At 35.4% G+C, this 72,089-nt stretch overlaps 1 protein-coding gene and 1 pseudogene across 1 annotated transcript; one reads left to right on the top strand and one right to left on the bottom strand.

Annotated features, from left to right (window-relative positions):
- Positions 1–17,522: 17,522 nt before the first annotated feature.
- On the bottom strand, positions 17,523–21,474 carry LOC149253763 (protein LURP-one-related 16-like). The gene is made up of 3 exons (XM_089456919.1): positions 21,133–21,474; positions 19,780–20,028; positions 17,523–17,841 (listed from the first exon to the last, which is right to left on the bottom strand). The coding sequence occupies exons 1-3, from the start codon at positions 21,367–21,369 to the stop codon at positions 17,701–17,703; spliced, it is 627 nt and encodes a 208-aa protein (XP_089313045.1). The 5' UTR covers positions 21,370–21,474; the 3' UTR covers positions 17,523–17,700.
- Positions 21,475–59,366: 37,892 nt separating this feature from the next.
- The window catches only part of LOC149253764 (calcium-transporting ATPase, endoplasmic reticulum-type pseudogene), an 18,326-nt pseudogene continuing 5,603 nt past the window's right edge, over positions 59,367–72,089 (top strand).

A 72,089-nucleotide genomic window follows, 5' to 3' on the forward strand; every position in this document is an offset into this window, starting at 1 on the left:
GATGATGTTTTGATGCTTATGCATGATCAGATCTAACAGATGGCACTGGTTGAGGGGGAGCATATGCCTTTAATAATTCATTGTTGGCATTATGGTTAATAGTCCTTGGTGATGATTCTTATATGGCTAAATGATATATCTTGCTATGATGTGGTTGTGAGTTGTCTATGATGAAATCACATATGATTCTTGGGGTTACATAGTTGATGATCAGATCAGATTTATGGTTGATTCCTTGATGATGCATATATGGTGCTTACATGGTGATCTTCATAAGGACAAGGAGAAGTACAAAGCTTGAATATACATCTTCACTTGATGATGATACTGCTGTTGTCATATGCATAAAAATCATACAGTTATGATGCAGGCACTCTTGTGGATAAGGATTGTTGCTGTTGATGATATCAAGAAGTTTTGTCAAATGAGCTTGAACTCAAGATACATAATGCTGATACATGGATGACTACTCAAAGTTGCTTTATTGGAGACATGTTGATGAGTTCTTATCTATATGATGATAGGTTTATACTTACATATGTTAATTGATGCAGATGTTCCCAAGTAATGATACTTGGATCATGTAGAGCTTGATGAAATGGCTATGGTGGTTTCACACATGATACAATGTGAATGACTCTGAAGTCTGTTCAAAGGGATGAATTGATGCAGACATACCTTGTTATAGGTTGATGACCTATTCTCTACAGGACATTTACAGGTTGCTGATATGGAAATTTGTGTACGCGTGTTGTTTAAAGGATATCCGCGTGCATACGTCGTTTTACGAGGGGATAGTCGCGTATATGGTGTACGCGTGTTGCGTAAGGGATATCTGCGTATATACGCCGGTTTATGTGTATACAGACGCGTATATGGAGATTTGAAGAAAATCAGCAGGGACGGATGTTGGTTGCAGAAAGTCTGATATAGGTCTGACAGAGATCATCTGGCACAGGTTCAGGGGGAGCAGATAATCTTCCAATGATGCATTGTTGGCATTATCTTAAAGCTTTTGGTTCTAGTTCACATTTGGTGTTGATTTCAGGAGGAACAAAGGCGAAAGGAGAACAAAAGGATCTCTTGGTTGCTGATCTGAATGGTGATTATCAGATGCTGCTGGTGACTTTCATAAGTCTTGGTCTAGTTATTTCGTCTCTATGTCATATATCTCTTTTTGTGGTATCTCTTTCATGGTGTCAAGGTCATGTAACGGCCTATTTTGGTTTCCCCACTATGCCTGGGATGATTGATGCAATGTGATTGGTTGTCATATGTAAAATTTTGATGTATTCCCACTTGGTTGGGTGGATGAGTCAATTTTTGTATATCCTCACTTAGTTGAGAGATGGATGTATGTATGAGTCCTAAGTGATAGGAAGGTCCTTTATGATGTATAGAGTCATGTTCTTCTTGAAGAACATCTTTTGTAGACCTTGCTTACAGTCAGGGAGAGCATGATCAGCACACTTCAGCAAGAACAGAGATTCAGCATGTACTCAAGGGGAGCATGGACAGATTGGTACACCTTGGCATATACAAAGGAGGAGACTATTAAGAGATTTCAGCAGGTACTCAGGGGGAGTATGGACAGTGGAATGATTCAGCAAAGGAAGAGAATATCTTGGTCCACCCTTTGCCCTTGATGTCAAAGGGGGAGAGTGATTTGGCATTGTTGCCATCAAGTCCAAAGGGGGAGATTGTTGGCATTATGATGCATGTGTTGTACTTGATGGCAACCCTCTCATAGAAGAATATCTCACTTATGTATAACTGGGTGAATCTTCAGAAGAGATATCAGATGTGACTGATGGAGGACAGCTCAAAGGAATCAGATGATGAATCTTCAGAAGAAATATCAGATGTGACTGATGAAGGACAGCTCAAAGGAATCAGATGATAGTTCTAAGTCAAAGGAATCAGATGATGAATCTTCAGAAGAAATATCAGATGTGACTGATGGAGGACAGCTCAAAGGAATCAGATGATAGTTCTAAGTGTGACAAGTTAACTTTGCCATCAATTCCAAAGGGGGAGATTGTTGGCATTATGAGATAAGTGTTGTCCTTGATGGCAAACCTCACTGATGACAAATCATAGTACAGAAGGTCAGCAGCAAGGAATTGATGATCAAACTATAAGAAGAAGAGAAAGCTCATACACGCAGGTTCGTTAAGCCCAAGTCGCGTGTACACGCAGGTTGGCTTCAGCAAAAGCGCGTGTATGTTGAAAAGTACCTTTGGTCCATGGCGGTTAGTCCTTGGAAGTTGTGCCTATGGTTTCGGACCATTATGTCTCGACGGGCGTGTCGATCCCTAGTTTTGAAGTTGATGGTATTGTGTTACTATGGTTTTGGCTCTTGGTATTGAACAAGGCCTAAGGCTATATAAGGAGAAGGAAATCATTAGGCAAGTGCATCTGAAATGTCTTGAATATCTGATGAAGCATTAGATCTAGTATGCAGGGTTATGGGTTGATGATGCATTGCTTGATCTGAGCTAAGGAGAGATCTCATAGGTTGATGGAGAGCAAGATCTAAGGAGAGATCGGGATCAAATGGTTTGAAATGAACTATCTTTATGATGCTTATTCTAGATCTACAAACTGACGCATGTATTGTTCTATAAGTATTATGAGTATGATTGATGTCTGGTACAGCTGCAAGTTATGAGAAATTATTTTTAGATCTGTACGCGGGTTGTCTTTGGTAAAAGCGCGTATACACGCGGGTTTGATTCATCGAAGTAGCGTATACATTGTAAAGCTTGATATTTGAAGTTGCAGATGGATCTGATGGTTATTATAGAGTTCTGTGTCTGCTCTGTGTTCTGGTGACTGTTGTTAACAGGGTTTCAGTGATTCAGAGTTTGATGATTGTTTTGAGCTTCAATGATAGTTATGGGTCCAGTATGAAAATTGGATGAAAAGTGGCCTTTCAGATTATGTGTTGTGCTTCAGTGTATCCAGTCTGAAAATTGATGAAACGTGATACCTGGAGGTGAGAAGATTGTAGGCAAGCACCTACGTACTAGTATCTAAGCTAGTACAAAAGCTAAAGGAGATCTTTGGAGCATTGTAGCAGGTAGCAGCCTGCGTACTAGTAAATGGATCGGCTAGTACAAGAGCAAAGGGGGTTGTAGCTCCCGTACTGGTATAAGACTGCACCAGTACAAATATTGTAAAAGGATTTTCTTATTAAGAAGAAGATTGAGATGACTTGCAGCAGGTGGTTTTCACCCACATTGGGTTTCCACCTTATATCTTTGTGTTCATGTGTGTGGCTCTTGTGTGATGTTCTGTTCTGTTATTCTGCACCTGTTTACTGTTAATATGCTTAATAATGATCTGATGCATTTACTGAAGATTAAGCTAACTGAATTATAAGATCTCTGGATATACGCGAGTTTCATTAGACATAGTAGCGTGTACACGCGGGTTCACTTAATTGAAGTAGCGTATATGTTTCTGAGTATGAAATTGAAAAGTTTGATTGATCTGATAATACTGATTCACCCCCCCTCTCAGTATTATTTCCAACAGAAGGTTTGATGAATTCCACTTTCAAACCATTCCTTAGAAAAATTTTGTTTGTATTTTTTGATGATATACTAATCTACACCAGTCTTGGAAAGATCATGTTCAACATTTTGACAAGTTGGCTCAAACTATTAGAGGAGAAACAATTGTATGAAAAACCCTTCAAATGTATCTTTGGGGTAAAAGAGGTGGAATATTTAGGTCTTATTGTGTCTCATGAGGGTTTTAAGGTAGACCCTAACAAAATTAAAGCCATGAAGGAATTCAAAATACCCAAAACCTTAAAGCATATTCAAGGATTTCTCAAGTTTACAGGGTATTATCGCCAGTTTGTTAATAATTTTGGGAAAATAGCAGCACCTCTAACAAAATTACTATAGAAACATGCATTTTTTTGGACTTCAGAAGTAACTAATGCCTTTGAACATTCTAAAGAGGAAATGTATCGAACTTCGATATTAGCTACACCGGATTTCAAAAAATCCTTTACTGTGGAATGTGATACCTCAGGAAATGGCATTGGTGTTGTTTTAATGAAAGAAAGATTACTCATTTGTTTTGAAAGTCATCCAATCAAGGGAATGTATTTCACAAACCTATTTATGAGAAGGAAATGTTGGAAATACTACGCACCCTAATGCAATGGTGCCTACCTAATGGGAAGACACTTCAAGGTAAAAACAAATCATGATAGTCTTAAATACTTCTTGGAACAAATATTATCTTCAAAAGAACAATAAAAATGGGTCACAAAAATTTTGGGTTATGACTTTGAAATAATCTATAAGAAAGGGAAGAAAAATGTTGTTGCAAATGCACTCTTAATAAGGTATGAGAATGTGGAAGAATTGTTTTGTTCCATTTATATTATACAACCTGATTCGACAACCGAAGTGAGGGATGAATGGAAGAATGATGAAGAAGTGTGGACACTCATTCAAACGTTGCAGAAAGATCCCAATACATTTGATACATTTGTTTGGAAAAATTATTCATTATGGTACAAATATCACTTATATCTATGTAAGAACTCCCAAATCAAAGAAAATATTCTTTTGGAATTGCACACCTCTCCTATAGGATGGCACTTACGACTTTTAGAAACTTACCACAGGGTCATGAAGGAATTCTTTTGGGATGGCCTTAAATTTGATATTTAGAAGTTTATGGAAATTTTTTTTGTTTGCTAACAAAATAAAGTTGAGACAATTAAGACCGCATGTCTTTTATGACCATTAGCCATTCCAAGTCACCATTGGGAGGAGGTATCAATGGATTTTATCATTGGTTTACCTAAGTCATATGGAAAGAGTGTCATCATGGCGGTAGTTGCTAGAATTACCAAGTATGTTCAATTTTGTTCACTATCTCATCCTTTCAAAGAAACTATAGTTGCTATCACATTTGTGGAAACAATTCAAAAGATAGATGGAAACTTAAAGATTATTGCAGGTGACACAAATCCCATTTTCATTGGAAATCAATGGATATAATTATTTTCTTGTATTGGTACCCAATTAGATCATAGTTCATCCTATCATCCTAAATTTTTTGGGCAAATGGATCTAGTGAACAAGTGTTTGGAAGGTGTATTTGTTGCTTTGTATCTGATAAAAAAAACATAATGGTTCGAGTGGTTACCTCTCAATAGAATGTTGGTATATCACTTCCTTCCATACCGTAACAAAAATGATGCCATTTATGGTACTTTCTGTATATCATCCATAGTCCATCACATCATCTTTAAGAGACAATTCTAAGGTTCAAGCAGTGGAAGATCACAACAATCATCAACAACAAGTTCTCCAAATCTTAAAGGATAACCTAACTCTAGTGCATAATAGAATGAAACAACAAGTAGATCAGCATCACAATGAAAGAAGCTTTGATGTGGGTGTTTGGGTATTTTTATGGATACAACCATACAAAAAATGTCCCTCAAGTAAGCTAAGAAGGATGATAGATTATCACCCAAGTACTATGGTCCTTCCAAGGTGTTGCAAAAGATTGTATTATGGCATATAAATTAGAGCTACCTGTATCTTGGCAAGTGTACCTAGTTTTCCATGTCTCATGCTTGAGGAAGGTTATAGGTGACAAGATCCCAGTTCAAACTAAATTTCCAAAACTTGATGAGGAAGGAAAAATCATATTGGAGCCTGAAACAATAAAAAAAACAAGAATCCAACAACTATAAAATCGACCAATTTCAGATGATATCATTAAGTGGAACAACTTACCTACTAAAAATTACAAATGGGAAGATGTGTATTTCATACAAAAGCATCCAGAACTACGCAAACATTGAGTGTAACAATTTTTTGAAGGAGAGGGGCATTTTAAGTTCCTATAATGCTAGTGTAGCCCCACATTATTATTGTTTTTCCTCATAAAAGCCCACTATTGTTATTTTTATACCCTTACATTATTATTTTTATATGGGCCCTAATTATATTTTGACCCTTTTGGCTCCTATATATACTAAGGAGTTATTTTCATTTGAATCATCCAAGAATTGTTCATTTATGTGATGTAAAGGGAGGTTTTCCCCTTGAAGTAGCTTATTATGTAGTCATTGATGTATGTTTTCTTATGTTTATACATTATTTTGATCTGGATACATAACAAATTTTTAGTCACATGTTCAATGTAAAATGTCATAAAAAGGAGACAGGTTTACCAGTGGTATCACACAAACCAAGTCAATAGGAGGAAGTTTCTACTTTCTAACCTTTATTGATGATTTTAACAAAATGACATAGGTCTTCTTCATTAAAAGATCTGATATATTGAAAAAATCAAGTGGTTTAAATCCATTGCAAAGAAGTAAAGTGGAAAGAAAAATAAAGTATCAATATCAAATGACAGAGGTGAATATGATTCTATAGGATTTACAACATATTTCAAGGATTAAGGTATCATAAGACAAATTACAAAAAGGTACACTCCACAACAAAATGGAGTATCATAATGGAAAAATTAGACCATCATGAATATCGCAAGAAGCATGTTGAAGGTAAAGAATTTTCCAAATGAGTATTGGGTAGAATCAATAGCATAATCAATATTTATTTTGAACAAATATCCAACCAAAAGTGTTAAATAAATATTTCCCTTAGAATCTTGGAGTGGTATGAAGGCAATTGTATCACACTTGACTACCTTTGGTCGTGTATCCTATCCACATGTTCCAAAAGAAATGATATGAAAATTTGATGACATAAGTGAAAAATACATATTTTTTGGCTGCAGTGAAGAATCTAAGGCTTATAAATTGTACAATCCTATCACCAAGAATGCAATTACTTCAAGGGATTTTAAATTATTTAAAGATCAATCATGGAATGAATGAGATAATAGAACAAATAGGAATCAAGTGTTTTGAAATGCATTTGAATTAAGTGAAGCAACACAAGTAGAACAAACAAGACAAGGACTTCCATGGATACAAGTTCCAGTTGAAGGGGGAAATCAACGAGGACAAAATGCACATAGTCCATCCTCAAGTAACAAATTTGATCCCACCATTCCACAAAAATTAAGACATTTCAAAGACATTTATGAACAACTAGATAATGGATAAGTACATTTTGCCTTGTTGTCTTGTCGACTAACATATTTTTAAGAAGTAGTAAAAAAGAAAGAATGAATTGAAGCTATGAATGAGGAAATTGCAGCAATATATTAGAATGACACATGGAATATTATATATATACCAACAGGAAAAATAATTGTTGGAGTCAAATGAGTCTATAATACCAAGTTTAATGAAAAAGGGAAAATTAAAAACATAAAGCTAGATTTTAACAAAAGGCTTTACATAGCAGCCTGGAGTAGATTGTGAAGAAACCTTCACCTTAGTAGCAAGGTTGGACACTATGAAAACAATATTGGCAATAATAGCAAAACGCATTGGCTATTTTACCAAATGGATTTCAAATCAACAACTTTAATGGTATCTTGAAGGAATAAGTTTATGTAGATCAACCTGTAGGATATGAAGTCAAGAGTCAAGTGCTGAAAGTTATAAAATACTTTGTATGGTTTAAAACAAGTCCCTCGAGCATGGTACCGTATAATTGATTCTTATCTTCTCATAAAATTATTCAAACACATCATTAATGAGCACACTCTTTATACAAAATTACATCTACAAGGTGATATTTTGATTGTTTGCATTTATGTCGTTGATACACTTTACATATGAAATGTGTGACTTGAAGATTTTCAAACAATGATGGAGAAGGAATTTGACATTACCAATCTTGACCACAAGAGATACTTTCCTGGAATACAAGCTGAGGAGTTTAAAAAGTGAATTCTCATTTTCCACGCAAAGTGTGTAAGAGCCATTTTGACAAGGTTCAAGAGAAGTGAGTGCAAGACAACAAACACATCAAGTGTCCTAATAAAAAATGATAATAATCTAGTAGTCAATTCCACTTTGTACAAGTAGCTAATAGGTAGCCCAATGTATCTCATTGTGACAAGTCCTGACATAATGTATTTAGTTAGCCTTATATCCAAGTTTATGGAGTCACCAAAAGAAACCCATCGGAAAGCAAGAAAATGGATTTTAAGGTATATTGGAAGAAAAATACAGTGTGGAATTCTATACATTGATTTCAAATATAACCATCACGTTGGTTACATAGATAGTGATTTTCAAGGAAGTAATGATGACAGAAAGAGTACCTCAAGATATGCATTTCACCTAGGTACAAGATTGATTTCATGGGAATCCAAGAAGAAACACATTGTCTATATTTCATCAACAAAAGAAGAGTATGTAGTAGCGACAAGAATAACATGCCAACCAATTTGGTTAAGAAGATTGATAGGGGATCTTGAGCCTGAAGATAAGAAGGAGCCAACTCCTATTTTTTATGATAATAATTAATCTATTACACTTTCTAGAAATCACGTCTTTCACTACAAAAGTAAACACATTGACATTCATTTTCACTTCATATAAGAGTTATTCAACAATGATGAAGTCAATCTTTAATTTTTTAATTCCAAAAATCAGTTCAAAGACATCTTTATAAAACCATTAGAAAAACCAAGTTTTGAATTTCAAATACAATGCTTAGGAATTGTTTGTGCTGAAAATTATAATGAAGATGAATTCAAAATTAAGGGGAGTGTTGATTGCAATTGTTTACTACATATTCGAGTTATCAGGTGGTTTACTTATTCAATAGTTTTGGTAGGTTATTGTATTCAATGCACAAGTAGTAACTTGCAATAATGAGTTAGATCATATGAAACCAAAAATTTTGATATATATAAGAATTTAGTTATCAATAATTATTTAGTGAATGGTAAAGAATTAACCTCCACATAATATTTATGGAACATGTTTAGTAGTAATCACAATAAAGGATTGAGATTGATATTAAAGATAGTTATACATTGTTTACTTTACAATTTAATTTTAAAAAATATATTATTTTTGCATGTATCATTTTATTTTTATTGCTTATATATATATATATATATATATATATATATATATATATAGTTATACATTGTTTACTTTACAATTTAATTTTAAAAAATATATTATTTTTGCATGTATCATTTGATTTTTATTGCTTATATATATATATATATATATATATATATATATATATATAGAGTTATACATTGTTTACTTTACAATTTAATTTTTAAAAATATATTATTTTTGCATGTATCATTTGATTTTTATTGCTTATATATATATATATATAGATATATATATATATATATATATATATATATATATATATATATATATATATATGAATTTATTTTATAATTGATGAGGAATAATAATAATTTTAAATAAATATTAAGAAATATATAAATTAAGTATTTTAATTTCTATTATAATTTGTTATTTATTAACGTTTAACTAGTATTGTTTCTTGAAAATGCAACAAGAAAATCTAGTTTTGACTTTGCCTTGGTCAAACTAGATTAAAATTTGAAATTCAATTTTAGTAAAATACTTGGAGGTAGTTAAGTGAGGTGATATGAAACTTATCACTCAGTTAACTCAGTTAATTCAAGTAGGAGCCACTTGAGTTCTTTATAGTATGATTGATTTCTAATTTCTAGCAATCAGTTTGAGTTAATTTGAGTTATTATGATTTTAACTAGTTCTAACTATTAGAGAACTAGTGGAGGACCCAGTAGTGGGGTATGTACCTCACTGATCAACCAAGTAAGTCATCAATCAACCTAGAATAATTGATGCATGCAGGAAACTCTATTTACCCAGTTGAGATTGGAGTTCAAGGAAAGTGTACTATTAATTATAGGCAATTCCAGAATGTATATGTGGTGCATGTGGTCAGAGAAGGGATTACACGGATTGCACAGTTCTTGATGGGTAGTTTCCCTAATTAATAGGAGCTAATTCCTTATTGAACAAAACAAGGAAATAGGGATTTGGGCAGGCAATAATTTGTTTTAAGTATTGAACAGACACATCTTGTGAGGCAGAGAGATAAATTATACTATTGCAGAGGTTGCTTAGGCTTGAACAAGCATTGCATTTCTTCTATATTTTATGATTAATGCAATACAAATAGGAAGGGGTTTTGAGCATTTTCTTTCCCCTAGATAATTATTCCTGTTTGTGAATTGATTCATGTCACATGTTTATGATTTCCTTTCTCGATTGTGAATTTCTTTCGGCAAATGAGTAGAGTAGATTCAAGTTTTATGTTTTAGTAAATTACATGAGAAGATTTAAATATACAGAGGAATTTCTACATCGTATGAGAGAAAGATTCATATTAGAGAAGACAATTTGAAATTGTCTTTGTAGGAGAATCACATTTGCAGGATCAATTTCAAGAGCTAGCAGGATGTCCTTCTATGGACTAAGGCTCGAGTATGCCCTCGACAGCAGCTCGAATTTTGTTGCTTGGAAGGACAAGATGGAGGCAGTGATGGAGGATAATGGGTTGAAGGAATTCATAGATATTGATATCCCAAAACCACTAGCTATTGATGTTCAAGATCTAGCAGAATGGAAGAAGTTTACAGGTAAGGCAAGGAGGATCATATTGGAAGGTGTGAAGGATCACATAGTCTCCAATCTCCATGAGAAAGAAACCATGTATGTAATGTGGCAAGCACTAACATAGCTCTTCCAGAACAATAGTGAGCACAGGAAGTTGGTGTTGAAGGACTACCTTTGGAATATCAAGATGCAAAAGATTGAATCAATTCAAGAGTACCTGAGCTAATTCACACAATGTCGTGATGAACTTGGAGGATTTGGGGTAACTGTTGTGGAGGATGATCTCATAAGCAGCCCTTCTAGGCCTTCCCAAGAGCTAGCACAGCTACTAGGATTCGGTAAATGGGAAGGAGAAGCTACCAAACATGGAAAATTTTAGGGGCTAATATTCGCAAGTGGGCTAATTTTCCATGATTTTTCCAAAAAAAAGTTTCGCCAATTTCCAATTTTTACAAAAATGATTTGCCCAAATTTTATAATATAAAATTATTTTACCTTAAAAATCACAAACATTATATAGAGAGTATATATAAAATCATTATGAATTTTAATAATTTTACAAATACATCAATAAATTTTTTATAGTTTGCATATTAGGGACTAGTGAGATTCGCCAATGTTTTTAAACTTCAAGATAATTTTTCATCCTTAAATTTTTCACTGCTACCAAATGGAATGCCTTTGATCGGATTTGGTACAAGAGGAGATAAGGTAGAATACTACAAATGGGACCTCATCCAAGGTTGTGGATGAGGAGAAATGTGCCTTGGCTAGAAAAAAAAACAAAGGGAAAGGGAATAAATCCCAATCCAAAGGAGAATCTGGTCAAGGGGGAAAGAAGAGAGACTTGTCCAAAATCAAGTGCTTTCATTGTCATGAACTGGGACATTATGCCATAAAGTGTCCACACAAGAAGGCTGGAAAGAAACCCTCAGGAGGAGCGACGGGTGAAGTTTTGGCTTCATAGTTCAAGCTTTATTTCACCCGCATTGCATGTATGGTGAGCATGGTGATGGGTAATGTGTGGTATTTGGATAGTGGAGACTCATTCCATATGGTGGGAAACCGAGAATTCTTCAGTGACTTGGAGGAGAAGGACCTCTAGATGCACATCGAGATGGGAGATGATGGAAGGTATAACGCAACTGATATTGGTACAATTACTTTTTGGAAGGCGTCTAGCTCCCCTCTCAAACTCAAGGATGTCATCTATGTTCCTGGTCTGAAGAAGAATCTTATTTTAGTTGTTATGTTGGAATACTATGGTTAATATGTGATATTTAGCAAATGAAATTATTTCCTCAAACACATCGCCATGGGAAAAGTGAAGAGGATCGAGGTTTGTGTGAAGAACCTATACAAATTAGATGTGGAAGATTGTGCATCATTAAGTACAAAATCAGCGAAGGTGCAGAGCCGAAATATCAGTGAATTATGACATAGAAGACTTGGCCATTTGCATCATGTTGCTTTGAAGATCATGCAACAAATTTCTACAGGACTTCCCAAAGGAGCACTAGATCAGTGAGATACATGCAAAGGGTGTACTTTGGGGAAGTACACAAAAGCCACCTTCCATGATCCTAGCAGTAAAGCGCAAGAAATACTCAAAATATTTCACTCTGATGTGTGTGGACCTTTCTCGATAGCCTCCACTGCCAAGCACAAGTATTATGTAATATTTGTAGATGATTTCTCACGAAAGTGTTGGATCTTCTTCATGCAAAAGAAAGACCATACATTCTCCAAGTTTGTTGAATTTAAAGCACTTGTTGAGAAAGAGATGGGTAAGAAAGTGAAGGCTCTTAGGAGTGATAACAAAGGTGAGTATGTGTCAAATGAGTTTAAAAATTTATGTGCAAAGGAAGGCATTCAACGGGAGTTGACAACACCCCACAACCCATAGAAGAATGGGGTGGCTGAGAGGAAGAACAAAAGTATTGTGGGAGCAGCAAGGGCGATGTTGCATGACCAAGTCATACCACTGCACTTTTGGGCTAAAGCATCCAACACAATGGTCTATTTGTAGAATAGTAGTCCTCATAGGATTCTTGGAATGAGTACACCAGAGGAAGCCTTTTCAGGGAAGAAGCTAGATGTGTCACACTTTAGGATCTTTGGATCATCATTTTACTAACATGTTTCCAAGGACTCAAGGAAAGAGCTAGAGCTAATAACAAAGTTGGGCATATTTTTGGGGTACACAGAAACACCTCATAACTATCGTGTGTACTTGTCATCTCTTAGGATGACAGTTGTTTGTAGAGATGTGAAGTTTGATGAGGAGAAGGAAATGAGGTGTTCTCTTGAGAGAGAGCTTCAGTTGCATTCAATTGAGGAGCTTTTAGCTCCAAAAGAATAACTTCAAGAAGTTGTGAAGTAGCCAAAAGTAGAGAAGTAGAGAGTGGAGACATCCACTCAAGAAAAGGCATCGAGAGATGGAAGGAAATGAACTAGGGAATCTGAAAAATTATTGCTTGATGCTAGAGAGAATGTGGGAGCACCCACATCACAGTATAGGTAAAGGAGGTCACCAGATCAGTACACTAGATACGTGGCTCTAATGAGTGAGCTTGTAGAGACAGAGCCATCCTCATTCAAGGAAGTTGTAGAGAAACTAGTATGGGTTGATGCTATGGTAGAGGAATATGATTCCATTATCAGAAACAATGTTTGGGAAGTGGTCCCAAGAGGACAAATCAGTGGTGGGTTCGAGATGGATCTTTAAGTTGAAGCAAGTAGCATACATTAGCATCGAGAAATAGAAGGCTAGAACTATGGCCAAGGGGTCCTCTCAAGTGGAGGGAATTGACTATGAGGAGATCTTTTCTCCAATATAAAAGTACTCTTCGATAAGATCAATTCTAGCAATTGCAGCGCAGATGGGATGGAAGATCCACTTGATGGATGTGAAGACAACATTCCTCAATGGAAATATGGAGGAAGAGGTGTACACTGAGCAACCAGAAGGTTTTGAGATCTTTGACAGAGAGTCACATGTGTGCAGACTCAAGTGAGTGTTCTATGGATTGAAGAAAGCACCCCGTGCTTGGTACACCGTGATCGACAACTATGTTACCGGGTTGGGCTTCACCAAAAGTGAAGAAGATGCAAACCTTTACCATATTATTGTTGAAGGTAAATTATTGATTATAGTAATATATGTCGATGATTTAATTTTAACCGACGATGTGAAGTTGCTCAAATCTTGCAAAGAGGATCTTGCAAGAGAATTCGAAATGAAGGATATGGGGCTCATGCATTATCTCCTCAGTTTGGAAGTATGGAAAGGACATGGGGAATTGCTTGTCTCTCAAAGTAAGTATGCCAATGAGATACTGAAGATGTTCCACATGGAGAGCACCAACCCATGGACACTCCTCTAGTAGGCAGTTGGAGGAAAGGCGATGCCATTTCAGGTGAGGAAGTTGAGGCTACCATTTATATGAAGATTGTGAGTTCACTTATGTATTTAGTGAACACACGACTAAACATGTGTTATGCAGTTAACCAACTTAGTCAAGCAATGGTTAAGCCAACCAAACTGTATTGGAAGGAAACAAAGCATGTGTTGAGATACCTCAGAGGCACCACTTAGTTTGGTCTTTGGTATAGATGAATAAAGGGAGTGAAGTTGTAAGGCTTCACAAATGCAGATTGGGTGGGGAGTCCATTAGACAGGAAGAGCACATCAAGAGGAATTTTCAGTGGTGGGTCATCATCAGTTTCTTGGTGTAGCGAGAAGTAGAGATCTATTGCACTCAACTTAGAAGAAGCAAAGTACACGGTTGCAAGTTAAGCAACATGTGAGGTGATCTATATGAGAAAGATTATTGTTGGGTTATTTGGTCAGATGATGGATCCTACTATGATTTAATGTGATAATAAAAGTTGTACCAAACTCTCTCAGAATCATGAATTTCATTATCGATCCAAGCATATTTACATCTGGTATCACCATCTATGAGATTGCGTGTGGAGGCAGTTCATGTTTTTGCAAGAGTGCATTCCTAAAGAGGAACAAGATGCATATATTTTGACAAAGGAATTGTCAAAAGGAAAATTTGAGTTTCATAAAGCTAGGATAGGGGTATCAGATAAGCCATTTCTTCTTGAGAGAGAGTGTTGAAAATGCAACAAGAAAATCTAGTTTTGACTTTACCTTGGTCAAACTAGATTAAATTTCAAATTTCAATTTCAGTAAAATACTTGGAAGTAGTTAATTGAGGTGATATGCCACTTATCACTCAATTAACTAGTTAATTCGAGTAAGAGATACTTGAGTTCAGTTTAGTATGATTGATTTCTAATTTCTAGCAATCTATTTCAATTAATTTGAGTTATTATGTTTTTAACTAGTTCTAACTGTTAGAGAACTAGTGGAGGGTCCAGTAGTGCGGTGTGTACCTTAGTGATGAACTAGTTAACTCATCGATAAGCCCAGAATAATTGATGCATGCAGGTTGAGATTGGAGTTCAAGGGCAGTGTACTATCAGTTGCAAACAATTCCGAATTGTATAGGTGGTGCATGCAGTCAGAGAAGGGCCTACAGGGATTGCACAGTTATGGATGGATAATTTCCCTAATTAATAGGGGATAATTACTTATTGAACAACGCAAGGAAATAGGGAATTGGGCGAGCAGGAATTTGGTTAATTATTAACCAGACTCTACTTGTGAAGCAGTGAGATAGACTATACTAGTGTAGAGGTTGCTTAGGCTTGAGCAAGCATTTTATTTATTCTCTATTTTTTTATTAATGCAATACAGATAGGAAGGGGTTTTGAGCAGTTTCTTTCCCCTAGATAATTCTCCGTGTTTGTGTATTGATTCATGTCGCATGTTTATGATTTCCTTTCTCAATTGTGAATTCCTTTCCGCAAATGAGTGGAGTAGATTCAAGTTTTATGTTTTAGTAAATTACATGAGCAGTATTGAATCTGCATAGGAATTTCTACATTGTTTATATGGCTAAATTAATTTATATAATTTTAATGATAAATAAATTTTAATTATAGAATTTCATTTAATAAAACTTTTGAAAAATTAATTAACCTACATTATTGGAAACGACCACAAATAAATCCCCTTCTTAGTAATGGAGTCCAGATTCTATTTCGCCTCACCTCGTCCAATCTGCAAAGCCAAATGTGACTAACTAATTAAGATTTTGGTGGCCTATTTTAAGCTTTAGAATCGTTACATCTTTTTATTCCATGAGGTTCTTTTTTTTGTAAGCTTCGTCAAAAGATTTCGATTCATGCTAAAAGATGTTACATTGATAGCTGATCATACTTCCAAAAAAACACATTCTGAGGTTATTACTTCAACTAGGAATAACCAAAAGACACCATGAAATTTAGGATACAAAATTTTGATTGTCGCATAGACAAGGCTATCCTTACATACTTGATGTACTTGTGCAGTGATATCTTGAGACTTTTACAAAATTTAGGAAGACTATATAGAGACGAGGGAGCGATAAAACACAGTTTCTAATACCAACCAGGCAATTACATTTGAAACACATCCAGAAAACAAAAAATGAATTGTGTTCCAAACTGCCATGTCAAACTGCATCCTAAAACAAAAAACGAAAAGAGAATTGTGTTCCAAAGTTCCATGCCATAAACCCGCTATGAAGACTAGTGCAAACCCATGGATTATCCCACCCTTGAGACAAGTGCATTAGGCAACAGAGACCATTAGTCAGAAATGATGACCAGAAAGAAGAGAGAAGAGTTTTCTTGAGGAGAGTTTCAAGCAGAAGAATTAATAACTATTGGTGCTTCATGTGACTCATGAGGCTCAATACCCGAATCAGATACCACAAACCGCTCCACCCTTGTAGGTTGTAGAAAATGTCCCATAGAATTATCTTGAGATCCTCCTAACCTACAAACAATTTGTAGTTGTCAACCTACTTGTTATGAATAACCATATGGAGGAATGATTCCATTTGTCTTGTAGAGAAAGGGAGTGAAGAAAGTGATGCCTAAGCTTCTTGAAGTTCCCCTGATCAGAAACTCACTTGAGGCTATTGCCTCCAATATTAGAATCAGAAAAATATAGGGAGTCATCAAACTCCTTAGCCTTTAGATGGAGAATTTCTTTCCTCACTTCGAGAGGAACTGAATGAAAGTGTTTTGCCATTGGCTCGCATCCAAACAAATGCCACCAATGAGAGGAAAATGAATTGGATGCGCAACCATGAAAATTAGATAGGCCACCATGAAGTAGTCATAATTACCTAGCAAATAGGATAATGGAACAAAAAGAGTGAAACCGAAGGCGAGCACTTACGGAGATATACTCTTATGTGTGGAGAAACACCCGAACAAAGAAGACATTATCTCCCATTCTAAAGGACAAAAGAGTGAAGATATAAAAAAAAGCGACAAGATTTTAATAAAATTACAAGCCCTAACTCCCAATAAACCGCAATATGTGAAAGAAGCGACCTTGAACTTACTGCGAAAGGTTCAAGTTCGTATTATTCGTTTGATTAGCCATTTTATTGGGAAAGAATCACGAATTTATACAATAAAACGTAATCGTGCAAGCAAAGTCGAAAAACGAAAAGCTTTGGAATAAATTTATTTATGTATAGTTGGAAAAGCCCACGTTCGTAATCGACCTTGAACACATTCCATGAGGTCTTATTATTCGTTTGATTAGCCACTTTAATGGGAAAGAATACGAATTTAGACAATAAAACGTAGTCGTGCAAGCAAATTCGAAAAACGAAGAGTTTTGGAACACATTTGTTTGTATAGTTGGAAAAGCCACGTTCGTAATAAATTTATTTATGTATAGTTGAAAAAGCCCACGTTCGTTCTTCATCATTTACAGGGCATTTAACATCTGGAATTTAAGAGCTTTCAGCTGCCATGGAGGTACTGACAATCTCTCATCATATTATTTTCACCAAATTTCACTCGAACTTTCTACTTTCAGGGTCACATCTCCATCAAAGCCAATTCCATTTTTAAAATAACTAAAAACCAAAGTATTCCACATGTTGTGATACATTAAGATAGGAGGAATGGCTAGACTTCTTATTCCATGCCTCCTTTCTTTTTCAAGGAGCATCTATATGTTTACATAATTAGCTATAGCTAATAAAATATCACTGCTGTCAGGATTAGGAATCGTCTCCACTAAGTTTGTACAGAACTGTTACCAACCCAAATACAAATGCTTGATCAATTCCCGGCTGCACTACAACGTTGTATATGTTCTTCATGTTCCCCATCACATCTGTTATGGCATCATTTAGTTTCACCTGCGCAACATATAACAAGCCTAATGTCAGCGTTATGTGCAGACTTTCATTACAACAGGAGCCTCAAACACAGACCTTATAACAGGCACAAAAATATAAGTGAATGCACAAAAATATAAGTGAATGGACATGCAAAAGATGATGCACATGGGTTTCTAAACATTTATTTGAGTTTCAGCAAAACCTAACAGAAGAAAGACACGAATAAAGATTTGAATTTTTGTCTAAATTATAGAAAAAAAAAATGAAATAATATGTAGAAAATATTAAATAGCTTATGGCTGCTGTAAACATCTTTTATTTATGTGTTTTTTATTTATATGAGAGAATTGATGATCTAATTTAAAAATCAAAAATAAAAAATATTAAAGACGATGAACCATATTTTTTGGTTCGAACAAATGAATTATGATGTGATTAGGTCCATAGATGTCTATAAGTGCTGTAAACATTTCTTATTGATGTGTTATGGATTTATATAAGAGAATTGATTATGTATTATGGATTTATATAAGAAAATTGATTATGTAATTTAAAAATAAAAAATATTATAATGTTGATAGATATTTTTTTCAAATATATTTTAATGTTAATTTCTTTCTAAAAATATAGATGAGTTGAAAATAAAATATATTATTAAGATATTTTTAAAATAAAAATAAAGTTCAAACTCAAATCTAATGATTGGTAATCACATATAATAATAGGTAATCATAACATTTATATTAAAAAGACTTAAAGCTATCCCTAATACATCTTCAAATAACAAATATGACATAAATTTGTTTTACAGTTCTTACTTTTTCAATCTAAAATGCCTAACATTCATACATTTAAATTATTTTAATAGTATAAATATTTTTTTATGAATATATTATTGATGAAGATTAAAAATATTTATTCATATTATTATCAAAATAAAAGCACATCGTCAAAGTTTATATTGATAATGATAATGATCTCAAAAATATATAAAAAATTGGAAAATCCAAATTACATTATTAAATTATTTTTTATATTGAACTTTCAAATTTGATTGAAAAGTCATATACGTTTAGAACAGACTTTAGGAATTGAAGGGAGGATGGAGAGTAGTAGTAAGACATGAGTCCGGATATGTCCGTCATCATTCTGGAAATTTCCACAAGTCAATCCCTAGTCTCATGTGTAGCAAAGAGTCTACAGTTGCATGTTGTTCAGAGGGGTGATGGGAGAGGGAAGTAGCTAGCTTTGAGGGGTGATGGGAGAGGGAAGTAGCTAGCTTTGTTTTATAGGGCAGTTGAGAACCGACGACCGACTACCTGCTCTAGATAACACGTAAGCAGCTTTCGAGTTCAAGGGTGGTGGACTCTATTTGGTGTTGGGCTTAATAGGTACAGATATGATTACTTCTAAGTTGTATCTAACTGAGATGTGTAACCTGTCCGAAAAACGGCTTGATTTGACCTTTAAATAGGCTTTAAACCACATTTGGCCAGCTTTGAGCCTTGAACCTTGAACCTTTGTCCAGCTAAAAAAATATAACTTTATAAAAAAAAATATTTCATTATATAATTTTTCATTAAATTATTTCTTTTATTATCAAAAATATATTTTTAATTTATTAATATATTCTATATTTTTAAATATTATAAGGCTATGCCAAAATTATATAACTTAGATAACTAATACTACGATTCTAGTAATTTTTTATATAAAATTTTAAATAATATATCAATATTGTCGAGTTTTTAAATAATACATCAATATTGTATAACCTCAACATTCCCAATATTTTAAGTAAATTTTTTGATGAAATTTTATGGAAAAATGAATAACAAAAATATGTCCAAACTATAACATCCTTACAATACCTTTTGCCAGATTAATCATCTTCCTAAATGGTTGACTCTTATAAATCAAACCATCACACTATAAACCAGCAAACAAGGAAATTACCTCTGCAATAATTGAATGAGAGTCATCATAAATAACACAGGCTCGTTCACTGAAACTGCCCACAATCTCATATTCCATTCGCTTTCCAGTATTCGGTGAATTAGTGAGGAAGACCTTAATAGGGTTCTTCTCCGAGAAAGTAAGGGTGGAAGCAGTGACCTTAAAAATGGGTTTCTCGTTACCATCGATCTCGTCCTTAACGAAGCCGTTCCAGTGCTTGTGAAAACTGAATACCTCCACCACACCAATCTGCAAAATACATACAGACATGCCATATTGTTATATTGAGAGGACAAGTTTAATTAATATAAGAAATGGTTTTCCTGCTGGAATCTTGCAATAAGTTTTAAGCAATATTGTGAATATATTTTTTAATTGTGAATATATTTTTTAAGTTTAAAATGTATTTTTTCAATATTTTAAAAATAGTAGATACTTAAATTTTACAGATTAAACCGTTTAAATTTTTTATTAAATATTTGGTAAAAATAAGAAATTTGGTAAAAATCTCTATTAAACTTTTGATAAAATTGATTAAAATTTGATAAAACCATGTTGTCTATTAATTAAGCTAAATAGCCAATATGATACCAACGCTTTGGAATTTAGGCCATTCTTTACTATTTAGACCTATCAACTCTTAATCTAAACATTTTTTTACAAATGTAATTGGTTTATCAGGTGGGTTGTTTTTATGGTGCTTGTGCTAGGAGAGCATGTGGTTGTGGAGCAGTTATTTATATTGAGGCTGATAAATTTGAGGCTGATAAATTCTATCACTTTTAGTGGGAAGGAGGGAAAGGATCCAATAGTAGGGCAGAAATCATAGGGTTGTGGGGAGTATTGATTGCGGCCAAATGGTTAGGAATTAATCAAATACAAATCTATAGAAATGCCAAGGGCATAATAGAATGGGTCAAGGGACAAAATGATTTCAATCCTCCAATTTTAATCAATTGGATGAATCCCATCAAAACTCTGGCAAAGACCTTTCAGCAAGTAAAATTTGATCATATCTATAGAGAACAAAACTAGACAGCTAATTTCCTATCAAAGAGAGGTATAAAGAAGGACATCAATCTATTTTAAACCATCTATTTTATAAAAACCATTACAATTTCAAACCATCTTGTGTAACAAAAAAATATCAATCTCATGGATATCATTAAAGATATTTTGAGGTAATGCTTTAAAAATGCTATAGATTTAGATAATTATATAATCCAAAATAAAATAGATAGAAAATGTAACCAGAAATATGTACTACCATTTTATTAATAAAAAGAGTAGTTTTTTTCTACTGAAAAGAAAATACACATATCAAAAAATCAGTGTGTCTGTCATTCATAAAACCTTGCGTTTCAGGGTGAGTATCGCCTTCCCTTCACCGTCATTAAGAACAGCTTGGTGTTTAACCATTGCACCGCATCCCTCCGCTCTGAATACTTCGTTTCCTCCACAGTCCATGACTACAAATCCGCCGCCATTGACAGCGCAGGGCCTCTTCCTCACAACAAACATTGTTTTCGAGGTAGAGCAGAACTGTTTGCTAACTATGGGCCTAACAATATCGTCTGGGTTTGCAGTCATTTTTTCTTCTCCGTCCTCTTCTGATCCAAAAAAGTCTATTATTTTCTGTCACAGCATTAAACGCATTAAACTCAGGGAACTAAATAGACCCCGGCACACTTCAAAACTTAGGGCAAGAGAGGTATTGGACGTAAAGTAAATCCGAAAGGTTACCAAAATCTCTTTAATATTTTGGTGGGGCATGCAATTGGCTGGGTACTACAGGCTTTTGAGTCTCGCGTGTTACAATTAGGTTTCTCCTAGTTTTCTTAATCTGAAAGTAATCACTTTTTGTTGGGCAATGGGATTCGTTTGGTACTGTGGGTATTTTGTTTTGCGTATGAAACTGATGTTAAAGGAAAATGAGATTCGTACGAAAAACGAGGCCCACAATATATTAGGGCGAATCTGTGGCTTGAGTTGAGGATGAATGCATGAACGAATAAGCTTTTTGACTCAGGACGAACAGTAGTCTATGCAGCAGGTAATCGTAGCATTGCTTTTAAAGCATACATATTCTAAAGTAGTTCGCAGTTTGGCGGGTGGGGATTTGCTTTTGCGAATGAACGTGACATAATTATTAAGAATAACCAAAGCAATGAATATGAGGACGAAAGTAGAGGATTTAAGTTGAACAGTGAGCCTTAAAAAGTTTCAGAGGTCGCAATATTCTCACCATTAATAATATTTAAATTCATCGCAATACCAGGAAGTTCAGCTCTCGTGCTCCAAAATTGTGATTATCTGCTTTTGTTTTTGGAATCACAAGTTTGGTTTTGTTTTTGGAAACACAAGTTTGCAGCGTGAATTGCTCATCATTTAAATGGCTAAGAGTTTGATGTTAAATATATATGTGCAACTAAAATATCAATTTTAAAAATATAAATTAAGATTTGATCATAATTTTTTAGTAAGATTTAATTAGAAAGCTCATAATGTCATTCATAATATAAAATTTAATTTATTAATATGTGATATTTAAAAATTATTATTAACAATAACAAAAAGTGGAGAATAAATAAAAAGCTTTAATACCCATATTAAATAAACATTTAATTTTAAAAAATTATATATTGTATAAAGCAATTAAAAAAACTATTCTACTTTTTAGACATTTTTCAATCACTTTTGTTTCAAATTCAATAAAGATTTATTGGAATTATAAAGAGTTAGAATCCAGTCATGCATTCAAATATACAAATTAAACAATGAAACATATATATCCATCTTAACCATAGACAAATAGATCATATTTAATAAAGTGCAAACTTTTTTTCATGTTTTACACTCTAAAAAAAATTTACACTAAATTCTCTTAATACTTTACTGCATCCATAATTAAAATGAATTCATACTAATAATATTTTAATTCAAAATATTTTTAATTTTAATAGATTTAATTCTCTATTCAAATTTAATAAAATATATATATATATATATATATATATATATATATATATATATATATATATATATATATATATATATCAAATTAATCATACCCAAATAACTTTCATCTCTTTTATGGCTCTATCGTCATGTTAGGCCTGTGGGATTGACAGAGAGGGTAGGGATGGCTATACTGGAAACTCCAGGTTGAGCTTATATAAAGCAAATGGAGACAAGTTATGCCTAGAGATGATGATGAATCTATTTTATAAAAAAATCCAAATTAAAAAAATCTACTTTAAAATTCCAAAACAAAATTAAAGAACTCCCTCATGAAATTAAAAAAAAAAAAAAATTGTAACTAATAAAACAAATGATTATCAACTTCGAATCAATGGAAGCATGCCGCATCTCTAATCGTATGCACCATCTTTAATCACTCACAAATCATACACATTTGTGAAGTATCTTTTTTTTCAGAAAGAAAAGCTATATTGTATTATAATGAGCGTGTATAATAGCATATAGCCTAAAAAAACCTTCTATCCTTTATGCAATTTTTCTCTCTACAAAAGAAACAGAGAAAAAATTATCTCAACCATTTTAACATAAATAATTTTTAACGCACCATCTTTAATCACTCACAAATCATACACATGAAATGTGTGAATTTTTTCCTTTTTTTAATATGTTAAAAGAAAAACCTTCCATCATTTATGAAATTTTTTTCAATTATCTTAACTGTTTTAACCTAAATAATTTTAAACAATTTTTTTTTGTTATATTTATAGAAAATTAGATTTAATTAATTATAAATCAACCTGATCTCCATACAAGAAAACCATAATTAAAAAAAAAATAGATAACTATACTTAGTATAATCAATACAAAATAACTTTCACTATATGTAACATTGGGAAGGGCCAAATATTGGAACAAGATAGTTGTCATGACTCTACATATAAGGATGTTTATGTAAGTTACAACTAATAAGAGTTGGTTTTATTGAAAAAAATAAAAATAATACTAATAAATTTTTAGGTTTTTGGAAGTAATTATCATTTATTTAAAGTAATTAGTTGTATTAATTTCAATAATAAAATAATGAAAAACAATAATATACATTGATTTTAATAATGATATAATGAAAAATATTCTAATTATAAAATAGTTGTATTGATTTTTAACAATAACATAACACAAAAAATAAAGCATAAAGCAATTGATACTTTATATTGATCTCAACACCAAAATAGTGTAAAACATGAAGTGAAATAACTTTAACAACAATATATTGCAAACCAATTTCTAGATACTTATAATAAATTAAACTCCTATATTTTTTTCTGAAATATAATTCATATATTAATATTTATATATTAGTAAATTGATATACAATATATTAAAATCCAAATTATATAGTAAATGCAAAATATAATTATAAAAAACATATAAAATTGGAAAGTGAATTCATTTAATATTACTAAAAAAATACATAGTATAGCCTTTATAGCAATACTATATATCTCTAATGTATGGCCTTTATAACAATACTATATATCTCTAATTAAAGGTTTAAATGATTTTCTAAATCAACCTCTTTTATCATCTTATTCATCTAAAAGATGGAAGGCTATCCCGTGTAGATTAAAATAAATGATGATGGGTAAGCATTTTTACTTTATTATTATTCACTATATAATTTAAAAATTATGAAGTATAAATTTTTATAAATACTATTTAAATTAAAATTAATTCATAACTCATACAAATTTTAAAATTTATTTCTTTATAATATTATTTAAATTAAAATTAATTCATAAATTTTCACTGGGTTAGATTCATCATCTGAATTCCCTAACCCTCATCCGCCACTTTGAATACTTTGCTGCCTTCAATGTTCGCCACTATAAATCCGCTGCCATTAACGCACATGGCCTCTTCCTCATAGGGTATCTGAAGGAGTCAAGCAGAAAAGTTTACTAACTACGGGCTGAATAATAACAAGGACTCTCGCGGCTTTGAAATCGCAGGGATCAAGCCGAAGGCCGACATATTTCAATTTCCACGGCAACTCTGGTTGAAAAGACAAGAGCCTGTAACTTTTGCTTGCGTAATGGGATCGGTTGAGCACTATATCTGTAGGGATAGATATAGGCATCGAGTATTAGAATGATATTTCTGGTTTGCTTTTCAAACTCAAAGGTAAAGATGATATCGTCGCAGAATCTGGCTTTAAACAATAAAGGATAAATTCTCCAGCGAGCGAGCGAAGCTTTTCAGTCTCTTCAAAGGCCACACCTTTCAGCTGGATAATAATTGTGGTGCTGTGTTTAATAAAGTATTTTATGATTGAGTAGGGGTTGTTAAAGCACTTTTGCTATTGAGAAATTGTAGGTTCAATTTTCTACACACTCTAGAAGTGATTTTTTTGTTGGTTTACATGCACATTAACCTAGCATAAAGCACACTTAGCTTTAGTGCTGGCATCCAATTAAGCTTTAACTTAGTTGCTCTATATATTGATTTTTTTATCACTAGTGAATATGCAAAATTCATTTTCTCTTCTATTTTTTCTCAATTCTTGTAAGTTTATGCAATTATTCTCCCCTAAGTCCTTACATGTGCAGTCTCTAATAAGTAAACATGATATCAGAGCTTCCAGGGCCTTGGAAAATGTGTATGAACATTTGATTTGCATATCAGAATATTGAAGAAATGTTGCTACCTCCACAAGGTGAAAGAATGGAGTTCGCATCTTGAGCTATTCTCACTCTATACAACTTCCAATGGAAGCCAGATTTGCTTCACCTCATAGGCAAAGACTTGTAAAGGATAGTTATGGATACAAAAACTAAACCCGATTCTGCCAAATCCAAATACTTCAATAGGATGGACAAGGCTTTTGGTCTTCTATTGTTGACCATATTTCCAGGGTTGCATTTCCATGTAAACACATGCACCACTCCAAATGACCTCTGGAAAACCATGGAGATATTATTTGGAAAGCAGGATGACATGCACGCTTGTCTTCTCGAAAATGAGCTAAATTCATTAGACTCGAGCACCTTTGAGAACATTTAAGATTTCTTTACACAATCCAAATCATTGTCTCTTCATTTACAGGATTGTGGGTGTTGGGTGTAGTATATGTTATATGAATAGACCAATATTTAATGTCAAATTGTATTTAATGTCAATTCGTGAGTTTGTAAACTTCGAGGCACAACATTGGAAATGCCAGAGAGAGCCCCCAACAACTTGCAAATCAAATTCTAGTCTAACATGCACATCAATCTCAACAATTAATTTGAAACTTGCACTTCAAAAGCAATTTGAGAAAACATAAACACCAATCCTGGAAGCTAAAAGAAAGCCTTAATCTAACATTTGGAAAGCAAAAGAAAAACCTACATTATTATAAATTGCAAAAGAAACACTAACTATTGACAAACAAAATGTAAATCCTATCTAATATTTAAGTGGAAACCAAAAATGCCTACCAATTCAAACTAAACAATATAAAAAAGGTAGACTGTAAATGTTGAAAGAAATTCAAATTCAAGATCAATCCACACCATTCTCCATGTAAAGAAGATTAAAAAGAACCTGATTCACTGAAGCATCATCAAACCTTATTCAATACATTCACTGTGTAAGCATCTTATGTGGATAAGATTGAAACCAAAAAAAACACCTGCTCTCTTTGTCACACTGCAGTAATTGAAACAAATAACACCTCGAAGAAATCGATAGTTTCAGAAAGAGAAGCAACACATCAGAGAAATGATCAAAGGTAGTGCATCTCAATGCAAGAAGGATAAAACTATCAATCCACAATTTACCATTTATTAACAAATGCACATGTTACTGTAGGCATCAATTATAAAGGACCTTTAAAAGCAGTAAACCAAGTGATAGGTAAATATGTAGCGTTTACATAAACATGCTGAATTTCCTAGCCTTCAACACGTTCTAGAACTCATGCAACGATTTAAAATTCCACAACTTCGATACCAACCTTTATATCTTGACTTCAAATAATCTGTGCACCCTTCAACATAATCATTGAGGTGAAAGAGACAAATCGAGATAGTTTCGATATTTATGAGACACAAAGTGTCAAGATCCAATTTGATCGAAATATACTTTGGAAAATTGAGAGATTAAAATCACACGGTCATCGCGTGGGGATACAGAGTCTCATTACCAAAGTATGAACCGATACGAGCAATAAAAATCACACAGAGTATTCTGAAGATTACAAGGCATAAATATGCATGAATAATAAAAAAGAACGATAGATCACTAATCTAGCATTTGAAGTATGAATCCATTCTATTCCAGGTACCAATTTTTATAAATAAAGGAGACAAAGATCGGTTTGAAAATGGAATAAAAAATCACTTCAAGAAACCCTGCAGATCTAACATTAGACACACCACCGCACACAGTAAATGATAAATCTGATGCACACGTTCATCAAACCATAACTTGTCCTAATCTCAAACAAATCGGAGTGGTGTCGAGCTGGTCTGGTGGCCAACCTATCCAGCTCGCACCCTCTGACGATGTGGATCACACATAGATTATAAACATGAAATATACAACAAAGTTAGACAAAACCTCACATGAAATTGCTTCAATTAATCTTGAATTCTTAGTCTTTACTTGGTATAGGAAAAAATTAGATTCCAACAAAATAGAGGGAACGGTCCCCAAATTGATTACACTTGCATAACGTTACATTGGAACCGACCTACTCTTTCCCTTCATCACAGTTCAAATATATAGAAAATTACATTATGAATTTGGTTACAACATAGCTAGCTATGTACATAATAGGAAGAGAGACAAATCATAACGACCTGCCCTTAACAAGATTCCGATAAGGCTATCTTCTAATCATAGAAATCTAGTTCTCAACACAAAGATTTCTTTAGAAAATCATCGCTTCTTCTTTGGATCCTCAATTGAGTGCAAGCAGGAATTAGGTGTGCTTGTTCCTGCAGTCTCATACCAACTATCTCTAAAAATCACTCGGTTTGCCAATTGGGCCCATCAACCAATGGTTCACATCTTAGAATCACCATTAAGTAAAGTCCTTGTGACATAACCAATGATCTTTCGATGGTTTCGGCTCGTGAATTTCATAAACTATGGGACGTGCCAGGACAATTCAAAGGTCTTGGATATGGATGGTATGGCCAATCATTCAGGCCCCATAATGGGCAAAGGAAGATGAATGAAAACAGTGGTGCCATTATCCTGTGTTGGCAGTGGGTTGATAGTAAAATTTGGAACGGGTTCCTTACTTAGTTGGTTTCTTTTGAATTTGATTTAGCAACTCTGCAGTGTTGGCAAGACCCTTGGCAACATCGGGCACCCAAGTTGCAACCCTATTCCAGTCGATACCCAGAGTTGGAAGAAGAGAAGCCTTTGTTAGGCAGTGGGAAAAGCATGGTTCGGGCAGCTAGTATAGGAAAGAATGGTCGTGGGTTCGAGGCCGGGGAAAACAGAGGAAGGCCTCTTTGTTACCGAATAGCCATCCCATCGCTTCTGGTGGGCTTGTTGGGGTGGTTCGTGGATGCAAGTCTTCCTCTTGTATAATTCATGAAAAGGCTCAATATTACCATGCTACCAGCTCCAACTCGGTCAAGAAACTAATTTGCAAATTATGAGGCTGAGATCTCATAGACAAAGGAGGATTTTGAATTGGATATGGATGAGTGGAAAATTGTGATCCCAGACCCAATCCACACTCGTGACAGATCATCTCAATACAAGGAGACAATCCATATGTTCTGAATGATGAAGAGAATTCTGGAAAAAGCTCTAGAGCAGTTTTCTCCTGACATGCATGTAGCCCCTCAGGGTCACTCGGATTACACTAAAGAGTTTCAAAAAAATTAGTTTCAATTACAGCATAGAGTGGTCGATTGAGCCAAATTAAGAATCATATCCCTTGCATACCCCACACAGATTTGTCAGGTTCCACTGTGAAGGATCCTGCTTCGGTGGATTCAGCTGATGATGAGTAGCGACACGGCATCCTTGCTTTTAATTTTGCATGATACAATCCCAAAGTTTTAGGCTTATTAGTAGTTATGTATATAGTTATTTAGAAAATAGGAAGTACAAAGACTTAGGTTTACCTAGCGTGGCTGGTTAGACTTATCATTTTTTGTTTGTGGATGGCATATTTTGTGGATATGTGGCCAACAGGTCTGGTTTCCCTCTAGGTAGGTTGATACCACCTAACTCTTAGACATATGGATGTAACCTTCTTTATTTATGAAAATTAATGGAAAGGTACCACCAAGGTTATGAAAAAAATTATTATTAAAAAGAGTTAAATTTAAGCGAGTACAATAGCAAATAGAAAACCAAAATAACATCAAAATGTTATATCTCTATTACTAAAAAAAAAAAAAATCACTTGCCTCTTTAAGGGAGGACTTCTAATAGAGCAAACCCCCAACTACAAGTAACTTGATTACAAGCCTTATTATACATTTATGTATCCTCATCTTTAGAAAGAGAAATTTTTAATTTAAATTGGTAAGAGTTGTTATAAAGATTAAATTTAAATTGCTTGAAAATCTGATAACCTTAGTAATAAAATAAATTTTATAAAAAATAGAAACTTTGAAGTTGTAATAAATCTAAATTAATTGCACCGAGAAGCACTCTATAACTCAGTATGGGAGATATGTTGTCACATAAGGTTACATTTAAAAATAGTAAAATAATAATCAAAATTAACAAATTAAAAATAGTAATAAGAAAAAAAATTAATGTCGTCCATAGTTACAATACTTCAATTTATACCTTAATCTTATATAACTTTATATAGAGATATAATGTAACCGAAAGTTAAAAAAAAAAATAGTTTTTATGAAATGAGTAAAAAAAATATAATTTACTTTTTACTACAAGGAAAAAATGTAGTTTTTTCACATGACAAGAAATAGTATTATTGATATTACATTATGTTTAATTCTTTCTATGTTCCATTTACATGTGATATTTAAAACAAAAAATATTTTACTCACAACTACAAGTAAAATATTTCAATGTCCATATTAAATAACATAATTTTGTAGATACTTTATATAGAGAAAAATAAAGTAACTAAGTTGAAATTTTTTTTATATTTTCACTTTAGTGAGAAAAATTGAGAGAATTCTTATTCCATTAATAGTTGCTTTCTAATTCAATGTCTGAGGGATATTTGTAATATTTTCAATGTTTAATATGGATTTGATATGTAACATTAATAATAAAAATAATTAAATGTATACATACATGAAAAAAATATGAGGGGCATATTTTAACATTTTAATATGGTGAATTATAAATAAAATATTTCAATGTAAACTACATATATTAATATAAGAGATGCCTAGATTCACCAACCACCTAGAGGGATCAAATCTATTTTCACTCAAAAAGATGTTTGCATCTCAAGATATTTAATCCCTTTCAACATTTGGTAGATCCATAGTTAAAGATGGATCTAGGTTGCAGGTTGTAAAAAAATTGACTTAAGTTTTTTAAATTTAACAATAGATTGATTTTTATAAACCAATATTGAATTAGTTAAATTTTATTTTTGAATAATTTATTATTAATAATATTTTGTATTAAAAATTGGATGACTTACACATTTTAGTCTTTTTAAGAATTAACTAAAGTATTTTACCTTTAATTATTTTATTGTTGTGAGTATTTGAAATATTTTACTAATTAAGTTATATTGAATATCAATGAACTATCTAAGTAATAGAAAAATATTTATCGTAATTTTACAATCATAGTTTCAACCATATTGAACTTTGTAATTTATAAAAATATATTTGCATTTATTTTTAAAATAAGTCGTTCTACATGAAATTTCATATATAAAAGTTTGATATAAATTCACCAATACATAATGTATAATAAACATTATTTCATAAAAATAAACATCTAACAAATATAAACATCATCTAAGATACACATTCAAATTCACTACCATCATCTAATTATATACACTTTTAGTAACAGATATAAACATCATTGTCTAGCACACAAATCTAATAATCTAACAGGGCATCATCATTGTGATCACATCTAACAAAACACAAAATTGTAATCTAACATCATCACCACACACATCCTCAAATTAATATAAATCTCATGTCAAATAATTGCTATCATGTACACATCAATCTGCAAGAACATTAAATGAACATATCTAACATGACCTACCAACATATAAATTAAGTACATAAACATGAACAAAAATAAATGCACCATATATATATATATATATACATCATGAAGTCAAATAAGTGCAATCAAATATTTTATACAACAGATGTAGTAGTGCTTGCAGCCTGGTCTATAGTAGAAGATGGTGGATGGTCAACCACTGCCTAATCAAGTACATTTGTCGAACTCAACTAAGGTGGAGGACTAAGAGGTGGTTGGTCTGTAGTAGAAAGATGTGGTTGCTCTGTAGGAGAAGGTGGTTGGTCTACTCTATCAGGAGAAACATATGGCACATCCTTTAGCTCTAGAATCTTGATATCATCAGGCGACTGACAATAATTTGTACTACCATAAGTATCATCGACACCCTGATGACCATGATCTGATGGGGTGGAATGGCCACTATAAGCATCATCATGACCACCTTCATCATTCGATGGATGTGTTGTTGCATGATCCATGTAGCCCTCGTCGCTACTAGTGCCCTACTAGCTTCGATGACATGCCCCATAAAAGGCATCAAATCCTACAAACAAGTCTTGTAGATATCAACAAACATCGTATTTGCACTCATATCTCGAGGCCTCGCAGGGCGGATTCCTTGTCAAACCAAAACTTTGACCAATCTATCATAGTAGTCCATCTGACATCGCATAGCAGGCCTCCGCCCCTAGACGCCCACTCCCTCTTAAGGATGTGCCTCACGCTCACCCTCTTAGGCCTTTCCCATCTCCTCATCTCCTCTGACATCTGGTGGGAGAGGAGGCATGTCCACATCGAATGTGCTGATGTCTACAAAATATATAGTACAGAAAAATAATTAGACAATTTCATTAAACAATTTAATAAAATAAGTTAAAGAACGTGCTAGAATAAATTTTATTCTAATTCATTAAAACAAGAAAATGAAAATAGATTAATTTAAATAAAACACTAATATTACCTCTATCATCTGGAGGCTCATCCGTTGTGAAGAAGATGTTGGGACACCCTCTCCAATCAATCCCAACATACGGATACCTCAACATGAGAAACACATGGTCATCCACACTAGCCAATTGTACTAGTGCCTTGTCCGAAATCTTGGCCAGAAACTCTGACATGACCCCCTTGGGTATAATTTTCCCCCACATGTGCATTTGGGCCTTAGTGATCGGCTTAGGAGGGCAACGATCAAATGTAGGCCTCGTCTCCGGAAACCTCTCAAAAAATAAACAAAAAAGTTCAGAAGGAAAAGGGAAGGTTTCCCTCCCCTGTCTCGACAATGCACGACATCTATCTAATGTCGTGTAACACTGCCTCAAAAAAATGGCAAACCATATGATGCAACATGGCACCTAAATCAAAAAATCAACATAATAAAAAAGAGGGAAACTAATGCACTTCTAATCACCACAAGAATGTGAAATGATGTTGACTAATAATTAGAGGCACCTAGCCTCCTCTATAGCAAAAGAAGATATCCATAGTTCTCAACCATGGGCTTAGAAATATGATGGACCGATCGCATGAGGCTCGGCATATCTTAGAGTGTATGAAAGCTAACTCTCAACTGCAACACCATGGGGGACATCAGGGAACTTGTGAAAATCCTCCCCTCTCCTGGATAGGCCAGTGATAAAGTATATATCCTTCTCAGTGGGCCTATACCATAATTTAGGAGAAACATAGAAAGCATGTTGTTGGACATTTTATCGGTGGATTATATGTGCCAATAAGACTGAGTGCGCCTTCAGGGATGTACCCTCCTCATAGTAATTAAGGAGGCCTACATTCCTCAAGAGAAATCAGGTCGGTATAGTAATAAGGAAACGGTATAAATCCCTCTCCCTCTCTCTGTCCTGCCATGGTCAAACCATATTGTATGGTTCCACCTACTACTCCTACTACTGCTACTTCTCCCTTTGCTAGTGTCTCTGATACATGATTGACATATAAAATACATCAGCCTCATACATGAAATACAATTTTTTTTATTGAATGAAACATGTATTTATAACTATGGAAACATAACTTTCAATCTAAAAAAAATAAAATCCGATGCACTCAAAACATAGTAATGCACCAGCTCTGGTGCACTTTCAACTTTAACCGCACTAGTAATGATGCGCACATAAGTATGATGCATCACAGGTGTTTCAGAAATTTAACTTTTCATAGCGGTGCGGCATACTTGTGCACCGGTGCTCACGTCACATCTTTCCTGGTGCATTTATATTTATAAAATACACTGCCACAATAGTGGTGTGTTATGTTCATGCACCAAAATGTGTTGCACCATATAAATTTATAGGGCACACCATTGTCGGTATGAGTCGAACAAAGAGAGCACACAGGGTGTCAAAAAATAATAATAATAATAATGACGAATTCAACCTAATTTTCAATTCTACTATGCTAAAAACTTAAATTATAAAGACACATAAATATTACCTGGAAATTTGGTCATCGGGGAGGCATTGTGGGCACGTAATGGAGAAAAACAAATTTTCACTCTGTTCGAAAAAATTGGAAACTTAAACAGTAGGCACAGTATTGAAAGATAGTGAGCAATAGAAGAATTGATGGCAAGGTGCTTGCACGTGGCAAGAGTGGCACCAGTGCTTTAGAGCTCTCCCACATTGTAGATGGTAAAAATGAAAATTACGGCTGGAATGGTTTTTTTATTTTAATTAACCCTCCTTTGTTGCATGTCTCAAATCGCACCAGGGTGGGTTATATCCAAAGCACCATGTTTTCTTTTTTAATTTAAAATTATCGCGGTGCTTTATCGAGACGCATCGAGGATTTATGTTACTTGTAATGCATCGATGTTGTGTTTTTACAATAGCACCGATATTTTTTTAGAAAATAGAAATTATCTATCGTTGTGCTTTATATGATGCCTAGGGGCATTGTTATATGTTTACTGCACTGGGACGTCATTTTTTAATATCACCAATATGTTTTACTATATGGAGGAGTCTGGTGCTAGTGAATATTCAAGCATTGGTGGATTAAGGTATTTAGCGCACCGTGGTTTTTTATTTTCAAAAAAAATATATGGTGCACCATGTTATATGCCGCTTTGGTGCGTGTGTTTCTAAGAAATTATCAGTGTGCTTTAGTAATTTATATGCACCATCAAAGAAGAATCCGCTAAAAAAATTTCCCACCCACCTCCACTACAAATGGATTTTTGGGATATTTTTATAGGCATCTCTGCAAAAACCTCTACTAGAAGGTCTTTTGCTTGTAGTGTTTCTTTTCCCAAAAATTGCTTTCACTACTTCCAAAGCTTGCAAAAAACCTCCATGACCTACGCACACTTCAACAACACCACGAATTCATTCATTAAATCGTGTGTAATCTCATCAATAGCTGGTTAACATCAATTCCCTAACTCAAATGGTCGATTGGTTTCATAAGGTTGACATCAATGCCAACACCATGTTGTCAACAGGATAAGTCACAATATTTTTAATTTTAACAATATTATATTGTATTATTCATATCGAATCATTTGTAACGTATAAGTATATTTATTATGATAAATATTTTATTTAAATTTAAATTTTATAGTTTATATTTTATAGTTTCTAGCTTTTTAAAATGGTTTTTTAAGACACACACACACACACATGACCATCTAATATGTAAATTTTAAGTAATTTTGGAGTGATTTACAAAAGGCGATATAGTTATCCATAAACTTTCATGGATATTCCACTTGTTCATTACAAAACATCTTATAATATTTTCAAATCATAATTTATGTAAGTTATTTCCTTCAACCCTAGATCATTTATTTGTTATCTTTGTTTGAATTTATGAAATAGCTAAAATAAGAAGTGGAATGAATAAGCAAAACATGAAACCACCCACACAAATGAACATAGAATTTATAATGGGGAACCCAAAATGGGAGAAAACTAGGCTAGAAGGTGAGGCCTATCCTCTTCTCTCTTTCGCTTCAATATAGAAATGCACATACAAAGGAATGGGCACCCCTATGGAGTTACCTTTGAAATTTTAGCCTTAATTGTTGGTATGGAATCCTTATCCTCCTCTATTATACTCTCAAAATACCACTTTCATATGTGTCACTCAAATATGGAACAAGTACAATGCAAAAGAATAGAACCCCTCCTCCTCCTAGTATCTGGAATTTAGCATAATCTAATAGCCATCCAAAGCTAGCGGTTTGACTTCCTCAATCCTAAATATGATAAGATTTTAGATATTATAGTCTTCTTGAAATACCTCACATGCCTATCCCACATCTGTGAGTAACAAGGGCTAACATGGCACTCACTCGCACCGTGGTAGTCAAATTGTGGGAGGCATAGCTTTTCGATACAAGTTTTGATTATGGTGATCCTTATATCACTGGAAAGGTCTCAAAGTGTATATCAATGTCAAGCATGTGAGCATAATTTTAATCCCTACAACCCCAAAGAATGTCATTTGATGCCTCAAAATGGCTCTAGAATTTTTTGGACCCCAATTTTCCTATTTGGGTCCTACCATTAAAATAGGCCCTACAAGCCCATTTCTCTAATTTTTCCACCTCGAAAGTATCAGTATACATGAAAAACAATATGATGATCCAATCCAAAATGTACCCCCCCCCCCATTTATGGAGGGTTTTGGTCCCAAAAATATTTGCTAATAAAGGTGAGGACATTTTTCCTCTACCCTCTCCATACAATATTATTTTTCTTTGCTTGGAAGTTCCCCTTTCAACCCAATTTGCTAAAGTTCATGTAGTTGTTGTAAAATTGTCTTCTCCCAACTATACCTAAGAATCTAGTCCTGAGTCTTCTATGATAGGTAGTACCAACTCCTCCTCCTAATCCAACATGGAAGGCTCATAAATATTTTTATTCTCCACATTCACTAGTGAGTAAATGTGCATATATGGGGGTGTACCAATTATGTATGAATTATCTCCCACCTTCTCTAATACCTTTAAAGGACCATACCACCTAGCCTTGAAATTCTTACTAAGACCCTCTAGCCTTTCTTTTATAGCTTTTTTTTCCCACCTTAAGCTAGTAAGAGATACAATTTTCCAATGTTAGACTTGTTGACCCTAATGCACACTTTATCCTTTCTGATTAGCCATTTTAGCAAGATGGTCATTCCCATGATACTAACATGATGTGCATGGTCATTGTGATGAAGTGCACTATCTATAAACATATTTTCTTAGTATCTTTGTATTGGGAGTGAACATGGTCAAATCTTCTAAAATATATCATTCTCGAGGAGATATGCTTAACCTACTTATGCATGAGTTGGCTAGGGGTCAATTATTATGGAAGTTTCTTAACTTCTCAATCCCCTAGGTGTCCATATTCCTTCTCCCGTGCGATGCAATAATCCTATATAATTTGACTCGATCAAGAGGGGAAGAGTTAGATACATATTTATATGCATGGAGAGAGAACTCAGTTATATTTCCATTTGATTTGAGATTATCCCTAATCTTGGAAGTGGCGAGGTTGAAGATTGAGGAGGAGAAATAAGGAGCCCAAGGATGATGATGTATCTTCATTTCTTGAGTGTTGTGTCCGGTAGATCTATTTTTTTTATGTGTGATGGTATCCATTGTAATAAAGTAAGAATTGAAGACTCCTAATGGCTCCTTCAAGCTGGCAGCACCAGATAAAATTTTCTTTAGAAAAAGGTACGCTTTGTTCCTCTACTTTAAACTTTCCATACGTGTATGCATGCATGTGGGATTAGTTTGATTTTTACCCTAATTGTCTAGTAAATTTTAGGCAAGATTACTGGGATAAAGTAGTTTATTGTTGTAGATGAAATATTCCCGCTAACAAAATTCGAAACTCCAATGGGGAGTCTAACCATAATGTATTGCTTCTTCTTCCTTGGTTTAGATCTTGCTTTCTTATCTGTTGTTGAGTTCTATCCTGTGATTTTCAACCTTGTCTAATCCTTTTACAAGCTATATTGTTTTGAATCTTGATTGATCTGGTTCTATTTTATTTTTTTTATTCACCTTTGGTTCATGGTCACTCCCTCAGAATGGTTTACAGAGTGATCAAGCAATCTAGTCACTACTTATTTCATTTCAGTGTCATGTTTCTTCATTATTTCATTTTGTGTGCAACCACCTACTGAAAATGAGGTTTTTATATGGGTTTCCCCTGAGATATCCTTCTTGTGTCTGATATTGGTTCTCTTTTGACTATCATGACTCAAGTATGCTTCAAATATAATTTAGTAAGGTTGTGTTTGAATTAAATATCATTTTTTTTGCAATTTGGGTGTTTTTGTCAAGGTTTCTTCTTCTTATTTCAATTACCTTTTCTCGCACTCATTTCTTTTGTCTATTATGACATCAAAGAACCATATCTAAGGGGTTCGATGGAGTTTTTCTGATCTAAAAATTACTTTGCACTTATATTTGTTGTTTGTCCATATGTGATAGCTTTTTATTTGTTATTATCTTTCACAAAGCCAAGTTTTATTCTTTTGAGTGCTTGGTGCTATTACTTTGGTTATTGTTTGAAATCTCGTTTTTTTTTTTTTGTGGGTTGTTTTTTTGGATCAAATTTATCTTGTGAGTGAATTTCATAAAGAATATTGAGAGTGAATGTGAGGGTTTTTTTCAATTGGAAAAGGAAAAAAGACCCCCTACTCTTCTTTAGTTAGTTTTCATCAAAAGAGAAAATGAAAAGTTGTGTTTCATGTAGCTTGCATCAAGATTGGTCTTGAGTCAAAACACATAATCTTAGTTGCATATTGTTACCCTTGAGTAAATAACAACCACTTAAATCAACAATAATCAAAATTGATTCAACATTTTTTCTTTTCTCTCGTAGCACACTAGCACTAGCTTTTCATTTTAGGGCCTTGGAATAGGTGGTGAGGTTAACTCTTTAAGTCTACCAAAACAAATATTAGAATCTTGAATTAGGGAATGGAAATACATTTACAGTTACACAATTCATGGGAAGCCCTGTACAAGGGTTAATCACAAGGTCACATTAGGGCTAGTGGAGTGATCTACCTAGCTTCGCTTTGTCTTAGTGGTGTGGTTTGCACATACTTGACGGATCTCCTTAAGAAGCATACTGCTCACTTAGAGAAATATCTCTAGGGCCCTGCCTTTGCATGTGAATCTGACTTAATATTGTTCCTCTAGGTCAATTAGTTGTAATTGGAAACCATAGTGGCCATAATATTAGGGACCTTACATAGGTGACGATAAGGGGGACGTTTTTCGTGTACTTGGGAAAAACATTAGTCGGAACTCACTCGGTTATACTAGAGGGTGCCTATGCATAATTAAGGGTACTTGAAATGAGCATAAGAGATTTTAAGAAAGAGACCAATGTAACTATCCTGGCCATATCTTCATAATCAAATTAGGCCCTAATCAACTAATCTTTGGTTGCAAAAAGATCCATTTTCTATCTTGGTTTGCATTCTTTCTCATTATATTATTAGTTAAATAAAAATATATTCATTGTGGATGACAAAACTATTCAACATTCTTGAATACTTTTAAACCTTTCTCCTAAATATGAAGGTCTGCCACTTAGGAGATGTAGGATAACTCTAACAATAGAGGACTTAGACCACACTCAGGGTGGAGGGGATAAACTTGGTTTTGGGGGGGAAGACTTAGTTGTTGTGGAGGTTATTGAGGAAAGTTTGATGCCACTCATCAACTCACCTTTAACCAGCCCTTTCGGCCCTATACTTGTCCAGATGAGAGAATTTTCTTCTAAATCCTTTTCATTGTTCTCTCATCCCATGTTTGGTGAGATTGATGCATATACCATGGGGGATATGGGTCCCTCATCACCTTCCATGTTAGGAGTATCTTATTTTATTTCTACAATATCACTAATCAGTGTAATAGGACCCAATTCTCCTACTGTGAAAACACCTTTGTCCTCTTCATGGGGCATTCCACCAATTCATTTAGCAACCTCCACAAGTTTTCCAAGTGTATCTGTATCTATGCCTTAGTCCACCTTTGTGTTTGGAATGGAAGAAAACCTGACTCAACCAATGGGAACTATGGTGTTTTCACCTGGCTCATCTATTCTAATGGTTTCTTTACCTAATACAAGAATATTTTCTTTGTGAAACATGTAACGGAGATCTACTTTTTCCTCTAGCCAATATCGAGGAACTAATACTTTCAAAGGAACATTTCAACCTTGGGGTAGTTCGGTGTTAGAAGGGACACCTTTCTTTGGAGGATTTTTGCCTTTTGGAGGGTCTAGTTTATCTAGGGGCATCAACACCACTAGTGCCACTATGTTCATGAGTTCATATGCTGACGAAGGTGCCTTTGCATTGGGAGTTTCTTCTTCTAGTGTTGAGTACAATCCCATGAGAATCATTCCTTTAGGAGTTACTTTTTCCTTGGGGGAATTCCCACTGGGGGACAACATCCTTTCACCTTTTCTATTGGCCCAAGTGTTCGATTCCCTAGGGAAAGATATCATCTTGGTCCATATTCTTCTACCATTAATTATGCCATGGGGGGACTACAAGGTTCGTTGGGTGGCGCATTTTTTCCTCTTGATCCATTTAATCAACACCAACTTCCATTTATAGCATCACTTGATTTTCTAAACTTCGAAAAACCCATAAATGACTCCATATGCCATGATCACAGGTGGTCACCTACGCCCACCAAGTTACCTTATGATATTCCTAGATTCAAAGGAAAGCTAAGAGAAAACCCGACCACACATATTACCACCTATGATTTATGGTATTCTTCAAATTGTTTGGTGGATGATTATGTGTGGTTTCATATTTTCTAATGAAACCTGGTCGATGAAGCTACCAAACAGTACGTTGAACTTGATAAGGAATCATACAGTGATTATGCTTCCTTGGCCCAAACCTTTTTGAATCATCTTCAACTAACTTCATGACAAGATCTTAGGACTAACCTCTTATCCACATTTAAACAAGATACATCTACTCATGTTTCTAATCATATCCGTGAGTGGAGGAGACGAAATAGGTTAATTAGGACCATGCTTCCTGATCAATTTCTTATATTGGTTTTATCGATCCTTGGTCACACCTATAGCCAAGGATGTCATTGTGGTTATGGAGGATACTAAGGAACATGCAATTCTATGTGCTCAATTAGGTAAATTGATTGTTACACCGCAAGCCTCAATAATTATTCCTAGTTCTCAACAAGCACCATATTTTGAGCCAACTATCGAGATTCATATGGTGCATTCCATGACACCAAAGGATCCTCAACAACTTGGTGGGAAAAATAAAAGGAAAAAGCAAAAGAAAAAAATCTAAACCTACTCAGGAGACTACAAAAAACCAACCTAACTAGGATGGGGGCACAACTGATAAACATTGTAAGGTTAAATTCCCTTGTAAAATTTGTGAGGGTGATTATTTGACTCATGAGTGCCCATGTATGGATGGGATTCATCATCTTCTTGTGCCACCAGTAGCCACTCAATAGCTGGCCTTATTGACTCATACATTCCCTCCCTAACTGTAATAACAAATGTTTGCACAAGCTCCTCCACCCTCACCAAGACGTAATGGGGGGAACATCTTCTTCCTAGAGGCCATGCACCTATTCTCAAGTGCAATGAGAAAATTATCTTGTATGCAAGTGCTAAATTTTATGACACTCCAGAGTCAATTTATCCCTCTAAGGACTCGATCACCCCTACTGCACCTAATGGACCTCTCACATTAAATAAACCTTTGGAACCTGTATTTCAGCCACCTAAATGTGTTCTTTGTAATTTGACATGCAATACCAATACACAGGCTACCCAACATTATAGTATTATGGAATATTTAAGCACCATGTGCAATGTCTGCTTTGGAGGTTTTGTAGAGCTATCCTACGCAATGAAAAACCTTGTTGACTACTATTGAGAGGTGAATCCCTCAAAGTCATGTTTGATTATGTTTTACATTGATGCCTCTCGCCATTAGGTTTATTTTTAGATATTGGTGTGTGTCTTTAACTAAGATGTACACCACATTCTAGTTGATGAAGGATCTTCCACTTGTATTATGGTCACGTCATATTGAAAATCCCTTGGATCTATAACACTCGTCAAGTCAAGAAAACTCTTCGGGCCTTTGATGGACATACCTTCAAGCCTCAGGGGTTCTTCCTTCATTTTCCATCAACAAAGTAAACTATCAAATGAGAAATATAAACTCAAAAGGAGAATTCTAGACAAATAAAACATGAAAAAATAACCCAAACATGAAAAGTGTTGATGTTGCATCAACGCTTCTTTTTTTGGGGGTAAACTATCAACATTTTTTAAAAATGGTGGTGAAAACTAGTTTTTTTGTGCAAAAATCACCCTAAAAATGAAAAGTGTTAATGCTGCAAAAATGTTTTTTTTTCGAGGTAAATTTTTAACATTTTTTAATAATGGCATTAAAGATCAAATATCATGACTCCAAAAAATCTTAAAATTCCAACGATTTTCGAGCATGGCATTAAAGATAAAATATCACGTCATTGAAAATCCTTAAAATTCCAATGATTTTCAGGCATGACATTAAAGATAAAATATCATGCCTCTGAAAAGCCTTAAAATTCCAACAACTTTTGCCATGGTGCTAAAAAAATTACTTATAACTATTTTCAATCATAGCATTAAAGATAAAATATCATGACTTAGAAAAACCTTAAAATTTTGACAATTTTTTAACCATGGAATTGAAACCAAAGATCATGACTACAAAAACCCTTAAATTTTCAACATATTTCAACCATGGCTTTATCGAAAAAATTTATGACAAAAAAAAAAAAATTAAAATAAACATCTAAATGAACAAGCCACTATACCATGAGTAATTTATTTTTTAAATGCTAAAAGTATAACTATTTTAAAATCTTAGTCTAAGACAACTTGACGCATTGCAATAGAAATTTAAAAATCAACCATCAAATTACCATGTAGTGTAGACAAACTCGACCCATCGCAATGAAAACTTATAAACAAACCATGAAATTGACAATTTTTGGGGGCGGGCTTGACCCATTATAACGAAAACTTTAAAATCAACTATCAAATTGATACATATTGGGATCGGGTTGTTAGTTGAGGATTGACACGGACCCTGCAGGAAAAATAAATAAATAATAATAATAATAACACTGAATAAATAAAAATGAAAAATACGAAAGAGAACAAAATTTAAAAATGAAAAATAAATAAATAATATCAAGTAAATAAAAATATATATTAAAAATAAAATAAAATGACCCCAAAAAATCAAATATATAAAATAAACAAAAAAAACAAAACAAAACAAAACAAAAAAACAAAAAACAAAAAAACACAAAGGAAAAAAATTAAAAAATAAGAAAATATTTCCAAAAAAAACATAATTTAGGAAAAAAAAATTAACACAGTAAAAAACAAACAAATAATAACTCATTGGACAATTAAAAAAAAACAAGCAAAATAAAAAACATTAAAATAAATGAATAATACATTAAAATTAAATTAAAATTAAAAACAAAAAAACATTTAAAAATCATTAAAAAACCTTTAAAAAAGAGTCTAAATAATAATTAAAAAACATTTTAAAAATAAAAATAAAAACCATTAAAAAATAGTTAAAAAAAATAAAACAATTATAAAAAACATTTAAAAAAAAAACAATTCAAAAAATAAATTTAAGAAAAAAATATTAAATTAAATTAAATAAAAATAAAAGTAAAAAACAATTATAAATTATTAAAATAAAACAATTATAAAAAAAAAAAACATTTAAAAAATAAATAAATAAATAAAAAATAAAATGCTTCCCTTCAAGCCCGTGGTCAGGGCTTGGCCGATTCCCAAAAATCAGTGAAACCTCGCTCGAGAGGCTACAAGCCTAGGAGGAGGGAGTAGCTCCCCCGCCCAAGGCCCAGGAGGTGCAGTTTTTTATTTTTTTATTTTTTAAATGTAATTTATAATTGTTTTCTTTTAATAATTTTTTCATGGTTTTCTATTTTTATTTTTTTAACGTTTTTTGTTTTTTTATTTTAATTATTTTTATTTATTAAATTTTAAAAAATATATATATGTTTTTTATTTATTAAGTTTTTAAAAAATTATGTTTTTTATGTTTTTATAATTGTTTTTTCTTAATATTTTATAATTGTTTTTTCTTAATATTTTATAATTGTTTTTTATATTTAATATTTTTATTTTTTTAATGTTTTTTGGTTTTTTGTTTTAATGTTTTTTATTTTTAAAAGTTTTTTATGTTTTTTTTTTATTTTAATATTTTAATTTTAATTATTTTTAATGTTTGTTTTTGCTTTTATGTTTTTTTGCTTTTTTATTTTTAATATTTTCTTTTAATGTTTTTTTTTTTTTCTTTCAATGTATGTTTTATTTCTTTTTTTTTGTTATTTTTATTTAAAATGTTATCCAAATCATTTCTTTTGGAAAAAAAATTCAAATGTCATCATTTTTTGATATACAATTAAAAAAAAAAATCATAAAATTTGTTATTTTTCCAACTTTTTTTATTCAAATTTTCCATTAAAACAAAAAAACAAAAAAACTTTCATTTAACATATCATTTTTAGCAAAAAGGTCCTGAAATATGTATTTTTTAATTATATCGATATGCAAAATGTGTATTTTTTGTTGGGTGTTTAGGCTTATTATTTTACAGTGATAATTATTTTATGTGTATTGAAGTATTAATTAATGATATATAAATATATAAAAAATTCCGAACCTCAAAATATTTTTCTTTTTAACTTTGCAAAAAAAATTTAAAATTTCATTATAAAAAAAAAAATGCAAAGAAAAACAGAAAACACAAGTTTGGAAAACCCTTAAAAAACAAACATCTTAGAATGAAAAACAAAAAGAGGAATAAGACAACTTGAAAAATGGTTAAATAATCAACATTTAAAAAAAATTGTGTATACTTAAGACACAATAAAATTTAAAGTGTCAAAAATATGTCTTAAAAAAAATGTTGATGTTTTTCAAAACCCGCATGAAAATCACCAACATTTAAAAAAAATGCACACTTAATACATTAGAAAATTTAAAGTGTCAAAAATAATCCCTCTAAAAAATGGGGTTGATGTTGCATCAATACTTTTCAAAATTAGAATGAAAATCACTAACATTTAAAAAAGTGTCCATACAAGTGTCAAAAATATGTTCCAGAAAAAGGGTGTTCAAAATCAACACTTTTCAAAATTGGATGATTTTTTGCTACCTCAAAAAAAACGAAAACTCAATACAATTCTCATTTGATAGTTTACTTCGTTCATGGCGCTGGGGGGGAGTTGGGGGGGGGGGGGGGAATTGTGACCGTTGGTGTGCTAGTCATTGTTGCTCCTTTGAATTTTAACCAGCTTCTTGGATGTAGTTGGTTCTAACTATAAATGATGTCGTATCTTTTGGGTTCCATTTTCTTTTCTTTCCTCATGAAGGCAAGATTGTCATGATTGATTAGTTAGAATATTATGTGTGATCAACCAAGCATACCGTTATGGACATAGTTCTGCCATTTTTCGGAGATAACCCTTCATCCTATGAGAGTTTTGGTTTGGGATTATTTGAAATCCCACCACTTGTTAATGTGTTTTCTATACCCCCACCCAATGCTCCCTCCTCCTCTATCACTCTTATGCATGTTATCTCTTATGTCACCAGTTTACCCCATCGGTCTCTTAAGCCTTGGGTGGTGCCTTCTCCTTTAGAAAGTGGTCAATGTGGCAAGCAGATGCCTTTAAGGCCAGCCGATCTTGCTTATAAATGCATCTAGATGGAATTTGATCCTTCTAATTCAAGTGACACACCTTGTGAACCACTCGATGATTATCTTATGCCCATTTGGGTGGTTGACCATCCATTATCTCATGAATTTCTTAATACTAATCTTCCTATTGACAAAGTAGTTATGGAATTCATGTCGCTATTAGATCATTACTAGGGAGATCTTCATCATAGATCATCTTTTCTTCCTTGGGTAGATGAGTTGAATGAGTCACCAAAAATATATGCTTCCTTTGGTAATTTTGAGTGGTCCCAATCCCTCATCATGCTTCATGATGTATTCTTGAAGGGGAACTAGGAAAACATATCAAAGACTATACCCATCAACATTGCTATGAAACTAGGTGTTATGGAAAACATTATGATCAGAGCAGACTGTACCACTTGAGAGATTAAAATTTACATTTCCCTTCTCAAATAATTTGTGATGTGTTTGTTTGGTCTCACAAAGAGATAACTGGCATTGACCCCTAAAGCTTCCAACATGAAATTAAAACCTACGACAAAGCCAAGTATGTTGAACAAAGGCTCCGACTTGTTAATCCTTGTAAAGTAGCTACTATTAAGACGAGGTTCAAAAACTATTAGATGATGGTTTCATTTATCTAGTACCCTTGACAAAATGGGTTTCAAACCCTGTTATGGTAGATAAAAGTTAAGTGACGATTAGGTTTTGTGTGGATTATATGGCTTTGAATTTGGATTCTCCAAAAGATAATTATACAACACCATTTATCGACCAATTTCCCATTGAATGCATTGGGAACACTATCTTTTATTTTATGGATTGTGTTTCTAGCTATAATAAACTCTAAATCAAACCAAAGAATTAACACAAAACCACGTTTATCTACCCCTGGAGAACATTCGCTTATCAGAAACTACCTTTGGCATTAAAAATGTTAGTGCTACTTTCTAGTAAGGAATGTATTTTTCCTTTTGTGATATAAAATACATTGTTGAAGTTTATCTCAAAAACCTTACTACTTCCTCTTTCCTTCGTGATGATCATCCCGCCCATCTTAGGGAAGGGATTCTTTGATGTCATTATTATAAAATTTGGCTAAACCCTCATAAATGTGTCTTATGCATATGATCTGAGAGGTTACTAGTTTTTATCATTTCCAAGGGAGGGATCTGTGTTGATCCCTCTAAGGTAAAGGATATCATCAATTTTCCTCCTCCATGCACTATATGTTAGCTTCAAGCACTTCAAGGAAAAGATAATTTCTTGTGTATGTTTATTGCTAATTATGTCGAAATAATAAAATAGTTTATGTGAATTTTGAAAAAAGGAGTACCTTTCATAAGGGATAATTAAGCTCAGATATCTTTTGACACTTTAAAATAGGCTTTGTTATCTTCCCTATTACTCAGTCCTCTTGATTTTAACCATGAATTTTTGTTATATATTAAGGCCTTGGAATCAACCATCATTATGGTTCTTGTCCAATAGGATGACATGTGTAATGAACATTCCATTTACTATACAAAGGCTTTATTGGTCATGAGCTTCAATATTCCTGCATTGAGAAGTTGGCTTTGGTATCAGTTGTTGTTTTCCAATGTTACGTCATTATATAGTCTTGTGGAATACCACCATAATTGCAAAATACAACCCCATGAAACAAATTATTAGTCTTCAAATCATTGGGATTAAATAATCTAAGTGGATTATTAAACTTCAATAGTTTTATTTCGATTTTGCGATTGCTAAATCCAAGAAATCCTTAACATTCCCTAAGTTAATGTCCTAGTTACCCTCATTTAATGGAGAAATTGTGGTTGAGGACTTGTTCCCTAATGAATCATTATTTCTCATTAGCCCATATGACCCATGGTATGGAGATGTTCTACTTTTTCTCCAAACTCAATGTTTTCAGTCTAAATTATTTCGCAATGAACGTCGATGTTACGCCACCAAGCTAGGCAATATGTCATTATTTTTGATACCCTTTATCGCCACAGAGTTGATACAATATGAATTAAATGTCTCACTTATGAAGAGTTTGAATGAGTTTTAAATGATGTTCATGCTTGAGCCTGTGGTGATCATTTGTCTAGGCATGCCACTACTTAGAAAATCTTGCACGCTAGTTACTTTTAGCCATTGATCTTTAAAGATTGCATTAATGATGTACAAAAATGTCATCCATGTCAATTATTTTATAAAAATATGCATGCTCACCATGCTCCACTTCACCCTGTGGTTGTTGTCGGACCATTCTCCAAATGGGGCATTGAATTTATGCAATGTAACCCCACCTCATCTAGAGGACACCACTACATCATTGCAGTAGTACATAAATTAAGTATGTGTGCTAAGGTTATGATAACATTTTCAAATTATGGAACCATTGCAACTTTATTCATGTTCAACCATCCTATTTCTAGGTTTGAAGTACCTAAAACAATTGCCATTTATCATGGTGCACATTTGTAGAATCATATGATGTAGGAGTTAGCTACCAACTTGGGTTTTTTCCATGAAAACTCAACCCCCTATTATCCCCATGTTAATAGAAAAATAGAGGTCGTGAATTGTTTCTCGAAAGACATGTTGCGTAGGATGGTAGGGAATCATACATCAAATTGGCATCTTATTATTTTATTCATGCTATGGTCATACTGCACCTCGGTCAAAAACTCCATCGGTTTCAATCATTTTCAGTTGTTTTATGGAGTAGAAGTTGTTCTTCCTGTTGAATGTGAAATTTCATCCCTTAAATTAGCTATTGAAGTAATCCCTGACACTTTTGCTAAATAATAACATATCTTACACTTATATCATCCTAACAAATAACATCCCTATGTTGTGATAGCTAATGAAACTCATAAAAAGTGTCTCAAAGCTCAGTATGATAAATATGTTCGGCTTTGTGTAAGTTTGTGGAAGGTGATATGGTTTTGGTCTATGATCAGGATCATGATAAGTTAGGATAAAGAAACCTAGAACCTCTTTGGCATGGTCCCTACATTGTTAAATGAGTTCTCAAGAGAGGGGCCTATGAGCTAGTTCACTTTGTTGGAAATCCTCTATCTAAGCCTTGTAATGGACTCTACCTAAAAATACTATGCATATATTTTTGCAAGGTATTTGTACATATTGTACATAGTTGTGTGTGTGTGTGTGCGCGCGCGCGTGTGTGTGTATGTGTGTGTGTGTGATGTCTTTTTATCCCTTTTTTTGCATATCTTGATTATTTATTTACGTAATCATTATTGTATGGTTCTTTATTGGAAGATGTTAAGACCCTCTTTTGATTTACGTAGGATTTGCAAATGGTACTAGCCATAGCACTCAGAAAATAGCTTCCACTGCTTGGTTCCTATTTTCATCCACCAATGAGCTCATCAGTTTCATTAGAGGGAATTTCAGCATAAAAGTGACCTCCTAAGGAAAAATAATCTAATAATAGTTAAAATAATAAATTAAGAGTTGTGAATTTTGGAGGGAAAAGAAGAAACTTGTTATGAAACCAGCTCACAAAAAGATAAAAAAGATAGATCAATGCCTTAGAAATAAGCCTCTTTGAGGGGGAAACCTCCTTTACATTACACAAATGAACAATTCTTGGATGATACAAATGACAAGACCTCCTTTCTATATATAGGTGTCTAAGGGGTCATAATATAGTCAGAGCCGACATAACAATAATAATGTAAGGGCACAACAATAACAATAGTGGGCTTCTATGGGGCACAATAATAACAATATGGGGACTACATGGGCACAACAATATAATAAGGGGATTGTACTAATAACAATAAGGGGTTACACTAGTAGTATAGGGACCTAACATTCCCCCCTCCTTCAAAAAGTGTTGTCCTCGACGCTTGAGTAGTTATGGATGATTTTGTATAAAATTATCATCCTCCCATGTGGAATCTTCAGCGGGTAAGTTCTTCCACTTGATGAGATACTCTGAAATTGATCGATTTCATAGCTGTCGATTTCTTGTTTCTGTGACTGCTTCAGGTTCCAATATGATTTTTCCTTCCTCATCAAGTTCTAGCAATATTATTTGAACTGGGATCTTCTGCAACTTTTGAATGAGTGGCCACACTTCTTCATCATTCTTCCATTCATCCATTTCTTCATTTATCCAATCTGGTTGGATAATAGAAATAGCACAAAACAATGCTTCCGCATCCTCATCCTTTCTTGAGAGTGCATCTGCAACAACATTTTGCTTCCCTTTTTTGTAGATGATTTCAAAGTCATAACCCAACATATTTGTGACCCATTTTTTCTGTTCTTCTGAAGATAATCTTTGTTCTAAAAAGTATTTAAGACTATCATGATCCGTTTTTACCTTGAAGTGTCTTATCATTAGGTAAGGTCGCCATTTCCTAACTGCATGTAGTATTGTCAACATTTCCTTCTCATAAATAACTTACTTGAGGGACATTCGTGTGTATGGATGTAGCCGTAAAAATACCCAATTGCCTACATCAAAACTTATTTCACTGTGATGTTGATCTACATGTTGTTTCATTCGATTATGCACCAAAGTGGCGTTATCCTTTAAAAGTTGGAGAACTTGTTGTTGATGCTCGATGTGATATTTCATTGCTTGAACCTTTTTCTTCTTGATATGTCCTTCTATCTTGAGAGTTTGAGGAGTGGTAATTTCTGCGAATGCATTACAAGATATGGTCAAATTCATTTCTTGATTCTCTATGTGATCTTTCACTTCTTGAACTTTTTTCTTCTTGATATGTCATTCTATCTTGAGAGTTTCAGGAGTGGTAATTGTTGCCAATTCTTTACAAGATATGGTCGGATTCATTTCTTCTTTCTCTGGGATTCGTTCCTGGTGTATGTCCTCTTCTTTTGACATTTCTTAATCATTTTCTTCCTCCTCTTCACAATCAATGTAAAATAATTTCTTCTCAGCACACTTATGACCTTTAATGTATTTGTTATCACAATTGTAACAAAGCCCTTTTTCTCTTTTTTCTTCCAATTGTTGTGGTGTCAACCTTGTAGTTTGTGGATGGCTAGGAGAAACAACACTTCCATATTTATAGTTGTGAGGGGTCTACTTCCTTGTTGCCATAATTTTTCTTTCCACTTTCTTGCCAACCTGAATGCCTTCTCCAATGAATCAAGTTCCCAAAGATGAACCTCATGTTAAATGTTATCCTTTAAAGTCCCTATGGAGACATCAATCCTCTGCTTCTGTGGAATATCATTTTCCCTTATACTCAATTTTTTAAAGTCCTCAATGTGCTCTGCCATTGAGCACTTTTGTTTGAGATTTATCAATTGGCTAAAGAATGTGTTTCTCTTTGTATCCTCATAATGTGCTATCATTTCCTCCATGAAAATTGACCACGTAACAAGTGGTTTACAAGAACAAATCCCTTTATACCATAAAAATTGATCCAGTTCTAAATATGAAGATTTAATATGTACCTTTTGTAACAATTTCACCTCATGTAGATCAAAATATTGCTCCATCTGTAGTATCAAATTTATCGGATTCTTGCCATCAAACTTCCTCATATCTCCTTTTCTTGATTTTAGGAGCTCGATCTTCAAACGACTATAACTCTGTAATTTTGGATCTTCCAGTTTTTAAATCGCAACCTGTGGTAGCCCTCTGTGTCCTCTTTCCAATGCCACTAACCTGATTGAAATTGGATTCTCCAAGAAAGAGTTATGCACAATCTCCCAAGATGACCTGATTATATACCTTTTCAGAAGAGCGAACTTGTATGAAGTGTCACGTGTCAATATTTCGACCTTCGGATCTGAAAACAATACACAAAAAACTACAGTCCATCCTCTTTCTGTAACTTCTTATGCAATTTCAATCTGATGCTCAAAGAGATAGTTATGACGATTTTCCCCAGGTCACCTATTTGGGATGTAATTTGGGTGCCTGCAGAAACCCTAAATGTCTTGGACTATATCTCCAAAAATATAGTGAAAAAAGATATGAAATTTGGGCCCAATCTTCCCCACAATTTCGGTGCAAATGGGTTTTAATTTCAGAGTCTGAACCTTCATAGAAAACAAATTATAGTGAACATCCTATGATGACCTATTTGAGATGAACTTCTGGAGCTTGCAAAAACCCTAACTTCCTCAGATCATATCTCTGAAAATATAGTGTGACAAGATCTGACATTTGGACCGGAGGTTTAGACCGATTTCTTCTCAAATGGGTTTTTTTAGCTTCTTAAACTTCGTAGCGAAAACATTATAGCGAAAATTCCACGATGACCTATTTGGAGCAGCGAAACCCTAGAATCCAAAGCTCTGATACCAAATGTTATGAAACCATCTCACAAAAAGATAAAAATATAGATCAATGCCTTAGAAATAAGCCTCTTCGAGGGGGAAACCTCCTTTACATTACATAAATGAACAATTCTTAGATGATACAAATGACAAGACCTCATTTCTATATATAGTAGTCTAAGGGGTCATAATATAATCAGAGCCGACATAACAATAATAATGTAAGGGCACAACAATAACAATAGTGGGCTTCTATGGGGCACAATAATAACAATATGGGGACTACAAGGGCACAAAAATATAATAAGGGGGTTGTACTAATAACAATAAGGAGTTACACTAGTAGTATAGGGACCTAACAAAAATACTTTTTTTATTGTATTTTTTGCTTTTCTCTTTATAGGTTCACTCAAATTTTAATCGTAGCAACTTTTTGGATGTGGAATTAAATTCCACATCCAACGAATACCCATCATGCATACTTTGGAGAAGACCCACATTGATAAAAATTGGAGGTACATTAAAAAGCATGTTGAAAACACTTTTTTAATGCATCTTCAATTTTTTATCAATGTGGATCTTCTCAAAAGTATGCATAATGGGTACTCTTTGGATGTTGAATTTAATTTCACATCCAACGAGTGTCTACATTTGAAATTTGAGTAAACCTATAAGGACATAAGCCAAAAAATACAATTGAAAAAGTAGCTTTTTCTATTTTCCCCCCAAAATATTTACATGTATCTCTTTTTAAATTTAAAGTATTTTGATTGGTTTACATATTATGTACATGAAAATTTAATGGGTTATTTTAGGCTAAAATTTCTTCTAATTAGGGGGTATTTGTCTTCACCCATTCACAAATAATGTGGTAGAATACAGTGCCATCATTGAGCTCTTAACCAAGGCCATTTCCCTTGGAATCCACCACTTGGTTGTCCAACTTGACTCGCAACGTGTAGTGTCTAAACTAAACTACATTTACTCTGTGAGGAACCCTATGTTACTTCATTACTACTTTAGGGTACATCTCATGGAACAATATTTTATCTACATTTCCTATTTCCATATTCCTAAATATTATAATGCACTTGTTGATTCATTACTGAATTATGTGTTAAATTGGAATTTGACACATTAAGAATAAAACCATACATACCATACATTTAAAATCAATATCATTGTAAAAATCATTAGAACACAATATCATTGAAAATGTCATAAATATCCCATGAGTACATCAGTAAAAATAGGGAATCTAAGGCCCAGGCTACTAATAAAATATATATGCAAACAAAAAATCCATCCTATGAATGTTATCTCTATGAATCTAGTCATGCTTTTGCTAGTGGTAATATAACATGGCACATATAATATGCCATAGGAGGCATCGATGACGAGAGTCTACCCTCATAATATGCCTCTATAGGTATGGATGTATCTTTACCATGGACAAGGGTTGTATCCCTAGTGTTAGCCCTTCCATGTTGTGTGTGAAATCACACAAATCATCATGCTCATCTCCACCATCCTCCTCATAAGCTTCAAGAACATCTTATTCACCCATTCCTCTATGGTGAAGTGGTGATTGACCCAAGGGTTAAGTTGGTCCCACATTTACATATTGTACATTTCACATGTTTTTTTTTTTTCTGAATAAAGACTAATTCTATTAAGTAAAGAAGAGTATAGTACAATCAAGCTTGCATGCAAGTGAAGCAGAAAAGCAAGGGAGCCAAAGGAGAGAGGCTCCACCTTGCTCCGAGGTGAAGAACCAGGAGGGCTATAGAGAGCACGGAATAACAAAAACTAGAATTAAGCAGAGAGAACTACCCTGAGGGGGCAGTTACTATCACACGACTTTTTTTTCCTTTTTTCTTGCTTACGTTGACCCATCCAGTGGAGTTTGGCTGAGCCGAAACAAGTTGAAGACTATTCTGCCCTGGCGGCAGAATATCCTTATCAGAGTCTGAGGACGAAGTAAAATGAGAACGTTTCTGAGATATCTGAGAGACGGAGGGGTTTGCCGGATCGTCCAAGGGAGCTTCCAGCGGAATCTCAACGTTCTGCCCATCTGCTACAATTTCCTCCTCATCCGAACTGGAGGAATCTGAATCGTCCATGGGGGGGGAGACACACTAGGATTCCAACTTTTGGACTTGGGCTTGCGCTTCAGATTCTTCTTTTTGTCGAGGTACTGGGAACAGGAGCTTTGGAGGTGTCCTGTTTGATGACAATGGCGGCAACAGAAGGTTGTATTCTCATAATCCAAGGTTTGAGTCCAATGAAAATCTCCATACTTGAGATTAATCTGATCCGGGAGTCCTCTGCTAATATCTATTTCTGCACAGATTCTACCGTAGGTGAAGAGCTCATTTTCCTTCCGAGTAGAATCTACAGCCAGATAGCGTCCTAAAGTGTTTGTGATGGCTATGAAGACAGAGACATGCCATAGATGCGCCGGAAGGTTCGGGAGCCTGACCCAAATGGGAATTTTGGTGATAACAGCTGTAGTAGGGTCGAAGTCTGGAAACCAAGGAGTAAGAAAAAGCCCAGCCGAGCCCCAGAACCAAGGTCCTCCCGTTAAGGCCTTCTGGTAATCTTCATTTAGGTCAAAAGCCACAATGAATAATCCTTTTGAACGTAAGTATATCTGGCATTTTTTAGTCCAATTGGTATGGATCCATTGGTATAAATCTAATGTGCGAGGCCATAGTCCATTAAAACTGCATACAAGTGCGGATTCTGCAAAAAGCTGATAGCGATCATTAATCCCAGGATGGGAGAGATTGATGGAGGGGATGTCCTCTGATTTGTCTACCAGAAAAGGCTTTGGAGCCTCAAATGGATGGCCTGCTGTTGAAGATTTAGGCAACTGAGCATGGACAGCGTCTTTATATGAAAACATCTTAGCAGAGGAGGACTGCCCAACAGCTCCCCCTCTCAATCGAAGAGTAAGAGTAATGGATGCATTTCTTTTAATGTTATAGAAAGACAGAGGGAGAGAATCCTCAAGTTGTTTACCTTCATGGAGAAGTAGTTGAGATGCAGAGGGTATCCCCAATTTGAGATCTAGAGCATTCTTGAGGTTCTGCACTAAATCCGACGAGTTCACCCAATGAAGCTGAGTTTTGCCAGAGATAAGCCTGATCTGGATCTGAAATGCGGCAGAAGGATCAGGGTTCTGCTTTCCTTTGCAGATCCAAGTCGAGAGTCGGCTGGAGCATTGAAAGGCCTTCTTCCCCTGAACTTGTCGTAGGGGTTTGTGAGGAGAAGAGGAGAGAGTTCGAAGATCATTGAACATGTCAAAGCGATCCACCCAGAAGAGCTTCCAGACAATGCGTCCAGGTAGATCCAGGACATGTAACAAAAACTGAAGATCTAGATCCAGAATAGAGACTTTCTTCCCAAGAGCCTCCGCCAGAGAAATGACGATAGAATAATCGGCGCGCTCATCCTTGGCCTCTGTGTTTTCATTCTGATGGAGGCGGCTGGTAAGAGATGCGGTAGCCGAGGTCCAAGATCTCGCAGAAGCAATGCCGGGAGCAGAGCAAAAGAGGGCTAGGGTAGCTTTCAGAGAGTGATTGAAAACTTGTGTATCAGCAAAAAAAAGAGAAAGGAGATGATAGTCCCGTAATCCTGGACTGAAGCGTGCGTCTCCAGCTTCGAAATGGCAAACCAGAGGCCAGACGGCGGCCAAGGGCGAGGCAGCGACGGCGGTAAAGCTAGGGTTCATGTTCGGTCAGACGTCAATACCACTATCAAATCACTCTTGAGCACCTCTAACAACATTACTCTTGTACATTCCACATGTTAGTGACCATGTACTCATTAATAAAATAAAAATAAAACATTTCAAGAATACAAAAACACTAAAAGATTTCATAAAACCAATAACACTTCTTATTGAGTGCACTCCAATGTGCACCAATGGACAAGACTAGGTTTGGATCATTTACAAAGTTCAATCCCTCCTAAGCATAATTTTCTACTGCAAATATGGCATCTTTCAACCATCCTAAAAATGAGGATTCATGCCATTTTTTAGAGTGTCCACCCTTTAGACTCCCCATCAATTCAGTCTAATAAACCATCCATGTATCTGAAAGCACTGGCTCAAAGTAGTCGACCTTGGTTCTAATGATAGAATCCACTCCAAGAAAAATGATACTAAGATGTTTCCATACACAAACTATTTTTTTCGTCCCATTTTACATTAGGTAAGTTGATCATTCATGTTGGCCAGTAACCCTCACTCGATGCAATGAGTGCTAAGTGGACTATTCAAAAACCATGAGAAATTAGTTAGTTACGACTACCTCTCATGGAAATGGTCATAGATGAATGAATTACTTAATGCAGTTGAATCCCAAAACTGATATCTAACCCTCACATTAATTAAATATATTTGGATCTACACATAGTATCGCTAAATCCATGTGAGCCTTGGAGGCTAACTGTGGTTCTAATGATCTAGCTACCTAAAGGATTATGAAGAGGATTGTCTATAGAGTCATATTTGTAATGTCTTTGATGGGTACTTTATTTCTCATTTTTTATGCAAATGAACCATAATATCTAGCCACATAATCATGCACACTTCCCTTGCAGTGCTCCTCACACCAATAAGTATTGCTGGGGCACTCTGCCTAGATAACTCTATCAAGAAATAAATGTATTCAATCTCCAATAGTAAAATTTCATCCTTCACTATGAAGTATTGGTTATGGGTATCCCACATCTCCACCAAATGCTAAAACAACCCTTTTGTCTCTTCATACTTTGTAATCTAAATAATTTTAGTAACCCACAATCTCTAAGAACCCGTAGGGTTAGAGGATGAGCTAAGGACCGAATTTCATTCTTTTGGTGCTACTACTCTCTCTAATCGATCATGATGAATTTCCTACATAATGAAAATAAGTGGGTCGGGTTAGCATGCCACCAAAACCCTTCCTGCATCGATTTGGTTATTCTCTAAAAAAATTGGTCACACAATGCAACTGCAACTAACCTGTATCCAAAAATATTCTAGTTATAGATGTGTTGGCTTTCCAGGAAACTAGGATAGTCACGGCCACCCAGGAATCCTTTCTTGTTGATCCAAGATTTTTACTTCAATGACTTTAAAATGAATTTCATAAAGAGCATGAAATATCCATAAGCGCAACACGCATGAAGAAATCAAAATATGGAAAAATGCACCAAAACTTGATAATGGAATTCACCCACGTTGTGTGAGCTATGTCTCTGGGCTCTGCTCAATTATTTAGTCGCTTCATTAACTACTCTTCATTAAGCCTCTTTTTTTCCAATACAAGGACTGAACTCTCACAACATGTGGCAATGTATCTTCTACAAAGATACATTCTCCTTTGACAATACAAAAGGAATCAATTCTCACAAACAAGTGGCATAAACTATTCTTCGTTTCTCCTAGTTAAAGGGGTTGGAATCTCATATAAAGTGGTAGGATTGTTATCCCTTTATAGGGGTTGAACTCTCTCACATAAATTTGCATAAATTGTTCTCACTTTTTCCAAGTTAAAGGGATTGGACTCTCACATACAAGTGGAAAATTTCCTCTTTGAATTTGCTGCTCAGACACAAGCATATCTGTAAATACATGTTCTTCCTTTTACAAGTCTCAAAAAGGAGGAAATCAATAATACATGAGACTTACATTGGTTTTGTGAAAAAATGATCCATCAGATGCTCAAAATGAATCAAAATAACACCAATAGGTTTGTCTCATCATTTTGTAACTTTTGATTGTAAACACGACCATCTTCTGAAAAGTGCATCTCTATTTATAAATTTGTGCTGAGCATTAATGAAACAAGTGGGCTTATGCCATGAACCCTCATATCTACTACTCATATCCAAATTATGTCTGCACTAGTGGACTCATCTCAAAAAACCACAGAGAATGACTATAAACACCATATGTTTCTATCATTGTCATTTATGAACCTTTGGGGGCTCCATTGTCTCATATTTCAAGCCTCGTAAACATACCTCTCTGCATTAATTGCAGGCTAGTCTCAAAACTAGTTCCTGCGACTAGGCGCGCTCTCCCCTGACAGTTGAATCATAAATGTATAAATATTATTTGTGGGTGGACATACAAAAGTTCATTGGTGTATTCCATATATTAAAAATAATACATAGTTTAAACCCATGACATAACCATATTATATACTATATGCTTTAGCTATATCCGCTCAAACCAAATATATTGTATGGCTATAACCATACGAAAATGGCATATAACAATAATTTGGGTGGGTGCATATATATATAGACACACACACACACACATATGCATGTTTGTATGTTTAACAACCAACATTCAACCACATTAGGTTATAACAACACTAATAAATGTTGGCCCATAATCATTGACATGGTGGCATGCTATCAACGTTGTTGTAATCTAGCATCCAATATGGTTATATGTTGTGGGTTCTAGAGAGGTCACAGGGTCAAGTCCATGGCCTTCCCCCTTTTGTATTTTCATTACAACTAACTTCAAAAATAATTATGTTGACCACTTTACATAGCCAATATTCACGGATTGATGGTTAGCCCGTTGGGCAGTTATAACGAGATTGGACATTCAAATATTGTCGCACCCCATAGTTAGAGTGGTGACATACCACTTTTTGTGTGTGATCGTGGTGCCATGAGGCACCCTCTGAGTGGACCATGTTGCATGCTACCATTGGTCCACATAAACAGTTTAGCGCTCAATCGTCAACTTTTGTCTACCATGTGTTAGCCTAGTTAGTGCCTGCATTAGACATCTCTACCATGTCATAGGTATGACCTATACAGACCTACCATGTGTCCTCCAAACTTTCCACATCAACTTTCGTGTGTCCCACCTGGGCCTACTGATTGGGCTTCCATGTCACCCTTGACTTTGACTTTGACTTTTTATCGTTTGGTCAAAATCTTCAAACAATGATAATTATGTCATACTGACTCAGTTTGAGGTGTCATTCATGTCATTGGAAACACCTCATTTAGCTCCGACTTGGTGTCACCTTTGCTAAGATTTGAGGGATTCAAATTTTGAGTATTTTTGGATCCTCCTAAATCAGTCCTCCCAACTGAAGGACTTCTGAACCCTAAAAGTTTACATACAAAGATAAAACATGTTTTATATGACTTACAAAAGAACCCATACCCTTTTCTACCCAAACAAAGATCAAAATTATCACTATATTGAATACTTCAGTGATGTTATACAATTCATCACTTTTGCAAAAAACAACTCCCATCTATGGGTCTTTAAAACCAACATGTGTTGAAAAATCTAGCGATAAATTCTCAATTTGATTTTACCTTGATTAAATTGAGAAAAATTGAATTTCCACATCAGTAGAAAACTTGGATGATTTTAACTTGTGTGACATGGCTTGTGTTACCCCATTTACTCAATAAACTTGAGTTGGAGGAGTTAGAGTTCAATTCAACATATATGAGTGTTAATTTGTAGCAGTCACAGTCAGTTATCTCACGTTATTTTTAGTTAAACTAGTTCCAACTTTTGGAGGAAATAGTGGAAGGTTAGTTAAGCAGTGGGACATCATTCAAACTCAAAGATCATCTAGTTAATTAATCAATCAGCGTAAAATAGCTAGTGCATGTAGAGAATTCGAGTTACCCAGTTGAGGTGGAGATTCCAAGGAAGTGTAACATCAATTGCAGACTAGTCTTGAGTGTTCAGGTGTTGCATGCAGTCAGACGATCAACCTAAGGAATTTCACAATTCAATTTGAGGAATTTCCTAAATAACAGGGGCCTAATTCCTTAAGGAGCAACACAAGGAAATAGGAGCTCAAGGAAAGGAAAAAATTAACTAGGTCTGGGTTAGATGCCTTCAGTGAGCAGAGAGATAGGTTATGCACTTGCAGGGTGTGCTCAATTGAGAAAATAAATTGTAATACATCTCTATTCATTTGCTTAATGCAAGAAGGAATTAAGGTTTTTAGAAGATTTATTTTTCCAGATAAAAATACTTGTTGCATGTCTGAGATTTTTGTTCTAAATTGTGAATTAATGCTCGCAAAGTAGTGGAGTAGTTTTGTATCTTATGATTTTGATTAAAACTTCATGAGTAGTTGCAAATCTACAACCTAATTTCTACATGGTATCATTGTTGGATTCACATTAGAGCAGGAAATTCGAAGTTGTTTATCAGAGGTTCAAATTTGAAGATTAGTGTAGCAAGATTCTTCAAAGATAATAAGATGGTGTTCAATGGACTAAGGCTAGAGTATGCCTTAGAAGAAACCTCAAAATTTGTTGCATGGAAGGACTGCATGGAGTTAGTATCGGATGAAAATGTATTGCTTGGATATGTTAAGACAAATATTCCAAGACCACCAACAACTGATGTCCAATACCTTGCACAGTGGAAGAAAGATGTATCCAAGGTGAGGAGAATAATCTTGGAGGGAGTACGAGATCATATTGTCTTGAATCTCCACAGAAAATAAACTTTGTTCGCGATGTGGAAACCACTAACAGAATTTTTCAAGAATCGTAGTGACCACAGGAAGCTGATGCTCAAGGATAAGCTTTGAAGTATCAAGATGCAGAAGAATGACATTATACCATAGTATATGAGTAGGTTCACACGATATCGTGATGAGTAGGGTAGGGTCAATGTTACTGTCCCTAAATATGACTTGGTAATCCTATCCCTTCTGGGCCTTCCCAAGAGCAGACATAGCTATCAAGATTCAGTGAACAAGAGGGAGAAACTACCAAATTTGGAGCGCTTATGGTCTGATTTGGTACAAGGGGGAATAAGGTGGAATACCAGAGATGGGAATTCATCCAAGGGAGAGAATGAAGAAAACTTTACATTAGATGGAAAGGAAAATAAGGGAAAAGGGAAGAAATCCCAAACCAAACCAGAATATAGTCAAGAGGGCAAGAAGAAAGATTTGTCAAAAATTAAATGCTTCCATTGTCATGAATTCATGCACTATGCCATGAAGTGCCCGCACAAGAATTCATGACAATTCTTCTTGTTAAGATCGAATTCATAGTTCAAGCTTGATTTTACCCTCATTGCATGCATGGATAGCACAATGATAGGTAGCGTGTGGTACTTGGACTCAGTTGCATCACTCCACATGACAGGGTGTAGAGACTTTTTCAGTGACCTTGACAAGAAATATTTAAGTATTAGGGGTTTACGCAGTGCATTATATTAGATATCGTTTTTGGGATTCAACTGCGTTAAGTAAGTCATTAATGTATGAACATTTCCATGAGAGGTAGTCGTAACTGACTAATTTCTCATGATTTTTGAATTGTTTGCTTAGCACTCATTGCATCAAGTGATGCTCACAGGTGTGAAGAAGTGGGATTGAAACTAGTGAAATGAATCACATATCATCAATCGTCACTTCCGGGGCTTGCACCCGGTAACCAGGACTTCCCGGGAGGTCACCCATCCCAGATCTCCTTTGGCTCAAGCGCGCTTAACTGTGGAGTTTTCCCCACAATCAAGCCCACTTAGCTTGCTACCCCATTTGCAAAACCTTAGCAAGTATTGTGCCTCATGAACCATTCAAGTAGAGATCCCTTCACTCTTTTTGAATTTAAGTATTAGGGGTTTACGCAGTGCATTATATTAGATATCGTTTTTGGGATTCAACTGCGTTAAGTAAGTCATTAACGTATGACCATTTCCATGATAGGTAGTCATAACTGACTAATTTCTCATGATTTTTGAATTGTTCACTGAGCACTCATTGCATCGGGTGATGCTCACAGGGGTGAAGAAGTGGGATTGAAACTAGTGAAATGAATCACATAGCATCAATCGTCACTTCCGGGGCTTGCACCCGGTAACCAGGACTTCCCGGGAGGTCACCCATCCCAGATCTCCTCTGGCTCAAGCGCGCTTAACTGTGGAGTTTTCCCCACAATCGAGCCCATTTAGCTTGCTACCCCATTTGCAAAACCTTAGCAAGTATTGTGCCTCGTGAACCATTCAAGTAGAGATCCCTTCACTCTTTTTGAATTTAAGTATTAGGGGTTTACGCAGTGCATTATATTAGATATTGTTTTTCGGATTCAACTGCGTTAAGTAAGTCATTAACGTATGACCATTTCCATGAGAGGTAGTCGTAACTGACTAATTTCTCATGATTTTTGAATTGTTCACTTAGCACTCATTGCATCGGGTGATGCTCACAGGGGTGAAGAAGTGGGATTGAAACTAGTGAAATGAATCACATAGCATCAATCGTCACTTCCAGGGCTTGCACCCGGTAACCAGGACTTCCCGGGAGGTCACCCATCCCAGATCTCCTCTAGCTCAAGTGCGCTTAACTGTGGAGTTTTCCCCACAATCAAGCCCACTTAGCTTGCTACCCCATTTGCAAAACCTTAGCAAGTATTGTGTTTCATGAACCATTCAAGTAGAGATCCCTTCACTCTTTTTGAATTTAAGTATTAGGGGTTTACGTAGTGCATTATATTAGGTATCGTTTTTGGGATTCAACTGCGTTAAGTAAGTCATTAACGTATGACCATTTCCATGAGAGGTAGTCGTAACTGACTAATTTCTCATGATTTTTGAATTGTTCACTTAGCACTCATTGCATCGGGTGATGCTCACAGGAGTGAAGAAGTGGGATTGAAACTAGTGAAATGAATCAAATAGCATCAATCGTCACTTCCAGGGCTTGCACCCGGTAACCAGGACTTCCCGGGAGGTCACCCATCCCAGATCTCCTCTAGCTCAAGCGCGCTTAACTGTGGAGTGTTCCCCACAATCAAGCCCACTTAGCTTGCTACCCCATTTGCAGAACCTTAGCAAGTATTGTGCAAGCTAAGTGGGCTTGATTGTGGGGAAAACTCCACAGTTAAGCGCGCTTGAGCCAGAGGAGATCTGGGATGGGTGACCTCCCGGGAAGTCCTGGTTACCGGGTGCAAGCCCCGAAAGTGACGATTGATGCTATGTGATTCATTTCACTAGTTTCAATCCCACTTCTTCACCCCTATGAGCATCACCTGATGCAATGAGTGCTAAGTGAACAATTCAAAAATCAAGAGAAATTAGTCAGTTATGACTACCTCTCATGGAAATGGTCATACGTTAATGACTTACTTAACGCAGTTGAATCCCAAAAACGATATCTAAGAAATATTTAATATACACGTCGATATGGGGGATGACGGAAGGTATAGTCTGACCAAGATTGGTACAATCACCTTTTAGATGGAGTTGGGCTCCCCCCTCAGGCTCAAGGATGTTAGGTTCATTCCAGGCCTAAAGAAAAATCGTGTCTTTGTTGTATTTTTGGAATACCATGGCTATGATGTGATCTTCAGCAAAGGAAATGAATTCCTAAGACACATATCCATGGGACAGGTGAAGCAGATCAAGGTTTGTGTGAAGAACCTATACAAGCTAGACATGGAGGATTGTGTTACATTTAGTACGAAGGCGGAGAAGGTGCAAAGTCATGATATCGGTGAACTTTGGCATAGAATACTTGGCCATTTGCAATATGGCACTTTAAATATCATGCAGTAGATAACCACAGGCCTCCCCAAAGGAGCACTTAAGTAGCAGGATGTATGCAAAGGATGTACTTCGAGGAAGTACAAAAAATCCGCATTTGATGAGTGGGATAGCAAAGCACATGAAATCCTTGAAAGGATCCACTCTAATATCTGTGGACCTTTCTCGAAAGCCTACACTTCGAGGAAAAAAAAAATATTTTTTATTGATGACTTCTCAGGAAATTGTTTGATCTTCTTCACGCAGAAGAAGGATGAGAGATTCTCCAAGTTCATAGAATTCAAGGAACTAGTTGAGAAAGAAATGGGCAAGAAGGTGAAGGCTCTCAGGAGCGATAATGGAGGTGAGTACATGTCGAATGAATTTAAAAAAAAAAATGTTCAAAAAAAGCCATTTGATGAGAGTTTATAGAACCCCACAACCCACAGCAAAATGGGGTAGCTGAGAGAAATAATCGTAGCATTGTGGGAGCAATAAGGGCGATGTTGCATGATCAATTCCTACCTCTAAATTTGTGGGTTGAGGCCTGTAACACAAAAATATATTTGCAAAACTAGAGTCCTCATCAGATTTTGGGCATGATTACACTGGAGGAGGCTTTCTCGGGGAGAAATTCAGATGTGTCACACTTTAGGATCTTTGGAGCCTTTGTTTACTACCATGCCTCGAAAGAATCAAGGAAGAAGCTAGATCCAACAACAGAATTAGGGGTATTTGTGGGTTACATAGAAACTCCAAACAAATGTTGTGTGTACTTTCCATCCCTCAGAAGGATTTTTGTGCGAAAGGATGTAAAATTTGATGAAGATAAAGTGATGTGGTGCTAAGGAGCTTCTAATCCCACCAGAGGAAGCTTTTAGCTCCAAAGGAGGAACCTCAAGAAGTTGTGGAGCAGCCACAAGTTGAGGTGAAAAGAGTGGAAACAACCACTCAAGCATAACCATCCAGAGAAGGTAGAAAAAGGACTAGGAAGTTGAGAGACTAGTGCAAGATGTGAGGGAGAATGTAGGTGCTCCTTTAAATCAACGCAGGTAGAGAAGGTCACCAGATTAGTACACTGGTTGCAGGCACTAATGACTAAGATTGTAGAGACTAAGCCACCCTCATTCCAGGAAGAATTAGAGAAACCTTTATGGGTTGTTGCAATGGTGGAGGAATATGAATCCATTGTAAATAACAGTGTTTGGGAAGTGGTCCCAAGACTAGCAGAAAAATTAGTTGTGGGTTTGAGATGGATCTTCAAGGTAAAGCATGCAACATATGGAAGCATATAAAAGTACAAGGCCAAATTTATGGCCAAGGGGTACTCTCAAGTTGAGGGGATTGACTATGAGGATACCTTCTCTCCTATAGTAAGGTACTCATCTATTAGATCAATTCTTACTCTAAATGCACAGATGGAGTGGAAGATCCACCAGATGGATGTGAAAACAACATTCCTCAATGGATTTATTGAGGAGGAGGTGTATATCAAGAAACCAGAAGTCTTCGAGACTTTTGATCAAGGGTCTCATTTGTGCAGACACAAGTAAGCATTGTACGTTCTTAAGTAAGCACCTTGTGCATGGTACACCAGGATCGATAGCTATCTCACCGGTTTGGACTTCATCAAAAATCAAGCGGATGCGAACCTCTATCATATATTGGTAGAAGGTAAATTGTTGAATATTGTCTTATATGATGATGATTTGATTTTAACTGGTGATGAGTAGTTGATAAGATATTGTAAGGAGGACCTTGCAATAGGGTTTGAAATGAAGGAAATGGGTCTCATGCACTACTTCCTTGGATTGGAAGTATGGCAAGGCAATGTGGAACTGTTTGTCTCTCAAGGCAAGTATTCCAACGAGATATTTCAGAGGTTCTACATGGACAGTTGCAAACCCATGGAGACACCTCTAGCGACCAATTGGAGGAAAGATGATGTCACTTCATGTGAGGAAGTGGATGTTATTATTTACCGGCAATTGGTGGGTTCACTAATGTATCTTATGAACACACAACCAGATATGTGCTATGTATTCAACCAACTGAGCCCAACTATGGTTAGGCTAACCAAATTATTTTGGAAGGTAACTAAGCATGTTCTACGTTACCTTAGAGGCACTACCCATTTTGTATTATGGTACAGATGGAAAAAGGGAGTGAAGCTATGTCGCTTCACATATGTAGATTGGGTGGGAAGTCCATCAAACCGAAAGAGTATATCAGGTGGAATTTATATTTTTAGGTCTGCAATGGTTTCTTGATACAATAGGAAGCAAATATCATTGGCACTCAGCTTGATAGAAGCATAATACATGAATTTCATTCAAGCAGCATGTGAGGTGATCTGGATTAGAAAGATATTTGTTGCATTGTTTGGTCAAATGATGGATCCAACTGTGATCTACTATGATAATCAGAGTTGCATCATGATCTCTAAAAATCATATTTTTCACGATCGATCTAAGCATATATATATCTGGTATCACCATTTATGGGATTGTGTGCAAAGACGAATAATGTTGTTGCAGTACATTCCGACAGAGGAATAAGATGTTGACAATTTGACAAAGGCCTTGTCAAGAGGGAAGTTCGAGTTCCATAGGTGCAAGATAGGGGTGGTTGATAATCCCTTTATTTTTGAGAGGGAGTGTTGAAAAATGCAGTAATAAATTCACAATTTTATTTTGCCTTGAGTAAATTGAGAAAAATCAAATTTCCACATCAGTAGACAACTCGGATGATGTTAACTTATGTGACATGACTTCTATCACCCAATTTACTCTGTAAATTCAAGTTGGAGGAGTTGGAGTTCATTTAAACATGTGTGATTGCTAATTTGTAGCAATCAAGGTCAATTATCTCATGTTGCTTCCAGTTAAACTAGTTCCAACTTCTGGAGGAACTAGTGCATGGTCAGTTAAGTAGTGAGAAATAAGTCAAACTTAGTGATCATCCAGTTAACTGATCAAACAACCAAAAATAAGAAGTGAATGCATATAATTTGAGTTACCTAGTTGAGGTGGAGATTCCAAGGCAGTGTAATATTATTTATACACTAGTCTTCAGTGCAAAGATGTTGCATGCAGCCAAATGATCAACCTAAGGAATTGTGCAATTTAATTTGAGGAATTTCCTAAAGAATAGGGGCCTAATTCCTCAAGGAATAGCGCAAGGAAATAGGAGCTCAAGAAGAGGCAAAATCTGACTAATTCTGGGTCAGAGGCCTCCAGTGAGTAGAGATATAGGTTATGCACTTGCAGGGTGTGCTCAATTGAGCAAAGAAATTGTAATACATATCTATTCATTTGATTAATGCAAGTAGGAATTGGGGTTTTTAGTAGATTTCTTTCCCCATATAAAAATACTTGTTGAGTGTGTGTTATTTGTTCTTGCATGTCTGAAGAATTTGTTCTAAATTCTGAATTAATGTCCATAGAGTAGTAGAGTAGGTTTGTGTCTTGTGATTTTGATTAAAACTTCATGAGCAGTTGCAAATTTATATCCTAATTTTTATAACATGTGATTTACAATGGTGGCCACACTCAACTACTTAAAAAGGATGCCCATCCCTTACCAACCAAGTTAATGGGTTTTCTTCCTGTAGTTGTGTTTCTTCCTATGTGGCTTCACAGAGGGTTACAATGTGCTCCACTTTCTCATCTGTTGGTGCTTGCACAAGGGTTGTTTTCCCAAACTCCTTGTCCTTGTTTGCATATAGCTCTAGATGGAGCTTCCAATAGGTACCTATCTAATTTCCACCCTTGTTGCAATGGTTGCTGATGAGCCCCAAAAATGGACAATTATTTGGGCTCATTCAACCTCCTAATTTGACTTAATCCACCATTCTCATTAGTTTATTGCATGTTTTTTATTATATTTATGTTAATAGAGTGAATTTGGTTAGTCATTATGCCAACAAGTCTAGTGGGTGCTTTGTGTAGCCTTTTTGGTCAACTTGGAGACAAAAATGAGGGTCTTAATGAGCACTTGGCAGCCAAATTCGTGGGAGAACAAGCTAGAGGATTTGTAGGAAGGTGTCCCCCTCATTTATGGGCCCTTACCTCGAATTCTCCACCATCAGCTCGGAGTTCAAAGGCCACCAAATCAATGAGCACAAGGGCAGCCAAGCAAGTCAAGTAGGACTGCTGTTAACTACAAGTCTTGGGCAGCCAAGTCCCTAAATTTTAGGAGGACTGTTGGGTCCTCAAATTGTATAAATAAGAAGGCTTAGGGCCTCATTTTGGTTAGCTAGTGGTTAGTAATTTTTGTAGCCAATAGTTAGTCATTTCATAGTCTTGTTGTAGTCATTTTGTAGTTCGATTTTTAGGCCATAGATTAGTTTTGCTGTCAGCTCATTTTCAAGTTCTCCTTGTGGACAGTTTTGATGTAACTCTTCATTCTTGATTAATAAAGATGAATCCATCTTTGCACCAGCTCTAAATCTCTCTTGGGAGGCTGTAGCTCTTGGGGTTGGGCCCATCTCAAGCGCTCAGTACCTCCCTTGTTTATCTTTATGTGTTTGCTGCGTTCTCAAAATGAAATCTTCTCTTTAGATCTTGCTTTGTTATTTTGGTTGTTTTTTATGGTTAAAGTAGCTTTTTATGGTTAGAATCGATTGGTAGGAGTTTGTCATGCATTTAGATCTTTTTGAATGTTCTTACTCACGTGATGTACATGGTTCTCTTTCCAAACAAAGCTGTTGTTTATTCATTTCATTGACAGTTGGATTAAGTTAGCTAGGACTTGGTTTGTTTGCAAAGATTCATTGATTCGTTTGAATGAGCATTGTGCAGGGCATCTCTATCACCTTCATCACCTCCTCATTCATCTGAGCCTCGTCCAGATCAGCTCCTCCATCACCAAGTCTGTTTCCTCATCTCCCATCTGCTCTTTTGCCACGTAACCCTACCTTCTTGCTTTTCCATTGCCTAAACCTTCGTTGATGCAAGTCAGCCTTCCACATCATCTCACCACTCCATCCATCAGTTCCTGGGTCACTTCAGACCCCCATCCTACCTCCATAACCATCCATGCATCTTCCCTCACTCACCCATGCTCCAAAATCCTCTTTTCAGAACATCCTGTAGAAATCTCTGAACATCCTGTAGAAACCCCTGCAGACATCCTGTAGAAGCCTGCAAACTCGGTTGCTGAGCATCTGAAAGTGTGGAACTTCTGTGGGATGATGTTAGAGATCCCCTGGAACCTCTCCTAGCCCCCCTGACCTTTCCCAAGCTTTCCTTCCCTTCACACCACCTCTGCACAACCAAACCCTAATAAGAAACAAAATCATAATCACTCCATCCACTTAAGCAAAAATACAAAAACAATATTCTTTTTCATAGAAGTAGTTTGAGTTCATGCATTTCACATCACTAGAAGTAATGGCATCATTTTTAGACATTTTCACTTTCACTATTGCATCATAGAGGTCAAACTAGTCAGATTAGTGTTTACTAGGTTTTCATGTTTTGGTTGGCTTTCAGTTCATTTTTGCAAAGTAGATTGATTTCCTCTGAGATAACCTTCGTCCATCATTTAGAAAGCTTCTTCTGAGAGCATATAGAAGTTGGCTTGATCCCTAGCAGACTTGTGTCAGCTGACCAAGTGACAGCTGCGACAAGAGCTAGTACTTGTGCATACAGCATCGTCGCTTCCAAGTTTGTTACGAACTACCGGGTTGATAAAATTAAAGAAGGAAGCTCCAGGAGTTGTAGCATTATTGCTACAATACTGGGGCCCACCATCTTTTTGGCGCCATTACCGGGGAAGTGTCAGAGTATTGGTGATTGTCGCTTTTCTTCTATTTTCCACTACAATCTTCTGCTAAGTAGTTTATTTCATTTCCATTATGCAATTTCGTTTATGCAAAAGTAGATTAGCATTTCCCACTTTCATAGATTAGCATTTCTTGCTTTCATAGATTATCATTTCAATTCCGCAATTTCATTTCTGCAAGCGTAGATTAGCATTTCAATTCTGCAATTTCATTTCTGCAAGCGTAGATTAGCATTTCAATTTCGCAAGCGTAGCCTAGCATTTCATTCTTGCAATTTCATTTGAGCAAAATAGATTAGTCATTTCCTGCTTTCATTTCAATTCCGCATTTTCATTTTAGCAAGATAGTTAGTTGCAGTTCGACCTATTTCAGTTTTGCAAGTAGAAATAGAAAAAGCAAAAACCAACCAAAAGGATTTCATTTCATGCCTTGTAGGAGTAGAGATAAGTTAGAAAAATGATTGCACAACACCCCCACTGCTTCACACAGCCAAGATTCTCTCTTCTTCGATGGCTGTGATTGAAGAACCCCTGGGTGGACATCAAGGCATATTTAAAGAACCTCTAGGGGAGAAGAAGAAGAAACCATTCCTCTGGAGCAAATGGCTACAAGCAGGAATGTTGGGAGCAGTACCTTGTCCCAACACGAATTTGCAAATCAGCTGGAAGATTTCAAGAGTGATATGAGGCAGTTTCTTGCCATGCAACTGGATACATTGCGGATCCAACAGAAGCAAGAAGAAGCCAAGAGGGCTTTGGTCATTTTTTGTCCTAGGTGCACTAGAAAGCATCCTAGGAACGAATGTCCATTGTACTCCATAGAAGTGTGTTTTGTCTGTGAAGAATACCATCCTACAGATCAGTGCCCTTCCTTACCCAGAATCAAAGCTGCATATCAAAGAGCCAAAGGAGCCACTGAATCACTCCATTATATGAACCAAAGTTGGCCGCATGGACCTAGATCTTACCAACAGGAACTGCAAGGGACACCCGAGACCTATTATGACCCCTATCAAGCCACTTTCATGCCTTCTTGGGGCCCCCCTGCTCATCCTTCCTGGTCTACACCTCCTCCTTGGTCATATTCTCCTTGTTCCTTCACAGATCCATATTATGCCCAACCAGTTGCTCATTCATTTCACTCTTATGCTCAGCCACAGCCTCAGTGGAATGCACCTTATCAGGAGTGGAGGCCCCAATACAACTCTCATCCCGCTCATTTTCCTCCACCACCTGCTCATCCACAACCATCGCCTCCTCCTCCACCAAGGCAACCCCAAATGCCTACCCAACCACAATGCCATCCATCTCCATCTCAATTTCACACCTCCACTCAACTACCCATACCATTTCCAAAACCACACAATGGAGCAGCTCAACCCCATTGCAAATCTGAGGCACAACATATCCAAACAACTCCTCTTGAGCCCAATGGTCTTCACCAAAGCTCAGGAAGAGTGTTGCAAAGCAAAGATTATATTGACAACATTGAGGGACCAAAAGCAAAAGAAGATTCCAAAGAGGAGATCAAAGAACCATGGGCTGCACTTGATGAAGAGAAGAGATCAGAATCAAAGATCGAGAGAGTTCCCTCATGGTTATCATCAAATCCTCCATGTACTCAAGAGAAAGATCAACAAAAAGAGGAAGATCAGAAGGTCATGATAGAAGGTGACATGAAGAATGATCCAAATCAGCAAGATGACCAAGGATATCAAAGCTATATTGAGATATGGTTTCAGAAGGTCACTAAGTTGCAGCAGTACTCTCTTCCTCAGCTATGTTTTGTACTTTCAAAGTCAGATCATGTTGTCTCTGAAAGTTGGATAGTTGTCAAAGCATGCATTCCGAGCCTTTACATCATCTTGTCTTTAATCTCGATGTGCACATGGCTCCATTGGAAGTATTCTTATACTTGAAAGGAATTTCGTTTTTCAAGTAGGGTAGGGTAGAAAAAAAAGAAAAAGAAAAAAGAGAAAAAAGAAAAAGAAAAAAATGAAAAAAGAGGAAAATAGAAATCTAAGGTGAAAACCTCCTCGGAGGCGCCTTAGATTGGCTCGTTGATTGAAAACCTCCATGAGGCGGTCAATGGGTTGGAAAAAAAGGAAAAAAGAGAATAAGATCTCTGGGTGAAAACCTCCCTTGGAGGCGCCCAGGGCAGGCAATTAGGGTGAAAACCTCCATGAGGCGCCCTAGTTGTTTTTCAAAAAAAAAGAGGAAAAGAAAAAGAAAAATAAAGCTAATCTCCATTGAATAATTTCATGTTGCATCAGTGACATTGCAGGTTGCAAGAAGGACGTTTCATGACAGGAGGAGCACTCAAATCAAGGTCAAAGGAATTTTCTTGCCTTCTACAGGAAGCTCTGTATTTCTACAGGAAACATCCTGTAGAACCTTTGGACGAGCCAAATCCAATTTCAAAAGTGAATCTAATGGTGGGAATCTGTTGATGAGGCCTACAAGCACTTGTGTGTCCATCCCTTGCCTTTATCCATCATTTTTTCCACCTCCTTGTGCTTCTCATTGTGCTTCTACAGGAACTTCCTGTAGAAATTGTGGAAAACTAGGCATGCATTTCAAAAAGTGGTTTGGCGAACATGGTAGCTTCCTCAAGGGTTCAGAAGTCCTCATGCAGTCTTCCAACTCCTCCTCCATCATCTCCATACCTGCATCACGGCCCAAGCTCAGTTTTTCCTTCCATGCAAACATTTGCAAAAAGCCTTGAGGCAAAAATCCATAGAACAAAATTTGTTTTTGCCATAACTTGAAAACCATGCATCCATTTGACAAACCGTTTTATGGGGAATTGTACAAGGTTGATGGCAACATGCTTGAGCAGTTTCAGCCAATTCCGGTGCACGGTTTCCAAGAAATCAGCCTCCATCACCATTAGCCATTTTTGCATTTTCTCCATAACCGTGCATTCGTTTCAAAACCTGTTTCATGGGGAGATGCACATGGGTGATAGTAACCTATCCAAGCAGTTTTAGCCGATTCTGATGCACGGTTCTCGAGAAATCGAGCACTAAAATCTTCAGCCATTTTCCATTTTTCTCCATATCCGTGCATCCATTGATCACGATTTTGCTATGGGAGATGCATAATGATGATAGGAACATGCTCACCGAGTTTCAGATCAATCCGCTTCACCGTTTGGGAGAAATGGCGAAAACAAGTTCGGGTCCTGTGAAAATTCAATGGCAGCAGCTTGAGGGTGCAGATCTGAACGTGGAAATGAACTCTTGTTGCATGCATCTGGCCAGAGGACACCTGCACAAGGAAACCATCCATGAATCAGCAACCAAGCCATCATGCAACCATAAAATCAAATGCATGCAGCAATGACAGCCCACAACAGCTCACGGCAGCCATTCAACTTCGAGGTATGTGACTGATCTCATTCTTCTATTGCATAGATTTAATTTGAAAACTGCATGAATTGATGGGATGGTGGAATTAAGCCACGAATAGAATAAGTTTAACCCGACATCCAGTCCTCTAGCACTCATGAAAAATCACGTAGCATGCGTGGATAGCCATTCACGTGGAAATTGAGAAACACAAGCAATGGTAGATGTGTTGAACTCCAGTGAACAGGGCATCAGTTGATTAACAAATAGAAGACATGCAGTTCATAACATCACTTCAGTTTGAAAAAGCCAGCGCGCATGTTTTTTTGCCACCTCACCACAAATCACGCAGTAATTCAAGGGACGCTCAGCTGAAACTC

The sequence above is a fragment of the Pinus tabuliformis genome, chromosome 7, assembly GCF_031772625.1.
Source record: "Pinus tabuliformis cultivar Carrire ecotype Pingquan chromosome 7, CPIR1, whole genome shotgun sequence".
Lineage (NCBI taxonomy): Eukaryota > Viridiplantae > Streptophyta > Pinopsida > Pinales > Pinaceae > Pinus > Pinus tabuliformis.

Coding starts and splice junctions, on each gene's coding strand:
- LOC149253763 (XM_089456919.1), bottom strand. CDS start 21,369: ATGACTGCAAACCCAGACGATATTGTTAGGCCCATAGTTAGCAAACAG. Junction 20,029..21,132: donor TACTCACCCTGAAACGCAAG/GTTTTATGAATG, acceptor TGTATTTTGCAG/ATTGGTGTGGTGGAGGTATT. Junction 17,842..19,779: donor CTCATTCAATTATTGCAGAG/GTAATTTCCTTG, acceptor TATGTTGCGCAG/GTGAAACTAAATGATGCCAT.